This window comes from Pelmatolapia mariae, unplaced genomic scaffold, assembly GCF_036321145.2.
Source record: "Pelmatolapia mariae isolate MD_Pm_ZW unplaced genomic scaffold, Pm_UMD_F_2 NODE_ptg000877l+_length_119450_cov_1, whole genome shotgun sequence".
In the NCBI taxonomy this organism is placed as follows: domain Eukaryota; kingdom Metazoa; phylum Chordata; class Actinopteri; order Cichliformes; family Cichlidae; genus Pelmatolapia; species Pelmatolapia mariae.
In genome coordinates, this window is record NW_027052551.1 from 57940 (window position 1) to 119450 (window position 61511).

Here is a 61511-nt window from a genome sequence, read left to right on the forward strand (position 1 = left end):
ATTAATCTGAGAACGTGTGTTAAAAAATAAATGGCCGGGCCAGCGGTGCACATCACAAATTAGCTCGCATAGTTGTGCCAATTCATAATGACAGTATCTTAGCTAACAACCCCAACTATCAGATTCAACTTGTAATTGGCTAAAAATAACTTAGCCTACCGGTGAGAGGGACGTTGCTAGCTGGCAGTTTTTTCAAGCGATGTTGAAATTTCCACATTCCGACACTTCAAATGCTTAAGGAGCTGTCCGCTCAGCGCAGCATCAGCACCGCGGAAATCTGTAGACTCGAGACAGAATTCACAATGCGCTTTTGGGACTTTCAGGTGTATGAACCTACGTTTTCTTTTCTGATCAAACCAGAAAGCTTTAATGAGCAGCTGGATTTGTCATTAACTGGCTGGACACAGAGGACATCGAAATGCAGCTGATTAAACTGAAAAGCTCGACTCTGTGGGGTCAAAGTTTGCAGAACTACGAACGCAGCTGGAATCCACAGCTGTGCGTGTTCATGGAGCTGCATTTTCACCTGCTGGACATCACTACCTGACAAGTTTAACTGTCTTCAGAACATTGCAGAGGCCTTATTGACAGTATTTGGCTCTACATATCTGTGTGAGCAGATTTTCTCTCACATGAGTGTCCTCAGGTAGCCGTCTGAATGCTGGACACTCGGAGACCTGTGTCTCTGAGTGGGAGACCAGAGATCACATGAACATGTGTATCTCTGTATTAACAAACATGCCATATTGGCCCAGTTTATTTTTCTTATCATTATTGTGAGGAGACCATAAATAGCATTTGCATTTTCTGTTGTACAGTCCATTTGCTGTTATGAAGTTCTTGTTATGGATAAAAAGTGTCTTTTTTTTCTTTCAAAATAGCTGAAAACTATTCGCTGATAGCTGCTAACATCTGCGAACAAATATAATTCTATAAAGTTGTTCTATATAGTGTGTAACTGTTAGTATAGAGCGTTATTAAATTTATTGCTAATGCAATCATATGGCACATTGACTTCTGAAGGAATTTTAGATGGCACTCATCATCAGAAAGGTTGCTGACCCCTGGTCTATACTGACGTGAAGATGCTGTTCTGCACAGTTGCCACTGGAGGTCTCTGCTGAACCCATTTTCCCTCAAACTGGCTCACATCAAGGACTCACTTGTAGCGCTACTGTTAAGTTTAGATACAGAGCAAGCATAAAGAGCTCACACACAGAGCGGACAGTAAAAATGTTGGCTGAGTTAGTGGTTGTGAAATACTGGAAGACTCCATAAACTGATTAATAGTGGTGGAAGAAGTCGGCTTAATGTTTTGTTTTTTGCTAAAAGCAATAATAATATAATAATGTATTAACTCTAATACTGCTCTCTTTAAGAATATTCAAATCCCTTTTGTATCATTGCATTTGAATTATTGAAGCACCTTCTATCAGACAAGAATGGGACAGTGCTGCTGTCCAGTTCCCAGATGTTTGCAGACTACTGTTTAAAAAAAAAGAAATTCCAAACATTTTGGAATTTGCTCCATATAATAAGGCTAACCTACAGAAGCGTTCGAGTCTTTTAGTTGCAAAATTGAACTGTGTGTATTTACTAAATCCTGAGAGCAGTTTTTAATGGCCAATGAGGCTTTTGTGCTGATACAAACTGTATCTGGCCTTACGTGCCCTGATTTGAGCACTCACAGTTTTATCAAAACTTCTGTAGCATTACAATTTAAGAAGTTCACAAAGCACTGACTGTCTCTATGATACTGCAAAGGCTTCACTTAAGAGGCCACAACAGTCAGTGTGTCTTATGTACCACGATTGGCTGGCTATTAACTAAACTAAGGAGGACAAGAAGACAGCTGCAGTTGTGCTGCTGGGAGTCAGGTAACCACTGCCTAGACACTGGGAGTATTGTATTAGTGATCAAACTATAAAAACAACCCTAAACACAAAATTAAAGAAACATGCAAACAGATTATGTCACAGCAAAAAGTGAGTGAACTCCCAGTTCACCGATCAAGCCTGAGGCAGCCACCACAGCACTAGAAACTAAGAAACGAAAAACTGCTACTATGTGAGTCTCAATTATTTTAAATAGCTCAACAAACAATACTGCAAATGAAAGTTGAAACTATCATAGAATCAACAGCAGACAGTGCTGCGTCTGAAAACAAACAGAATTCTCTAACACATAAATATTCATTTTCTGCCTATAATAAAAATTATGACACCTACAAATTACTAAATGAAAATACACCAGTAAAACACAATAAAATACATCACAGCAGCTCATCAGGTAAAAGTGTAAATCAGCCCTAACCATAGAAGAAATTAAGCACAGTGCAGGACAATAGCAGGAAGCATTCCCCGCACCTGGCTACAATCACCGATTTAATCTTTGGTATCCTTCTTGTGATTGGCTGTTCGTCTGCGGCATTTGTATCAGTTATTTTTGTGTAATTTTGCATATATTTTTATGGCTGGATTGATTTAAAAACCAAAAATGCAGTGCCTCAGTAACAAAAGCCATGAACACAATACAAGGGCTAATAGTGCCTGTCACACGTGGTACAAAAACAGGAAACATTTGTCTTCCTGTGTGTCTTGGTTGGCTCAAGATGGTATCTATGAAATCTGTTTTAAGCCAGCTGCTGTGTGCCAGCATTTGAAATGAAATTTAACCAAACCAGCAACAAAAGTATTTTTTATAATGAAAAAGTTTTATTTTCACCAAAGACTGTTTTATTGATGACATATTTTCTCTGACTTTATTTTTGAAAATTACTAGAATCTGTTTACTTTAATTTATGTAGTGAAAGTCAGTGCATGATCCAGGCTGTGGGAGGTAGAGGTCCTCCCCCTGGTGGATTTTACATAATAAAAGTGGTGAAAGTTTCAGAGTAGCATACCATTATTCACATTACAGTTATGTTATGTTACTTGGCTGTTAAAGTCAGCATCTATTACCATTTGACAAAAAGAGTGGCAACTTAATTAGTTATTAATAACTATTAAGGACACATTTGACCTCAGCCAGGCTCAGCTCAGGCCTGTACTGTGAAGCAAGTTCGTAAAAACCCCATTACTGATATTCATGCTAAGCTGTCACATGACAGCTGGTTTATTAAATTAATAAGTCAGCTAAGGGTTTTCCAGTCAAGCTAAGAATTCATATGAATAGTAGTTCAATAAAAATCATCTGAAAGACCTGAACATAATTGAACTTTGTTTAATGTATTAAGTAATAAATTATTTGCAGATTGCACTCTGAGGCTACACAATGAAACTACTAAACAAAGTGAAGAAAGGAAGTGGTCGAGACATATGCAGTGACAGAGATGAAGGCACATTGCACGAAAAGGAGTCTGAAAGGCAGAATGACAGAAGAGCACTGAGAATTAAGATGCATGGAAGATGATTGGCTCAAAGAAGTAAGGCAAGACAGTGACTGGGCCAGTTTTATGAAAACAGAATTTTGACGGTGTGGAAAAACCAAAGTAGAACAGTCTGACAGCCCAAACACTCAGGAATAGAGATAGAAATGGTTATGCATAAGCTCAGATGTTCCTTGCAGGACTAGGCTGATTTAGATCAGTCTGAGTGGACAGTTTCACTAGTTACCACCAAACTAGATAAAGTAATATGGTGTGAACATGGACCGCTACGGGCCTCCACCAGAGCTTCTTCAGCGAATCGCTACCTTATCGTGGTGGAGGGGTTTGTGTGTCCGAGGGATCCCAGGGGCTATGTTTTCCGGGAGCTTCTGCCCCCTTGTAGTGTCTCCCATGGCAAATTGGTCCTAGGTGAGGGATGAGACAAAGAGCAATTCAGAATGGTAAATGGTAAATGGCCTGTATTTGTATAGCGCTTTACTTAGTCCCTGAGGACCCCAAAGCGCTTTACACTACATTCAGTCATCCACCCATTCACACACTGGTGATGGCAAGCTACATTGTAGCCATAGCTGCCCTGGGGCGCACTGACAGAGGCGAGGCTGCCGGACACTGGCGCCACCGGGCCCTCTGACCACCACCAGTAGGCAACGGGTGAAGTGTCTTGCCCAAGGACACAACGACAGAGACTGTCCAAGCCAGGGCTCGAACCGGCAACCTTCCGATTACAAGACGAACTGCCAACTCTTGAGCCACGATCGCCCCGGAAAGACCCTTATGAGGAAAACATCGAGGGAACAGATCACCCTGCCTGGGATAGGGTTACCGGGGGTCCACGTCTTGGGCTCTGGAACCATACTCCACGGAGAGGGGCTGGACTCTCTCAGTCTGGAGTTGCCCCCGGTTAGAGGTGCCGGGCTGGGGTGGGTATTCTAGTATCTCCTTGGCTTCCTGCCTCTACATTGGGGTTCTTCACAGTGGAGGAGAGGGTTGTTCCCTGCGCCTTCGGGTCAGGGAATGGATCCTGACTGTCATATGCGCTTATGCGCTGAGTGGCAGCTCAGAGTGCCCAGCCTTCTTGGAGTCCCTGGGTGGGGTGCTGGAGGGTGCTCTGCCTGGAGACTCTGCTGTCCTACTGGGAGACTTCAATGCTCATGTGGGCAATTACAGTGAGACCTGGAGGGGGCGTGATTGGGAGGAACGGCCTCCCTGATCTGAACCTGAGTGTTGTTTTGTTATTGGACTTCTGCGCAAACCACAGTTTGGCCATAACAAACACCATGTTTGACCATAAATGGTAAATGGCCTGTACAGGTCCTTCTCAAAAAATTAGCATATTGTGATAAAGTTCATTATTTCCTGTAATGTACTGATAAACATTAGACTTTCATATATTTTAGATTCATTACACACAACTGCAGTAGTTCAAGCCTTTCATTGTTTTAATATTGATGATTTTGGCATACATAACTCATGAAAACCCAAAATTCCTATCTCAAAAAATTAGCATATCATGAAAAGGTTCTCTAAACGAGCTATTAACCTAACCATCTGAATCAACGAATTAACTCTAAACACCTGCAAAAGATTCCTGAGGCTTTAAAAACTCCCAGCCTGGTTCATTACTCAAAACCGCAATCATGGGTAATACTGCCGACCTGACTGCTGTCCAGAAGGCCATCATTGACACCCTCAAGCAAGAGGGTAAGACACAGAAAGAAATTTCTGAACGAATAGGCTGTTCCCAGAGTGCTGTATCAAGGCACCTCAGTGGGAAGTCTGTGGGAAGGAAAAAGTGTGGCAGAAAACGCTGCACAACGAGAAGAGGTGACCGGACCCTGAGGAAGATTGTGGAGAAGAACCGATTCCAGACCTTGGGGGACCTGCGGAAGAAGTGGACTGAGTCTGGAGTAGAAACATCCAGAGCCACCGTGTACAGGCATGTGCAGGAAATGGGCTACAGGTGCCGCATTCCCCAGGTCAAGCCACTTTTGAACCAGAAACAGCGGCAGAAGCGCCTGACCTGGGCTACAGAGAAGCAGCACTGGACTGTTGCTCAGTGGTCCAAAGTACTTTTTTCAGATGAAAGCAACTTTTGCATGTCATTCGGAAATCAAGGTGCCAGAGTCTGGAGGAAGACTGGGGAGAGGGAAATGCCAAAATGCCTGAAGTCCAGTGTCAAGTACCCACAGTCAGTGATGGTCTGGGGTGCCATGTCAGCTGCCGGTGTTGGTCCACTGTGTTTTATCAAGGGCAGGGTCAATGCAGCTAGCTATCAGGAGATTTTGGAGCACTTCATGCTTCCATCTGATGAAAAGCTTTATGGAGATGAAGATTTCATTTTTCAGCACGACCTGGCACCTGCTCACAGTGCCAAAACCACTGGTAAATGGTTTACTGACCATGGTATTACTGTGCTCAATTGGCCTGCCAACTCTCCTGACCTGAACCCCATAGAGAATCTGTGGGATATTGTGAAGAGAAAGTTGAGAGACGCAAGACCCAACACTCTGGATGAGCTTAAGGCCGCTATCGAAGCATCCTGGGCCTCCATAACACCTCAGCAGTGCCACAGGCTGATTGCCTCCATGCCACGCCGCATTGAAGCAGTTATTTCTGCAAAAGGATTCCCAACCAAGTATTGAGTGCATAACTGAACATAATTATTTGAAGGTTGACTTTTTTTGTATTAAAAACGCTTTTCTTTTATTGGTTGGATGAAATATGCTATTTTTTTGAGATAGGAATTTTGGGTTTTCATGAGTTATGTATGCCAAAATCATCAATATTAAAACGGAAAGACTTGAACTACTTCAGTTGTGTGTAATGAATCTAAAATATATGAAAGTCTAATGTTTATCAGTACATTACAGGAAATAATGAACTTTATCACAATATGCTAATTTTTTGAGAAGAACCTGTATTTGTATAGCGCTTTACTTAGTCCCTAAGGACCCCAAAGCGCTTTACACATTCAGTCATCCACCTATTCACACACACACATTCACACACTGGTGATGGCAACATTGTAGCCACAGCCACCTTGGGGCGCACTAACAGAGACGAGGCTGCCAGACACTGGCACCACCGGGCCCTCTGACCACCACCAGTAGGCAATGGGTGAAGTGTCTTGCCCAAGGACACAATGGCCGAGACTGTCGGAGCCGGGGCTCGAACCTGCAACCTTCCAATTACAAGACGAACTGCCAACTCTTTGAGCCACGATCGCCGAACATAAGAGTGTCCATGAGTGCACGTGCCACCAGGATGCTCTAGGCCGCAGGTCGATGATCGATTTTGTAATCGTATCACCAGACCTGAGGCCATATGTTCTGTACACTCGGGTAAAGAGAGGGACTGAGTTGTCAACTGATCACCACCTGGTGGAGAGTTGGATCAGGTGGTGGGGGAGGACGCTGGACAGGCCTGCTTGCCTAAACGTACAGTGAGGGTGAGTCCGAATGGACCGTGTTCAGCACCTCCATTGCCAAAGCTGCTGCACTGAGCTGCGGCTGCAAGGTGGTTGGTGCATGTTGTGGTGGTAACCCCTGAACCAAATGGTGGATACCAGAGGTGAAGGGAGCCACCAGGCTGAAGAAGGAGTTCTATCGGACTTGGTTAGCCTGTGGGACTTTGGAGGCAGCTGATAGGTACCAACAGGCCAGGCGGAATGCGGCTCGGGTGGTGGCTGAAGCAAAAACTTGGATGTGGGAGGAGTTCAGAGAGGCTATGGACGAAGACTTTTGGACTGCCTCGAAGAGATTCTGGCAAACCGTCAGGTGACTCAGGAGGGGAAAGCAGTGTTCTACCTGCACTGTGTATAGTGCGGGTGGAGCGCCGCTGACTTCGACTGAAAAAATTGTCGGGCGGTGGAAGGAATACTTCGATGACTTCCTAAATCCCACTGAGGAAGCAGAGTCTGGGGACGAAGGAAATGACCTGCCAGTCTCTGGGGGTGAGGTCACTGAGGCAGTTAAACAGATTCTTTGTGGCAGAGCCCCTGGGTTGGATGAGGTCTGTCCTGAGTTCCTGAAGCCTCTGGATGTTGTAGGGCTGTCCTGCTTGACACGCTTCTACAATGTTGCTTGGAGATCAGGGGCAGTACCTCTGGACTGGCAGACCGGGGTGGTGGTCCCCATTTTCAAGAAGGGGGACCGGAGGGTGTGTTCCAACTACAGGGGGATCACACTCCTCAGCCTCCCTGGGAAAGTCTATGCCAGGGTGCTGGAAAGTACTCCTCAGCCTCCCTGGGAAAGTCTATGCCAGGGTGCTGGAAAGTAGAGTCCGTCCGTTAGTCGAATCTTGAATACTGGAGGAACATGTGGTTTTCCTCCTGGTCGTGGCACACTGGATCAGCTCTTTATCCTCTCGAGGATACTTGAAGGAGCATGGGACTTTGCCCAACCAGTCTACGACTGGGACTGTGTCCCTCAGGGTGTCTTGTGGGAGATGCTGTGGGAGAATGGGGTGTCTGGCCAATTGCTACGGGCCAACAGTTGCAAGAGCTTGGTCCACATAGCGGGCAATAACTTGGACTCATTCCCGGTGGGTGATGGGCTCCGCCAGGGCTGCCCTTTGTCATCGATTCTGTTCATAATTTTTATGGACAGAATTTCTAGGCGCAGCCAAGTGGCGAAAGGCTTTCACTTGGGTGGTCTGAGAATCTCATCTCTGCTTTTTGCAGATGATGTGGTTCTGTTGGCTTCATCAGGTGATGGCTTCCAGCTCACAGCCAAGTGTGAAGCGGTGGGAATGAGGATCAGCACCTCCAAATCGGAGGCCATGGTTCTCAGCCGGAAAAGGTTAAGAACCTTTTCCGGCTCGGAGACGAGTTCCTGCCCCAAGTGGAGGAGTTTAAGTATCTTGGGGTCTTGTTCACAAGTGATGGGAGAAGGGAGCCGGAGATCGACAGATGGATTGGTGCTGCAGTGATGCAGACTCTGTACTGGTCCGTCGTGGTGAAGAGGGAGCTGAGTGTAAGAGCAAAGCTCTCAATTTACCAGTCGATCTATGTCCTTACCCTCACCTATGGCCACGAGCTGTGGGTAGTGACCGAAAAGAACGAGATCACGCATACAAGCGGTGGAAATGAGCTTCTCTGCTTAGGCTGCTGCCCCTGCGACCTGGCCCCGGATAAGCTGAAGAAGATGGATGGATGGATGGTGTGAACATGGTAAGAAATGGGCTGGTCTTTAGAGGAAGCAACCGAAAATGATATGAGAATAAAGAAAGAATGGCAGGAAATGAACAGATGTGAAGTTGAAAACTTTGTGGAAGAATGAATTATAATGTGAATTCATTTTGAAAAACATGGATACCATGTGCTCTGAACTAAAGAGTAGAGAGACCATCCAGCTTATCATCAGTGCTCAGTTCAAAATCCTGCATCTCTGATTGTATCAGAGTTTGTGAGTGACTATGAAACTGGCAGATCTGACATTCATTTTGCACATGTTGTATCTCTCGGCACCATCAGTGCTCTAAGCTATATATGAGCAGATTTTAGGACAACATGTGCTCCCATTCTCATATCGTTTTTTCAGAAGTCATAAAGTCTCATAGACATTAAACCACAAGCAAAAGTCTGAAGTATGATTTTAGAATTTCACAAAACACTGACAGTCAGAATTTCCTAGAGAAACCCACCCGAGGGATTAATAAAGTTCTGTCTAATCTAATCTAATCTAATCTAATCTAATCTAATCTAATCTAATATCTTTTTCTCAGTTACTAGATTTTTACATGGATTTTTAGGCTTCTTTGATTTAAAAACCAAAGCCACAGTGGGTCCACCAGACCTACAAACATTTGCTGTAACAGAAACCATGGACAGGCCACCACTGCTAACAGAAAATATGATAATTTGCATGAAACACAGGAAACATTTGTCTTCTTGTGCTGTTGTGGTTGCCCCAGAAAGGGTATCCGGTGTGAGATGATGCCAAATCAAACAGCACCTACAAACCTGACTGTCTGTATTAAATTTAGTACAGTAGCATTAATCTGCCTCCTCCAGATCTGCCTTTTTGTCGGTAACACCATCTCCAAGCCATACACCACAGCAGGTCTCACTGCCATCTTATAAACTTTCACTTGTTCTGCCACAAATCACCCCTGGCAGTCATCTCCACCCACTCCACCCTGCTTGCATTCTTTTTCTTCTTCACCTCTCTTGTTCATGTTTGCTTGACATCTTTTGTTTCAACACTGAATAAAAAGTTGGTTGAGCCACTGCCATCTCTTTACAGTAGGCTCCACAGGTTGTGGTGACTAAATTGTGTTAAACACACGTTTTAACATCTCATGACATAAATAACATAAATTCACTTTGTATCTGTAACACTCTACGTTTCAAACTGTGGAGATTTTTCATTGTTAGTCATAATGCAGTTGAAAAAAGAAACTGATAAAAATGGAATTAATATTATGAAGCCTGGATTATGATAACTAACAGAATCTAAGCCCAAATTACTGTATTTAAATGAGTGTTAGTGCCTAACAGTACCTGATACTCAGTATTTGTTGTGCTGATAGAATTCATCATTCCAACTCATTCATCAAAAAACGTGTCGTGACACGCAACCTCATCATAGTGTAAAGTGTTTGGGAAAAGTCTGAAATTCGCTGACACGACTTTGGAAACAGTTTTGAACAGAGTGCTGTTCAAACTCCTTCTCATGATGTCATGTTGCATTTGCATCCTGCCACCTGTGGGAGCAACACGTGGTTCTTATGTGAGGGTGGGAGAAGAGAGCTCATTTCATCACTTTGACTGGAGGACTTGCTCATTTCACAGCTGCTATAGGACTGAGATATTAAGCTGAATTTCAAAGAGACTGTGATACTTGGTGTGAAAAGCAGGAAATATTTCTTTTTCCGTGTCTGTAATTTTACAGGTCAGAAGCCTCAGCAGGCACCGAACTGCTCAAGATGTTGAAAAAACTCCTGCAATATGTTCGTAGTGGAAAAATCGGCACCACTGGCACAGGCATTGGGATTTTCCTCGCATTTATGTATCTGCAGGAAAAGATGTGCGCTTGCACAGGCCACACTTTTGATTGCAATGAATTTGTGGTCTTGCCTGTTTTTTTAGTATTTTTCCTGGTGCTCCTGATAGACCAGACATTTCGGAGCACAGCGGAGCATCCATCCACGCTTTTATGCATTGTACTCAAGCGCGTTATCAGAGCGTTTCTAATCAGTCTGCTGTGGATTGTAGCTGTGTTGCTTTTCACAGACTGGTATGGTTGCTGTACCACTGATGAAAGAAAGAGGAAGCTGTTCTGTGAACCTGAGGGTCTCACGGCTGATGAAACAGCTCAAATAACTGAGCTGCAAATGAAGTCAAAGGTGAGGATGTGCATATGTACACAGTGCACATGTAATGTTATTGTTCCGTTTTTTTAATTAATGAAAGTATAATAACTACACAGACACATTAATGCTGTTATGTTTTATATGTTTGTTGCTTCTTTTTCAGCTTGCTGCTTACTCTCTGCTCCTCAGCATGACTCTTGCAGCTTTCTTCATGACTTGGAGTGGGTGGAGAAAATGGTTTGAAGAAAAATACAGTTGGTGCAACAAGAAAACTTTTTACTACAAACTGATTTTGGAAGAAGAGAAAAAAGTTCTGGAGGAGCTTTTGAGGAAAGAAGCAAATGAGACTTTGACTAAAGAAATTATGAGCAACATAAAAAGGAAAGACTGGGACGGCTGTTTAAACGTTGCTCAACAAATGATCAATAAAGCAAAACATCAAAAACCAGAAGCAACCAACCAGCAGATCAACTGGATCAGTGAGGGGAGCTCCAACAGAGGGGGGCAGCATCATCAAGCAGCAGCACATCAGCAGGTAAAGTGCTCTGTTATTTACATACCAGATGTTACAGCTGCCAGACTCAGTCAGGGGCGTCAGACTCTATCATTGAAGGAACCAGAACTCAAAATATACTTTAGGTGTTGGACCAAACAGGATGAACATTATTGAACAGAACAAAGGTAACCCTGTTTTAAACAGAAATGCAAACTGAAATATTGACATATTAAATTATGTTGAGGGCTAGATTGGACCTAGAGTTTGACAAGTCTGGTCTAAAATGATGGAACTAGTTTTTGTTTGGACTCATCTGACCATGAATAAGTTGAACTTGTAATTTTGTTGCAAGTTAACTAGAAATCGAAAAATACATTAGTTTACACTTGTGTTTCCTCCTAGTTTGCAAATACAATCCATATTAGGAATCTACTAAACACTAATGCTGTGCAGACACAGAATGAAGAGCCAATAATTAGTGCACAGACATTCTGTCATTTCTTTTTGCAGTGAGAAATACATTTTTTATTCATTCATAAAATTATTTTGCAGGCACAAAAGTATGAACTCCAAGCATTGTCACGAGGTAAATACACCCACAATCCTTATTTCACCTTACAGCTCTTGACATCACTTAACTTCCCTTTTACTGTGAAAATACTAAAAATCAAACACTTCATTATGTTTCTTCACTGATGTGAAGACGGTGATCTGAACATTTGCCACCCGAGGTCTCTGCTGTACTTGTTTTCACTAAAACTGTTGCATATCAATTGCTTATTTTTTTTTTGCTGGTTTTACATTTACAAAACTATCATAATGACACAGCAGACAGTAAATTTCTAAACTGAGTCAAAAGCTGTGATTCAGCTTAGACATTAGCTTACAAACTACTCTGTTATTAGAAATGTATAGTTTATTCAATAAAAGTAATAAGTGGTGAACCAGTGTATGTATCATCCTATTTCAATTAATGAAGGATGAACTCATTTTAATGTTACACTTTTTAATAATTAGAGTTCAATTAAACCACTTTATAGTGTGTTTGATAGTTGAACAGGCCACAATGTCTTAATGTATTAAATATTTACATGTTTTGTTTGTAAAACCTTAAACTTTATGAAAATTTACTATCTGATTCCCACCCTCCCACTACATATATATGTAGTGTATATACACATCTATCCTGGGCTTTTCTGTTCTTTTTCTATTTTTATTGACCGCTCTTAAAAGCACTTTTAAGTTTAAGTCACACTTTAATCATATACCCATATTTTGTGAACTTTATTCTATGTGCTTCATCTACCACACATCCGTGGGCAATTTATACTCACCGGTTAAGAAAGGCTTGGATTGTGGAAAGAAGTCAGAGAACCGAGGTATTCTGGAGTTGTTCAAACATACAAACGCCACACAGAAAGGCCCGAGCCACGTTTGAATCTTGCTCCTGTGAGGTGACAGTGCTAACTACTGCAACGCCCTGCCACCCTGTCTCAGATCTCCTGTCCGTGTCACCTTCTGCTCCCTGTCCCCTTGAACTTTGTGGCATGTAGAGTTTCACAGTTTAATGATTCCATAAAATTAGTAAAATGTATTTTCCTTTATTTGACCCACATTCAGTATCTCAGTAGCTACAGGTAAAAATTGACTGGCACAGCCTCAATGTAAAAAAAATGTAGCATTTGTAAAAAATAAAAAAATTTTTTAAAAAAAAGTATAACATTTTTAAATAATTTATTGTTTATGTATTAAAAGAATGAAATTTAGGGTGTCTGCTGCTGTTAAATGTCAAAATGGGTCAATTCAACCTGAATAGTATATATGGGTTAAACTTCTCTGTATGAAGCTTTAGACACATAACAAACTGATGAATAATGTGTTTGATGGATACGTGACGATGTGAATATCTGAGTGAAAACGAGCCCTAAATTACTTTAAAATTTTGGGATTAGATGTAGTCTAAAGGGAATTTTTAAATGCAGACTGTGTTCTGAACATTTCAAGTAGGAACTTGTTCACAGAAAGACATTCAGTCATTTAAATTATGTTAAACAACAATTTTAATGCTGCAGTTTTTAAAAAAATTGGTCTGTACCTCAATATATCTTTCACTGAAAATCACCTAAATGGTCACTCATAGGCCAATTGCATAGCAAGAATATGAATAAGAATCATTAATTCAAACTAAATCAGGCTCAGATCCAATTCTGATTCTGGTCATTCTGGTCTTTTCCCATCCAAATCAGATTTTAGATCTGCTCACAGTGCCTGTAAAATAAAACTTTTAATCTCCTATTGCTGTTTTTTTCAATGAAACATCACCATCTGTTCAATTCCTCAGTGAACAAAGTCAGAACTCTGTGTTTGTTGCACACACTGCCTGGAATAGGGCCCAGAAGTAAGAACAGGCTATAAGTACAATTTTGTTCCAGTAAAAACTAACGATTCCTCGGGTTGTGTGTGTATTGTGTTTTATTTTAAATGTTTTAATTTTTCAAGTCCAGTTTAATTTGATTCAGTTAACACTGGAGTTTAGTTTTCAGTCTAGTTCTGACTGTAATAACTTTGTTCTTTACAGACACAATTCTGTTTTCTGACAAAAATGTTTTTCTGTCCGATAGAGATCAGAGACAGCGAACCATTATTTGATGAATCCTCCTGAAAGAGGATTATGAGAGGCAGCTACAGAATCAATGCAAGTGACCACAAACAAATCATGCCCATCCAGCAGTCTGTTTTCTGAAGTTCTGGGTTCAGGTGTTGGAGACAGCCGTCTAAGAAGAGACACCCAGACCTCCTTTTCCTTTGCAACTTCCTGCACCAGAGGCCCAGTCTCTCTTTATACAATCTTTGTCAGACTATGTAAAGCGTCCATTCTGTGTTGTTGCTGTTTGTAATAATAAATCTAAAGAAATGTTTTTATTATGCCTTATTTTCTCTGTAGCCTATTGACAATTCAGCTTTCACATTAATAAATATGCAAACTGAGTGCTGTAAATAAAAAATATTCAATAAAATAAATTCTTCTGCAAAAAAAGTCATACCATTTGACATTTTGTTTGGAAAACTCAAGCAGTCAACCGACCAATCCAAGCACCAGAACACAAACTGACAGGGTTTAGCATGCATACAAAAACTGTACCAGAGTAATGAGTACTTTAGCTTTCACTTGGTTTTTTTTGTTTGTTTTTGTTTTTGTAGTTTTCTTATTATTTTATTTGATTTTTTAAAAAATATATAGCGATATAGAGATATAGATAAATACACACACACACAAACATTTTTTGGACAAAATGGGGGACATTTCTGTCTTCACTGATAATGAAAGACTGCACATTAAGAACTGCAGTACTTGTATCCAGTGAGGCTACATATAAGATAAAAATATTAATACTACTACTAACTATTACATCATGGAAACCTTCATGTTGAACTTAAAGTCGAAAACTTAAATCTCAGTCTCAAAGATTTCAGTGGCAATATTAGTGGTTGGTCTTGGTAACAGCAAATACACAGGTCAGAATTATATGAGCAGCAGAACAAATTTCCTTTTTTCTAAGAAAGATGGAAGGTCATTTTGAGGTGCTTTTGATGTGTTAAACATTTAAACTGTTCCATTTGCATTAACAGTCACCTTGCAGCCCATTGGCTGTTGTCTGACAACAATGCATCACATTCAGTTTCAGCACTAACTTCAAACAGCTTGTTTACCTTGTAACTGTCACCATGGACACCAGTTTGCCCACACGCCAGCTGCTTCCTGTTCGTGTTGGTATCTGTTGTTCCTCTTTGTTACTTTTTATGTTTTACAATAAGCTCACCACAAATTTAGTGTTGCATTTGAATATGTGAAAGCTCATTACAAAACCAACGAGATGTTCTGTGGTTTAAAAAAGAAAAAGACTGAATTTGCAGAAGTGACGAAGTTAATCCCTTTGATTTCATTCAAAATGTTTCCTGTCTCATAAATGCTTCTCAAAATGTATGGGCTCAAAATGTGGTCATAAATATTTTGTACTTGTAAATCAGGATTTGTATGTGTAAAAAAGATTTGTGTGTGCGTAAAAAAGATTTGTATGTGTAAAAAAGATTTGTGTGTGCGTAAAAAAGATTTGTATGTGTGTAAAAAGATTTGTGTGTGCGTAAAAAAGATTTGTATGTGTAAAAAAGATTTGTGTGTGCGTAAAAAAGATTTGTGTGTGCGTAAAAAAGATTTGTGTGTGCGTAAAAAAGATTTGTGTGTGCGTAAAAAAGATTTGTGTGTGGACTTAGCCAAAAACCCCCTGCAAGTTACACGTACGAATTTTGACCCTATTTTTCTTCCTTTCATCTGATTGGTCAATGTCATGTCAATCACAAATGTAACAATCCAATCAGAGAACAGATGGGTTTGGCTGTCGGAGGGGCGCTTTTTTTGAACTGCAGGTCTTTGAAGGGAATAAATGCCCTTTTACATGCCAACCCAGCGTTTTTCTTCATCACCACGAAGGAAAACAGTCTGTGGTCGTCTGAGTTTGGTGATTTTTGTGTCACAGGTTTACGTGCTTAATACAGGGACTTCCACAGCCTTTTCAACAGCGCTGCGGACCGCGGGGGGCGGGCAGTGTTTTGGAAATGACAGTCTTCATTACAAAGCTTTCTTCGTTATGAATTAGCATACATGTTTTTATTGAACATTTGAAGAACTAGCAAAAAAAAAAACCAAACTCTTGTAGAGGACATAAAGTCAGAGATAGAAACGACAAGGAGCAGGTGCATCTAGTACAGGTAGAGCTGCTGCAAAAACCCACAGAGCCCAGCAGCCAGCGCAACAAATTCTGGATCCTTTGCTTTTAGTTAGCAGTTAGCATTAGCAGCACATCCTGCGTCTGATGTGAAAGGACTTTTATGCTGCGCACTGTGACTCACAGCAATGGTCCCGGGTCAGCCCTGACTTTGTGTTAAACTAATCCTAAAGTAATGATGGTATTTCTAACCACTGACATACCACAACTTTATCCTTTCAACAGCTGTTGAAAATTAGCGGACCTAGCTGCTATCGGATATTTATATAGAGATCCTCCAGCTTCAAACTGTATTACCCTTCAAGGACCTGCAGTTCAAAAAAGTGCCCCTCCGACAGCCAAACCCATCTGTTCTCTGATTGGATTATTACATTTGTGATTGACATGACATTGACCAATCAGACGAAAGGAAGAAAAATAGGGTCAAAATTCGTACGTGTAACTTGCAGGGGGTTTTTGGCTAAGTCCACACACAAATCTTTTTTACGCACACACAAATCTTTTTTACACATACAAATCTTTTTTACGCACACACAAATCTTTTTTACGCACACACAAATCTTTTTTACGCATACAAATTCTTTTTACACATACAAATCCTGATTTACAAGTACAAAATATTTATGACCACATTTTGAGCCCATAAAAATGTTTCCTGAGCCCTTTGATTTGTTAAAAATGTTTGTTCTAAAAATCTAGTAAAGGAAGTCATGTTCTTCATTATTTCTCCTGCCTAATCACAGTGATTTAACACGTTTTAATGGCACACATAATTGATCCTTAAAAGAGGCCAATCTAAGACAAATGGTGCAGTAGAAATGTGTGTTTGTTTGCAAGTGCCTTGTTGTGGAAATGGTTACAAAGCCATTTGGAGGGCTGTGAGACTCCAGCAAACCACAATAAAATCTATTATCCATAAATGGAAGAAAAGAATGGAAAATTACTTCCAAAACAAACTTGACAACTCATAGAGGGAGTAATTAAACACGGAACAACACAGGGTTGTCCTGTACCAGTTATAGTTGCTGTGATATTTGATCGTAGCACACCCCAAAAAGAGTATAGCTCTGTATAGCTCTCTGTGGCGACTGAAGCAAGTCAGCTTGGCAGGTCCAAATATCACTGTAAACAACCAGCAAAACGCACAGGTAAGGGATCACTCCAGCCCAGCTATGGGCACAAGTATAAACAATATTTCAAAATAAAACTGGATAAAGCAAGGTGAGATGAACAAAACAAGACAAGACAGCAGTTTCTTCAGGGATGAGCACAAAGCAGTGGTTTGACCAACAAAGCTTGGCCAAAGCACAAAGTGAGGCAGTGGTGTTTAAATGTGTGCTGCATATATATATACTTTTAAGTAATGAAGAAATGTGTTTATGTAGTAATAAAATCCAAATGACAGCCTTTACCTTTATTTTAAACAATCAGGCTGTTTTTCTGTCCAGACACTGCTTCACGCTGGCCTGCAGCACTCTTTGGTCTGTAGCGCCTCCCTGAGGATAAAAGCTCAATATGCAGGTCATTTACTTTCTCAATTCATGGAAACCTTTCTAGAGCTGAGGCTCTACAACAGATAAACAGATGTAGTCATGTAGGCTACTCTCCACCGCTCCCGCTCACTCTTTCGCTGTTTCAGTAGTGCTGCTAGTCAAGTTTGGATGAGTGGGAACACACCTGCACTTTATTTAAAGGGTGGCCTATGCCAATATAAGGCCACACAGGCTTTTTTCCCCAATCATTGCTCATTTGCCTTCTGTGAGTGCCGTATTGAGCACTAATGTACTTTCTTCAAGATAACCAGGCGGTTTTGATTAAACTGCATGACAGTCACAGGTAGGCCGTATGTTTGTCCTCCTATGCAGTCTCTAGATTTAAGCAGTATAGTAGCTTATTCGTGGTCCTGTCTGTGGAGTGGCCATTTTTTTTATTCCAACTGTTGTGGAGAGGGCAGCAGCAGTACTACAGTTCCAACAGTTCTAAGATCTAAGTTCTAAAAGTTCTACTAGGGCTGGGTCTCTGATTTTTTTTAATTGATTCAATTTGATTCGAATTCAAAAATTTGCCTCAGGCAGTCAGAAATATTATAATTCTGATCACTTATTAGTACATATCCATATTTTTATAGCAATAAAAAGAAAGCTGATACTTGTGAGACTTCATCAGAGGTCTGAGCATCACAGCACATGCCTTTGAGCCTTTATTATGAATTGATTAAAGATCCCTGATCAATGGCCATGAGTGCCATTCAGAGAAATTTGGGGAATGGCTGCAATCACAGCACTGTAACATGTAACTCAATGAAACCAAACAACCTCTGGCTAAGAGGATGGCACATCACAGAAGAGCTACCTCGTCAGGCCAGGACTCTGCAGTCTATTTACACCTACAGGCCAGTGGACACTCTTTCAATGATGAGGATGTACACATCCTGGACAGGGAGGAACGCTGGTTTGAGGGCGGAGTCAAGGAGGCCATTTATGTGAAAAGGGAAAGACCATCTCTGAACTGATTGCAGCCATTCCCTAACTTTCTGTGAATGGTACTCATGGCCATTTATCAATGGTCTTGATCAATGATTAATTTCATTAATGGTCTTTGATCAGTGGTTGTTGATCAATGGTCATGACAATTTGCATATTAATCATCAAGGAGCTGACCTCACAGCCCATTGTTCATTCAGTGGTGCTAGTTTCAGTTATTGTGAAAATGTTTATAAGATTGGGGAAACCTGCAGTCAGCTGAGAATGAAGAAGTTACTTGTACATGGCGCAGCTTGTTTTGGGGTTTAAAAGCCACAGAGACGCTGTGTTTAGAAAAAAATGCGTCTCAACTATCCCGATACTCCTGCCCCATAAGGGATCACTAAGGGTTTTGTTTAGTCAGCGGTTGTCCTTCTCTCCTGGAGCTTTCTTTTGGCGTCTTTCCAGCTTTGACAAAAGTCCAGCTGGGATAACCACATTTACTCAGGGCCTTCTTGATGTTCTTCTGCCTCCCTGGCCGCTGTGTCAGTGGGGATGTTGTTCGCTCTCTGTTGTAGCGTCCTGATGACACCCAGTTTGTGCTCCTGTAACACTTCTGGAGTCGTTACAGTATACTAGGACCAGTTAGGTTCGACTACTAGAGTAGTAATGAGTGTAGTGTGTGATAAAAACCACAGACCAGAAAATATGTTTAAATTGCCGGCTTATTATTTTGTAAAGACAGAGAATAGACAGATCACATAAAACATTAAACATCACACATTTAAGGAAAACAAGATATTTTCTTTCCCCTTTTTGTTCAGTAATTCCTGTTCATTTATCCTATTTATTTCAAAACCTTTTATTTGGCTTTAAAAGGATGTTATTTTCAACCTAGGTTATTGTTTTATTTATTCCAAGTTCTAAGTTCAAGCTTATCCTTTAATCTATTTGAGTTAAACCTGTGTTATTTTAAATCAAGTTTAGTTCTTTTAGGCCCAAGATTTAATTTAATCTTGGTCTAGGTTCACCTTTAAATTTCAACCAGTTCTTATTTTGTTTTAACCCAACAAAATTATTTACATTTCCAATAACACCATTACAGCATTAAAATGTAAGGTTGACCAAAATAAATAACAAAAAACATGTAAAAACTGAAAACAATTCAGCAAAAGGCTGAACAAATCCCTTAAACAAACAAATAAACAAAAGAAAGTTGTTTCTGTGTCCTTTAACTATAAATCCTGGAATTGCTCTGAATGATTATCCAGTGCTTTGAAAGTCCACTGTTCTTTTGCAGAGGTGTATGGATTAATCCTACCAGTTTTTTAGTGAAAGAGTTCAGCGTCCAGCAGGGGGCGGTTTTCCTTTTCCCTGCTCGGTACAGTTCAATGGGTCCCTGGGTGGCTCGCCATCTTGTTTCTCGCTCAGCGGATCAAACTCCGATTCTAGCTCGGCATTTCCCGATCCAAACCTTAATGGCCTACCATAACAACAAAGCAATATACATAAACATTTGAAAATATCACACGGGTAGCCCTTAAATAACAGTAAAAGTCCGTTTTTCCCAGCTTATTTAGCCGTAAATGAGGTGACGCCAATATGGCGCGCTGAAACACCATCAAAGGCTTTGAACTGCACCCTGTGTGTCGGTTAAACACCAATCCACCGTTTTTTAACATAAAACAACATAAATCTGCTACCTTGGCTTTCCATTTGAATGAAATAAACAATATAATACAACAAAACATTTCTTGCATGAAATAAAATACAATTTCTAAACTCACCAAGTCCCGTTCAGTTACGTTCACAACGTCACCAAGGCAAGGACAGGTCGGAAAAACAAAAATATATTCTCCAGAGTACAAAAATGGTTTTATGTAGACTTCTGGCTTGTTTTTACTATTTTTTCACTCGTTTAGCAGCAGCTCCGCAAGGACTGTATGCATTTCTCCCTCTCCAGCATCAAAAAGGTCTCTCTTGAAAATGAGATTTTTAATCTCAATGAGATTTTTTACCTGGATAAATAAAGGACAAATAAAAAGAAGGAACAACCCGATTGGGTGTGGCTGATCACAGGAATAACGCTGCAGCGTACCCTTTCACAATAAGAGTCTGAACACATATTTTAGCCATTTTTCCTGAATTAACATAAAACACCATGAATTAGCTAGTTTCTAAACCTTTTAACATGTTTTTAAACACAAATGAAATCTTATACCATGAATTATATCATTGCTGATGTTTTTAATGAATTTTCTTAACCATTATGATCTATTTATTGACCATTTATCACCTGTAATACATTTCTTATGACTGTTTTTACTAACAGGCTTTTATTTATTGACAGCTATGTTAACCAGGGTTACACTCCAGTGGATGATGAGAGTCAAACCTTAGATACTGATCCGTATGTGTAGGTTTACGGTACACATGAACTTTTAAATGTTCCCCATTACTGATGGAAATCTCAGTCTAAGAAAGTTTTGTACTGTTGTCAATGGTTCACTTTGGAGTTACTTGTCTGTTGTCACTTGGTGGTGTTGGGTGTCTGAATCTGAGGGCTGCTCATGTAATCACACAAAATCACACAAACACAAATCATAATCATCACAAACCGTTGTGAAATACAACGTTTATCCCTAATGTATTATTGCACTCCACCCTCTACATTGATAGCGAGGAAATAGAAAGGGTAGAAAGCTTTAAATTCCTCGGGGTCCACATTTTGACCGACCTTACCTGTTCCACAAACATTTCCCACCAGGTAGGAAAAGCACATCAAAGCATGTACTTTCTCAGGAAGCTGCGTCAAACCCAAATACCCCAAAGACTGCTAATTAACTTTTACTGCTCTACCATCGAGAGCCTTCTAACCTACTGCTGTACACTCTGTTTCAACTGCTGTATTGTGGAGGACAAGAGGTGGTGAGGGCGGCAGAGCGGGCAGTTGGCACTACACTAACTCCCCTCAGACACATTTATTCTGGCAGACTTCTGCAGAAAGCCAGTATCATCATCAAGGACCCCTCGCACCCTAGACACTCACTTTTTTTCCCAACTCCCTCTTGTACATTACACAGGTCCATCAGGACAAAGACAAACAGACTCAATAGAAGCTTCTATCCACAAGCTGTCAAATATGCCCTACCTCCACCCTGACTGTAGGTTAACTGTGCTGTTACCACTCATGGAGACTTGAACTGTACTTAGTTAGAAACAGTGTTCATTACAATATAATAAAACCAACATTCCTACCTCTATTTATAAAACTGTAATTTTTTACAGAAGCAACCAGCATTCCTACCCCTTACGTGAAAAATCACTAATCATGTCGCACCTTACACTGCACTAATCACTACTCCTTACACTGTACCTGCAGATATATTTATATATTTTGTTTCTGTGTATAACTTGTGCAAATCATTTTGTGTAGATATATTCCCTGTGTAGCTACCTCTTAAACTTATATTATCTTTATTCATCTTATTCTCTTATCGGAAGAATGTGAATGTAAAAACCTACAAGCTGCCAATGGAGAGATGCCAAACTGTGTTCTAGGAACAGTGACCTCAGGGGCCTCCATAATGAAAAGAGAGCCATATATGAGGATATTCGTTTAAAATTTTGATAGACAGTAGCAGTATAATGTCCTCGTTAGTGGATATCAGGCCCTTGTAGAGCAAAATTTAGTATTTTGGTTTAAATAACCCAAAATATGATGTCCACATATGTGGATGTCAGGTCCTAGGAGGTTAAACAAAGACAAGAATGCTGGAGACAGATGTTGTCTGTTAAAATCTCCTTGTCCCCTTGCTTTTATCTACCTCAGCTGAGTTTCTGTCTGTTTTCTCTTTTAAAAGAACTCCATATGATCACAAATACTGAAGCTGTTGGCAACAACTTTATTTATTGTGTTCAGCATATCTGAGAGTAGAACAACAACCATAAAGCAAAAATTTAAGAAAAAAAAACATTTTACTGATGCTGCATCAAAAGCAGAAGCTTTGCAGAAGCTGACTCTGTACTGACTGACAAAAAGACATAACATGGAACACAGGGAAGGCACGTTAAGAAACCTAAAGTCTAGAAATCAGGAGATACTGTGGAACTTAGGGAACTAGAAATACAGAAACAAAAGCCAAGAGACTAGCAAAGATAAATCATAATGAAATCAAGGATCAATAATATTGCAAAACACTGTCACCGATTCAGGACCATGACAATTTTTTAAACAAAATTTGACTGCCGCACCATTTCGTTGATCCAAGCAATGACATAAGAGTTGAAGCACAAATGATACCAAGGAGTGTAATGAAGTCAACGCACTGAAAAAGAAGCATCATAAATTAATATTATAACAGTTGTGTTTTCTTAGATAAACAGAACAATTTTAACTCTAGAGGTAATAGAAAACACTCATGCTTGAATAATATTTTAGTCCAGGAATGATTATTTGTCCTCTGTTGTGATGTTGGTTTTATCCTTGCAGGTTAACTGTGTTTGTTGTACAGAGCGATCAGTCTGTCAGCAAACAAATCGGTCTCCATCGATTAAGACTGAGACGAACCACAGAAGACCAACAAGAGTAGTCTTCAAAATACTTCGCAAGAAAACTCCACATAGCTCGGTACCACATCAGAAAACTGAAGGAAACAGGGTTGATGGAAGAACTTCCCAACACCTGCTTGTCACTCTTAGATGCTGATTTAGCCTTCTGCCGTGACTTTCTGGCGCATACCAGGGGATTTAATCTTTCGTTAAATCAACACTTCAGTTATGTCGTAACCACCGAATTATCTGAAAAAATATACAGTTTTTGAATGGATCTGTCACAGTCCTGTGTCTGTGACCCAGTGTCTTCTGTTCTGTATTGTTAATCTTTGATTTCTTGATGTGTCTTTGTTTATTCTTATGTTTTGGTTCTGTGTATCCCCTCTAGTGTAGTCAGATCTCTGTGTTTAGCCCGCGTCTCTGAGTCTGTGTCTTTGCATGTGTGTGTTTCCTGTTTTACTTTTTTATGTACCAAGCTAACACCCTGGAAAACCTGGCCGAGGTGCAGATATGTGTCTTTTTAAACTGTATTAAAGAGTGTAACTGTAAAAAAACCTCTGATTTCCCCAAATTAATTCTGTAACCAGAGAATGAGCTAAGCTCACATTTAACAGACGTAATAGCTGATATTGATAGTTCTGGTTTTGATAGGAACAACAAAATATCGTCCATATATCTTATGATTTGTTCCACCCACTGTTATACCATGCACATCTTGGTGCTGGCGAATGGCCTTAGTTAGAGGTTCAAGTGCTAATGCAAAGAGGAGAGGGGACAAAGGACAGCCTTGCCTCGTACCTCTTTGCAGTGGGAAGGCTGATGATTGTACACATTAGTTATAACACAAGCTTCTGGAAGTTTGTAGATAGTTTTAATCGATCCAATAAAACCCTCGCCTAAGCCAAATCTTTCTAATACGGTAAATAAGTATGCCCACTCGATTCTGACAAACCTTTCTGGCATCTAAAGATGTAACATAGGCTTTACAGTTTGTCTGATTCGAGTATTGTATAATATTTAATAATCGTCTAATATTTGTAAATGAGAAACGATTTTGGATGAAGCCTGTGTTGGGGGAAGATATCCATTCTTGAAGGAGTCTAAGAACATATCGGTCAATGGTCCACCAAGAAGGTGACTTAGTTTTTTATAAAATTCTGGGCAGAAACCATCAGGTCCTGATGCTTTTCCTCCTTTAAGAGAATTGATAGCAAGCCGCACTTCCTCCTCTGTCACTGGGATATTTAGTAATTCCGTTTGATTCTCTGATAATAATACTGTTTATTATCAAACAGTGATAGTATAATGTTTATCTCTTTTCTGCCTTCTGACAGTTTTGCTAAGAGACAGCCAGGTTTGTTCCCAGATTCATTTAGTCTATACTTAGCAACGAAAATTACTGACTCTGCTTTTTTAGTCAGTAATTGGTTTAAAGTCAAGTCAAAGTCGAATCAAAGTTTATTTATATAGCACATTTAAAAGACTAGTGTACATCAAAGTGCTTCACAATAAAACCGTATTGCAGGCAGAACAAAGAACAAATAGTACAATTATACTTACAATTGCATTTACATGGTGTAGTGCAGGCCGAATGAAAGTCAAACTGATTTTTTTCAAAAGCTAAGTTAAACAAGTGTGCTTTTAAACGAGACCTTGGTTGCATTAGGAGCAGTTGGCTGGAGGATCTTAGTGCTCTCTTTGGGTTGTGTGGATAGAAGAGATCAGTTATGTAGCTCGGGGCCAGGTTGCTTAGAATTTTAAAAGTGAGCAGAAGGATTTTGAATTCAATGCGATATTTGATGGGAAGCCAGTGTAGGTTAGCGAGGACAAGGGTGATGTGCTCATGCCTTCTAGTGCCACTTAAGAGGCGTGCTGCCACATTTTGGACTAATTGCAGGCGCTGAAGGAGGGAGAGTTGGAGGCACAGGTAAAGAGAGTTGCAATAGTCCAAATAGAAGTGATGAAGGCATGGATAAGTTTTTTGAGTTCTTTATGTGGTAAATAGGGCTTAGCTTTGGAAATTTGGCGTAATTGATAAAAGCTGGTTTTGAGTCTTTAACCTCCCGCAGACATTCGAACAAAGGCGAGAGTGGGGACGGGGCATCCAAATTTAGAGGAAATACATTTGGATATCATCTGCATAGTAGTGATAGGAGATGTTATGTTTTTTAAAGATGAGTCCCAAGGGTAGCATGTACAGGGAGAACAGCTTGGGACTTAATACGGACCCCTGAGGCACACCACAATTAACAGGGGCAGAAGAGGAAGAGTATTTCCCCATGGTGACAGAGAAGGATCTGTCTGATAGATACGATTTAAACCATGAAAGAACATTACCTTTAAGGCCAACTACATGTTCTAGCCTTGTTAGGAGAATATTATGGTCTACCGTATCGAAAGCAGAAGTTAGATCTCATAAGACTAGAACCACAGGGCGCCCAGAATCGGCAGTTAGGAGGAGATCATTAAAAACTCTCAATAAGGCTGTCTCGGTACTATGATGGGGTTTGAATCCAGATTGAAATTTGTCACTGACACCACGTGTCTCTAAGAAGGACTGAAGTTGCTGGTGAACTATTTTTTCCAAAATTTTAGACATGAAAGGAAGTTTAGAGATCAGCCTGTAGTTTGAAGGGGTGTTGGGGTCAGCGTTGCTTTTCGTGATTACAGGTTGTACGGCTGCGTGTTTGAAGGCAGTCGGAACACAGCCTGATGACAATGAAGAGTTCATTAGAAGTACGATAGAGGGACAGATAGTAATCAGATCTTCCTTAATAATGTGGGAAGGAAGAATGTCATGCAGCGTATTAGTGCTTCTCATATGATCAATTATGTCTTTCTGAGTCGAAAAAGATACAGGCTCAAACTTTTGAAAAACCATAGAGCATTCAGAAACTGGTGTTTGGTTAACTGCCGGTAGATATGGTGCCCTTAGTGCTGAAATTTTATCTATGAAGTAATGTAAGAATTCTTCACAGAGAGCCGGGGAGGCATCCCTCTGAGTGGTAGAGCAGGGATTAATAAGTGAATTAAAGATTTTAAACAGAATGTGGGGCTTGTGACTGTTGTTAGTAATAAGTTCTGTCAGGAAGGAAGCTTTAGCAGTTTTGACAGTCTTCTGATATTTTGATTGGCAGTTATGCAGGATTTCCAGGGACACCTGAAGTTTGTCTTTTTTCCATTTCCTCTGGGCTTGGCGACATTCATGCCTGAGAGCGTGAGTGGATTCATTCAGCCATGGTTGGTAAGTGGGCTGGAAGCGTTTAGCCCTTAATGGAGCCACAGTGTTTAACATCGAGGAGCATGTTGAAATAAAGGAGTTAGAAAATTCATCAACCGATATAGCTGAATTACAGTAGGTATTATAAAAATTAGAGTTAGTAAAGGCCACAGAGAAGCTGGTGATAGTCTCAGGATTAATCATGCGCACTTGGCACAGGGGGCCCGTACAATTCAATTCCACATTACAAAGTTCAATATCAAACATGACTGGGAAGTGGTCCGAGATCCGAGTGTCGCTTATATCCGTAATGTGCACGTCCAGACCATGTGACAATATGACAATATTGGTCCATTTACCCACTGTCTAAGATTAAAAGAGTCAATAAGGGCAGGAAGGTCCTTAACCAGTGGGTCCTCCCCACAACAAACATAAATATTAAAATCACCAATAATAAGAATAGGATCGTACTGTAAAACGAGACTTCCTAAAAAATGAGCAAATTCACAATTAAAGTCTTTAGTGAATTTCGGCGGTCGGTACACCACAGCACAGATAATCGAGGGAGCACAGATCAACACCATTACCTGTAATTCAAAGCCAGAGTAAATGGCAGGAGGCAATTGCCGTACTCTAAATTTGTTTTTAAAGACCGAGGCTAGCCCTCCACCTCTACCTGAGGTCCTGGGAGAGCTCAGAAAGGCACAGTCAGGGGGATGAAGTCTCCGTCAGGAACAAGAAATCTCGCCTTGACGAGATTAAAAAGTCATTTAGGATTGAGGACTTGTTCATTAATGACCTGGTGTTGAGCAGTGCCATCCAGATCGTAGTCACATTATCACTTCTAGGAGCGCGTCTCAACAGGCGTAGATTGCTGTGCTTCACGCCCCCTCTGGAGGTCCGCATCCAACACCGAGCAGGTAGACACTCAGCCGGTAAGTCCGAGTGGGCATGCTGGCTGACATGGCGGGTCCATCGATGGCGAATCAGCCTGAAGGTAGCCGAGCGGCTGCTTCTAAGTTCTTCAATATAGTTTTGGACCCAGTGATTTTAAACTGTACTTCCAGTTTTTGTATTGTGTGTTCTAAATCGAGTTCTTCTTTCATTAATGCCTTTTTCTCCGCTGTGGTATATGAAATAATACTAACCCTACGATAGGCTTTAGCAGTCTCCCACAGTAAACATGGGCTAACATCTTCTGTTTTGTTAGTGGCCATAAAGACATTCCACTGTTGGTGATATACTCAATAAATACAGGGTTACTCATTAAATATGGATTCATCCTCCATCAACGTGAATAAGGGTCAAAATAAGGTGAATAATAGCTAGCTCCTTATTAATTGTGCATCGTTAAGATCTGTTACACCCTAGCATCAGCAAGGTATCCTTAATTTGGTAATGTATAAGAATACTAGTCTTATTCGCTGAATTGCTGTCGGTGTACTTCATTTTAACTCAAGCTGTCCAAAAAGACAAGAGCATCTTATAGTGTAAAGAGTTTACATACTTTGCTGAAAAAATGTAAAGATGCATTTTATTTATCTAAAGCCTAATTGCCCAGATAACTAAAAAACATATGTAATGTAAATAGAGGCCACTGGAGGTCACTGCTGTATCACTTTTTCTCTGTAACCTCTTGTTAGGTTGATATTCCAGTTATTTTCCTACAGTAGTTCTGTTCAGGCATTTCTTTCTTTCTTTTTAATTTTCTTTTCTTTTTCTTTTTTGCTTCTACATCTACATGATGATAACCTTTGCTTAAGTTCACAGTGATTTCCCGGAGGACATTTCGCCATATCTGAGGTACCAGTGGTGGATGTTCATGTTCAAGTTTAAAGTTTCACTATATAAGCAATGCTTGTGAGTCAAAACTCAAGAGATCCTAATATGGTCATCTCAGGTGAGCACAGACACCCCACCCATCTGCTGTTCAAGGCTTGTTGTGAGTGGTAGGCAATCAGAAGAAAGTTAATTTAAAGGAAACTTGGTCTTAAGGAAGGAGGAGTTAAAACAGCTTGTTTTACACAGAGGATGAACTGAGGGGCTGCACCAAGGTCCGATTTAATATTAATAAAGATCATTCTTCTTAAACTGTGTATCATGCTAGAATAAAAATGTTGAGGTGGAAATGAACATTATAGAATCGTTTAAAGCTATAATATGTAATGTTGTTGATTAAAAATAGTCTTCACAGACTTATATTATTTACATAATTTCCTCTCAAATTAGTAAAGTATTATGATTCTAAAAATTTATAGCCAGGTATGGGCTGCCCATATAATATCACCCTGTACAAGATGAAACAGAGTCAGTGAAGTGTACAGTCAAAACCAACTTTACTGTCAATTCTGTTCAAATAATTCATAGGCTCAAAATGTGTGCAATCAAAGAGATGAGTTGTGAAAAAACAGAAAGCTGTTAAAGGATAACAATATGAGGTTCAGATAATAAAATGGAGTATGCAGGGATTATTAAATAATACACACATTATTGCAGTCTAATACAATCTGCCTCAACAGTAAAAACAGTAGCCTGCTTTCAATCATATCGTAGAATAGGCAACCAACAACTGGAGAGCAGAAAGGTCAGGGCTTGCTGTCATCCTACCACATTCTGCTGCACTTACATCCTTACATATCCTCATACACCATATACAGTCTGCGCTCACAGTATTCTCTCGCTGGACCACCTACATCAGGTGAAGGCTGTGTCGCCCCAACAACCTGGGGTTGTGCAGCAGGCATCATGCATGTTAGTTGCTGGATGGTTTCTTTACTGTAGCGGTATCTAGTGGTCATAGTCATATCATGATATCCATGTGCTGTAGAGATTAAAGATCACAAGGGATGGAAGTCACTGCAAAATAATCACAACTCCTTCTAAAGTAAGATATTTTACTTATTGTACCTTTAATTGAAAGTGCCAACCTGGTTTCAGATAACACTGGTTCATTTTAACCCCTGAATATAAGAGCTGACTGTGACCTTGACAATACCTACATTACCAAATAATCAGTATTCTAAAAATCCAAAATTTTCTTTTCTCCTCTTACTTCCAGTCTAATCACAGCCCTCAGCTGCTCTTTCTGTTTTCTGCATCCTTTCTTTCTGTCTGTCTCTTGTTTCTTCTCTCCATCTTCTCCCCATGTCCCATTATGACACAGATGACAGTATGAGCGCTCCCTGTGTCATTAAGGGAAAGAATTAAAGTATTTTACTTGTGAGCTGAATTGCTTTCCAGCGCTGTGCTGAATTACCATAGAAACTAATGAAACAACTTCACAGGGAGCCGCTGAAGTCAGGAGCGCTGTAGTGCGCTCAGACTCCCCTGTCTGAGTCATTCAGTCATTTTGCCTTTATTGTTCATAAGGGAAATTTGGTTTGCAGACAGGCTTTGGAGGTAAACGCACAGCAGCTAATCGTACAGCATGCAGAACATCAGCGAGGTAAACGATGGTGGATAAGAGCAGAGGGGAGAGCAGAGCAATAAGAAGCCACTGATGAAACAGAGAGCCGTTAGAGAGACCTGCGAGGAGGCATCACTGCATGTACAAATGAAGGCGAGTGATTGCAGCGGGGACAAACAAGCCCGGAAGTCTTTTACCAAACAACACGCATGTTTTCAGTCTTTACAGAGGAAAGTCTCTGAGGTGAATCTGATCTGAGCTTTTAGGCTATACAAATAAACTTGACCTCTGACCTGCATTCACGCAGGCTGAGACGTATGATGTGGAGACAGGACTTATGAGGACCAATGTGAAAAGAGCTAAAGGGAAACCAAAAATCCAGCATCTCCTGAGATTCTTGCAGGAAGGGATGGAATGAACTCGTATTTGAGTTGTTTGTTTAATATTTCTCTTCTTGGCATCTTATCAAATGAACGCTGCCTTAGTTTAACGTCAGCAAAACAGGAAAAACCTGAAAAACCACCCGTTACTCTGACTTCAGAGTAAAAACACTTTATTAAAGGTGGCCTCTGCAGACCTGTTACCTTTCTTGTTGTGTACAAAACAAATCTTCGCTGTAGTACAATACAAAGCAACATGTTAGAGTACTCAGATTACTTTTTTGTTATAAACAGTAGCAAAATCATTAGTGTTCAAAAAATGTGTTGCTTTGTTACTTTTTTAATAAAAGGAAATCCCGTCTATATGCAGACAGTGTTCGTCAGGAGCTTCAGGGAACCAAGAACAATGCAAGGTTTTTTACACCAGTGAAGCGAACACTACTTCACTATTGAGCTATACTGGACCACCTTGGAAACATGGAAGCAGTGACTGGGGAGCTCAGTATCTGCACAGACTGCTACCCCTGTGGCCAAGACCCAGACAGACCAACTAGAAAACCAATGAACAGACGGATGAACGTGGCCTTAGAAAACAATTGTCAGATCAATAAACTAATACAGATGTAACACATGACTATTGGTTGACATGAAAACTCAAAACTGTAGCTCCACAGTGCCAAATGAGGCTGGCTCCAAAAGCATGTCAGTCCCCATCGACTGTGTTAAAATATCCAAGTTTACAGCATCACAAAGCATATTTACCGCGTGGTACACAAAAGTAATAATTAAATAATTAATCCATCTGGATAATTGAGTTAGGGGCACAACTGTTTTTCGGTGTTTGACGCAGGTAGCTAGTGTTGATCGGTTTATGTTAGGCCTCATCCACTAGTTCATGTTGTTAAACTTTTTCTACTGTTGGAGCATTTTTGAGTATTTTTGATGAACTGAATAATAGTTTATGGTTTTTCAGGGTGATACAAACCACAAAAGAAGTTTGTGCATCTGGTTTGATGAGCAAAATTCTAGTATTTTAATGCATTAATTAGCACTAATTAATATGTGTGTATGTACCTAGCACCCATAGAGTTTAAAGCACCTGGAAGCAGCTGTTGTGATTTGGCCCTATAAAAATAAAACTGACACGAATATATGAATTCAGCTAGCTCATAAGGCTAACTAACATTAGCTGATAAATTAGCACAACATGCATATAAGGTTGCTAACGGCTCCAAGAAGCATAGCAGCAGTCAGAACACTAATGTCAAAAATTCATAAAGTAGTCCAAAACCACTGGGTGGCATCATGGTTACTTTTTAAGGCTACTTTCTATAATACAGCAAAGATTCAGTCTAAAAAGGTGGAGCCATGGAAAGTGACACATATTATTTTAAAATAGGCAGCTGTTAAAAGAGGAAAATAAGAATATAGAAAGACGGACGGGACAAAGTTCCTTTTATAGACACTTGAGGCTACAAAGGCAAGTCAGTGCCACAGACTCCCATGGTAAAATCTCCAGCTTTACAACTGATGATGTGATACTCATAATTTGGATGTTATTCAGGCTTAAAGTCAGCTGTGTGTCAGCTGACATGGGCAGAATCCTGCTAGGTTTTCCCTCTACTAACCTGAGTCGCTGAACTGGACCTCTCTGTGTGGTACAGAGCACTATTCATCAGACATGGAGGTTTGTGAAGTGATCAAGTTTGGGAGTGACTGAGATGGACAGCTCAGGTTGGAAAGTTTGGAGTGCAAGAGGCAAGACTGGGAATGATTTAGCCACATCAGAAGAAACATAATGGATATACTGGGAAAAGTGTGTCGAAACCTTAGCTGCTAAAGAGGAAGACAAAAAAGGTTACCGGATGTATGAGAGAGGGCATGATGTGTACAGGGTGAGATGGAGGCAGATTATTCATTGTGGAGACCTCTAAAGGGAGCTGAAGAAGAAGGCCTGGGCACCCGTACAGCTTCCTAATCGAGTTGCTAGTTGATAACAGCACTGCGTCCTCGTGTCCAAATATGGTTACTTCTGGTTCCCAAAGATGGTTCCAGACTAAACACCAACACCAAGGCTTAAAAATGCAGAACCAAAACCAGTGAATGATATCGTAGTTGTTGCATAGCTAGCATATTAATGCTAGCGGCAAAGTGCCACAACCAGCTAAAATATGATTAGATATTTAGTTTAAATGCAACATTTGTTTGAGAAACTACAGCAACACATTTCATCAAGTCTGATTATCACTATTATAATTTCATGTTTTATAGGCCTTCTTGTTGTGACTGTGTTTCACTTTCCATTTTGTATTTGCTTCACACGATGACCACAAAAAATCGTTTGGTTGTGAAGTCGTCAGCTTTTTGTTTTTGTCTTTTTTTAATTGACAGTAAACAGCAGACCGCAGCAGCTAACAGCAAACACGGCCATCAGCTTTTCAAATTAGCTTTTTAGCTGCACATAAATGGCGCCTCAGCTCTGAAAAATAACCTACAGCCACATCGCCACATAACCGTCTCCTGATGTGAGAGTCGTGAACACCAGAGTCTGTTTCTGTTCATTTTATTTCTGTGGTGAGTGCTAATAAAGTTAGCGGGGTTAGCCTTCCCGGCTGTGTCCCAATAGGTTTTAATCCTGGTGCTGCTCATCTGACAGCTGGAGAGAAAAAAGATGTGGAAAATCAGTTTGTACAGCCCCACTGTGAAACACTGCTGATAGCCTCAAACACACACACCAAATAAATACACAGACAGAGTTAAAGCCTGTGGCGTGCAGTCTAAGGGGGACCCATAACCTTGGACGAGGGGAATAGAAAGCGTATGTGTACGCAAAAAATGTGTGTGTGTGTGTGTGTGTGTGTGTGTGTGTGTGTGTGTGTGTGTGTGTGTGTGTGTGTGTGTGTGTGTGGTAATGAGTGAGTGGGTGGATGCAGAAAAGGAAGTGGCGGCGAAGGTAGAAGTAAAGAGAGAACAACAGAAAGCAACAGCAACAGATGAGAGAGACGGAAGAAGAGAACAGAGAAGAAGAAAGAAGAGGAGAGGAGGAGGAAGACCAGAAAGGCGGGAAGGAAGGATCGAAGGATACAGGGAATCTCAGAGAGGTGAGGAGGAGGAGGAGGGGGGTGAAAACTTGGCAACCTGAGTGTGGATGCAGTGTGAGATATTTGTGATGGACATACTTATAACAGGAATACAATATGAAAGACAAACTTTTATCATACAAAGTTTATGCAATCATTACTGCTGGATGCTAAAAACAAAGGTAAATCTGTTTCAGTCCACGTAAAGCACTAATATAATATTTTATACATAGATCTACTGAGAATAATATGTGAGTTCAGACTAAATATTACTTTTACATGTATATAAAAAAAAGATATAAATAGGATTCTTATATAAAATTTTTATTCCTATAAATATATTTTACATGCATTGTGGAAAAATCAAGATAATAAAATTAAATGTTATTGTTTATTGTAGATTTATAGAATGTTTAAACAAAACCTGGCAAAATATACTGCAAAAAAAGGTAAATGCATGAATTATTGTTATTATTTACATTGGTTAATTCAATCTGAACAAATTTGTGCCTTAATTTCTGGAACAGCTGTTTGTGAAAACCGTGAGCAGTGAAACTTTCACAAATATGCTTTAGATGTGGAGCGTCTTCTCCTCCCACTTTAAAGTAATTTCAAAATTTTTAATTGCAGGTTGTTTTACAGCAATACTGAGCCCGGCCACGACCGAGTGAATACATATTTCTGCTGATGTTAACTGTTTCAGATAACATGATAAAAATCATAACTGTGATCTCATTGCAAATATTGTTTTCATTGGTAAAATGTGAAGTTGATGGCATAAAGAAGTCACAAAATGTAAATAGATCACTCAAAACTCTTTACAAAAGCTACTGCAGTAAAGTACAGTCAACTACCTATACTAACTATAACTGCACCATTACTGTTTATTCCCAGCAGGCTGTTTTTTATAAATACTGAACAAAATAATATTACTGTATTAAGTGATGTTATCAATGTACCAGGAACCTTTCAAAACCCTTTATGGACCAATCTGGGTTCTAATTAGCTGTAAATAATCTTTCAGTGTTTTCACACTGAGTAAAGTGTTTTGATATTGGGGGGTGTTGCAGTTTGTGGGTGGTTAGTAAATGTGGGAGCATAATGACATGAATGACATGCACCGTGGGTTCAGTATTTGCCCGTGTGATGTGATTCTTGGCCACTCGGCTTTTTATGTCACCTGTAATAAATACAGATAAGTAGCGAAGGGAAAATCTGACCCTGTCCTAATGGGAGTATTCTCTTCCAGCATGTAAGGTGGGTGATTCTTACGCTTTATTCTTACGCTGGCTCTCAGTTACTAAATATCAACTCAAACCAACCTGACATATTAAACCCTGGAAGTCTTTTGGATGAGTTGCGTTCATTTGCTCTGGAAGCGCTCCAGAAACAGAATCATTAGTAAAACTCATTAACAGTTTTGTTTTCTATTGTCACTCATCTTTGTGTTTATTGCAGATTACTTGTTATTATTAAACTTCAGACTTCAGCCCAGTATTTTTTCCAGTAACACATGACTCAGAGTTTGTTGTATAGCACTCTTTCAAAAAACAAAATACTATCTTGTACCATTGGAGGTAAAGAAACTTCTGCTGTGAGACATTTCACACGGAGTATTTGTCGTTGTGAAAAGAGCACAGCTGGAAACTGCTGGTGGAAATTTGTACGTTAATGTAACCTGACTTTTTTCTTTTTTTTTAAAATGATGCAAAACTAGAAAAATTTCAAATGGATGGTCATCAGTTTATCACTTTTACAGACTTGCTGACCAATCAGCTTTATTTATCTCACATCTCCACCTACAGCAACCACAAAGATAGATTTAAAGCCAGAACATTATCGCTGTGAGGCAACAGGACCTCATGGAGCTAATCTCTGCATCGCTGTGCTGCTAAAATACAAAACACGTCATTCAAACCTTTTTATATAATTCAAAGGAAGAAGCAGCAAAGTTTATATATTTTTTTAGTATTTGATTATAGACTGCCTTGAAAATTTGCACATTAGCACCCAGAAGAAATGCTGCAAATATTTACCTTTTGCTTCTTGGTAACATGAAGTTTTCAGACATCTAAGAGCAACTTAAAGCCCAGTTATTAATCCTCAGGGGTTCTCCTGTGTAGACTGTTCTCTTATTGTACCTCTGCTCCTGAGTAAGTATGATATGAATATAATATAACATGGCATAGAAATATGGATGGATGGTATAAGACAGTATGAAAATACATAGTGCTTAACTTCTCTTACCAAAACATGATTGAAATTGAGACGACAGTCTTGCATATTTTCATTAGCGCAGTGGTGACTGGCTGTGAGGATTTGGTAATGAAGTCCAGACTCCCCGAGCATTCACCCCTTTAACTTCACTTAAATTCCACTTAGTGAAAGTGAAATTCAAGTCCCTTTTTCTCAAAATTAGGATGAGCATCAGCCCCTATTAGTTAAATGGAAGAATGCATCCATCATTTCTGACGAAAATAAAAGCAGGCCATTTGTTTTTTTAGCCAAAAAGAGAAAAGTTGCTGGAAGCTAAAATGAACTCTTTGATCTGCAACCTACTGAAAAATCTCCAGATGAGTTTTACATGTTTCCAGGTGACTCAAATGTGGAGTTTATGGCTCCATAAATGATTTGAGTAAGATTACAATCGTTTCTGTTACTGTTTTTAATATCCTAATATAGAATATGTAAAGTAATACGGGCAAACTTCTCAGTCTTTGTTAGCAAGCGTGTAAAAGTTCAAGTAAATTTAGCTTCCACTTGTCTTTAGGCTCCAGTGACTATTTAGCCTGTCTGAATGCAGGTTTTAAACGCGTCTGTAAGATTAATGCTAGGTTTGTTTTGCTCTGTTAATTTCACAATATTTTCTAGAAAGCCTGACCTAACCCTTCTACTTGGATGTAGGAAGAATATCTTGAATATTACTAGAGATACAGTCAGGTCCATAAATATTGGGACATCGACACAATTCTAACATTTTTGGCTCTATACACCACCACAATGGATTCCAAATGAAACGAACAAGACATGCTTTAACTGCAGACTGTCAGCTTTTATTTGAGGGTATTTACATCCAAATCAGGTGAACGGTGTAGGAATTACAACAGTTTGCAAATGTGCCTCCCACTTCTTGAGGGACCAAAAGTAATGGGACAGAATAAGAACCATAAATCAAACATTCATTTTTTAATACTTGGTTGCAAATCCTTTACAGTCAATCACAGCCTGAAGTCTGGAACACATAGACATCACCAGACGCCGGGTTTCATCCCTGGTGATGCTCTGCCAGGCCTCTACTGCAACAGTCTTCAGTTCCTGCTTGTTCTTGGGGCATTTTCCCTTCAGTTTTGTCTTCAGCAAGTGAAATACATGCTCAATCGGATTCAGGTCAGGTGATTGACTTGGCCATTGCAAAACAGTCCACTTCTTTCCCTTCAAAAACTCTTTGGTTGCTTTTGCAGTATGCTTTGGGTTGTTGTCCACCTGCACTGTGAAGCGCCGTCCAATGAGTTTTGAAGCATTTGTCTGAATATGAGCAGATAATATTGCACGAAACACTTCAGAATTCATTGTGCTGCTTTTGTCAGCAGTCACATCATCAATAAATACAAGAGAACCAGTTCCACTGGCAGCCATACATGCCCACGCCATGACACTTCCACCACAATGCTTCACTGATGAGGTGGTATGCTTAGGATCATGAGCAGTTCCTTTCCTTCTCCATACTCTTCTCTTCCCAACACTCTGGTACAAGTTGATCTTGGTCTTGTCTGTCCATAGGATGTTGTTCCAGAACTGTGACGGCTTTTTTAGATGTTGTTTGGCAAACTCTAATCTGGCCTGCCTGTTTTTGGGGCTCACCAAAGGTTTACATCTTGTGGTGAACCCTCTGTATTCACACTGGTGGAGTCTTCTCTTGATTGTTGACTCTGACGCACATACACCTGCCTCCTAGAGAGTGTTCTTGATCTGGCCAACTGTTGTGAAGGGTGTTTTCTTCACCAGGGAAAGGATTCTTTGGACATCCACCACAGTTGTGTCCCGTGGTCTTCCGGGTCTTTTGGTGTTGCTGAGCTCACCAGTGCGTTCCTTCTTTTTGGGAATGTTCTAAACAGTTGTTTTGGCCACGCCTGATGTTTTTGCAATCTCTCTGATGGGTTTGTTTTGTTTTTTCAGCCTAATGATGGCTTGCTTCACTGGTAGTGACAGCTCTTTGGATCTCATCCTGGCAGTTGACAGCAACAGGTTCAAAAAGCAAACAGCACACTTGAAATGAACTCTGGACCTTTTATTTGTTCATTGTAATTGGGGTAATGAGGAAATAACACACACCTGGCCATGGAACAGCTGAGAAGCCAATTGTCCCATTACTTTTGGTCCCTTAAGAAGTGGGAGGCACATATACAAACTGTCATAATTCCTATACTGTTCACCTGATTTGGATGTAAATACCCTCAAATAAAAGCAGACAGTCTGCAGTTAAAGCACATCTTGTTCGTTTCATTTGGAATCCATTGTGGTGGTGTATAGAGCCAAAAATGTTAGAATTGTGTCGATGTCCCAATATTTATGGACCTGACTGTATATATTTCGGAAAGAAAATCAACATTTTTGTGCTGACTACAGTAAGTGTGGTGCAGCATAGATACATAATTGCTTTTGTAACAAAGCAAACAGTTGCTGCTGATTCCCCTCTGCACTGATCCAGTCCCACATGCTCTCCACTTCAGCAGGTGGATTAAAATGCCTAGTATTACATTCTTTATTTCTCCAATTTAAAGTCATATTGAGATTAAAACGAATGACAGCAGCTCATAAGTACAGTGTGCTGCTCTTCGGAAGGCTTCCAGAAAGAGCCCAGTCAAAAGTGAGCTTTTAGGGAGATGGGAGATAAAACAGGTGGCTCAAGTGGAGTTTCACGATAAAACAAAATAAAAATGTTCTAAAGGAGCAGAATGTCCTTTAAACAAAGTCACACATTTGGGGTTCAAAGGTCCAAAGGACAGAATTTTCCATTGTTGAGCGACGAGTGAAAAACAGTGTGGAGGTGTGAGGTTGAGTCAGTGTTTTCTCATAAAAAGGGTTGACTTTTAAGTTTCCTCTGTGGTAAATAGCCATCAGTGTCAGGGGGTGCAGGCTAATATTCCTGTTTGTTATTTTGCTGTTTTATATGAATGCGTGTTATATTAGTGCATGTTCCTGTACTGCTGCTGTTAGCGATGTGCTGTGTGATTTGACATGAATGATTCATGAGCAGCTGTTGCTGGTGTGTTAATAATCAACGCCCGGAGCATTTCACTCTTCCTCTCTTTCATTATCTCTCCATCTCTTTTTTCTTCTTTTTCTTTCTGACTAATTTTCCCTCTCACTCTTTCTCTCTCTCTTTCTCTCTCTTCCCTCAGGTCTCTCTGCCTCTCCCTCTCTACCTGCACACCTTGAACCAAGGTAATAACAGCCAGAAAAACAGGACAAGTCTATTCCTGCTGCTTCTTCTCTCTCTTTTACCGAATGTTCTGTTTTTTCTCCCTCGTTTACTATCACTTTCCCTCTCTGTTCGCTTGTTTCTTCTTGCCCCCGGTGTGTCAGTAAGTAATCTGTTTCATTTGAGGAAGGTGGGAAAGAGAGAGAACAAATGGAGAGCGCCCATTTATTCCAGTGCTAGTTAGTGATTTGCTGAGCTGCTGGTTAGTTTATTAGTTGTGCGAGTAAAGTGAGCAGGAGCTTCAGTATCAGAGACGGATTTACATCTTACAGACCTGAATTACACAGAACATCATGGCTAAGAAACATCTGGTAAGCTTGATCAATTTAAGACATTCTTCTCTTCTTATCTCTGAAAACCTTCGATAACTCTTCGATAACTGTCCCATGTTTTATCTCATGGGACCTAAAAAGATGAGTACTTTTAACTATAAATATAATCCAGAGCAACAAATTGTTTTAAATTTGTTACATGAGTGTAATTAGAAGCTCGAGAGGACGCAGTGTTTCCAGGAAAATGTTGTGCACAACAAGCAACCTCCTGAAGATTTAGCGTTTGCTATGGCCAGGGGTGTGTCCAGGAGGGGAGGGGGGGTGTTCATGTGTGTGTGTGTGTGTGCATGTGTGTGTGGATTGTAGGACTAACAAACAATTAACCTTACAATCCTCGACATGATTGGATGACAGAATAGATAGGACCAGCAGAGGAATGTAATGTAATACATTAGCATCTTTATGTTATGGCGCGTTGCACTGTACTTCAAATATAAACAAAGTGCTTTGCACTCAATACCATTTATTTTAAAACTGCAGATTTTGAAATGTAAATCAACTCATATGTTATGCTGCATTCAAAATGTACCCAGAAATATGGAAGTAGTAAAATCACCTCCAGCTGCAACATTAAAGTTTTCTAGTTAGGTGACAGAAGAATTCCGATGTGTGCACGATTCAGCATAATAAGTTCATTTTGTCAGGAACCTGAAAATATGCAGTGCTGTGAAGTCGCCTCTCTGTTCCTGATTTCTTGCATATTTGTCACACTTACATGTTTCAGATGTTTCCTGACCTCTGTGACCTCGGTTCTTTAAACATTTATAAAAAGCACTTTGCGAGGAACAAACACGTGAATGCTGTCATCAAAGCTAGCTTCTTTCATCTCCAGCTACTCACAAAAATGAAATCTTTCTGCTGTTTCAGAGACTTTGAGAGCGTTACCTGTGCATTCATTTCACCTCGACTGTAAGAGTCTTTATTCAGGTGTCAGTCAGTCACTGCTTAGCCGACTGCAGCTGGTCCAAAACGCTGCGGGACAGTTATTAATTGTCAGATGCAAGCGAGACTAAATGTCCCCCATATTAGAGTTCCTCCACCAACTGCCAGAGTTTGCATGGGTTTGCACCGTCTTACCTCTGTGATCTTTTAAGTTTACACATTATGTCAAGATCCCTGAGGTCTGCCGAACAAATGCCCCCAACTGTCCCGAGGTCCAGATTAAAGCACAGAGGAACAAATAATTCCTCCCTAACATTAAACCCAATTTTTATATCCGTTATTTATTACTGATTATCCTTTATAGCTCTCTTTATTCTTGCCTTTAGATCAGAATGATTCACTTTTATTTGTGTTGTTTTTACTCAGTTTGTCCTCAGTTTCCTTTTCAGATTAATAAAGCAAACATGAACATCTTAACACATCTGGGCTTGATATCAAGTTACAATCAATGGTCACATATTTGAAGATTATCAGGAATTACTTAAACCATAACCAAAGAGATAAGGTGCCTCTGCAGCCAGAGAGCGTTAATATGCTTTTTTTTTTATTGTCAGTTTGCACTCTGGGGTTCTTATGACATTTACTGTTTTCTAGGTAAAAGCCCAAATGAGCCGTGCACAAAAAGAAAACAAAAATTCATTACAGCAAGACGAGAATGTTTGACATCCATGAAAATCTGGTGAAACTCGATTGTCCATTTCCATCTAACTCCTATCTTGATTCTCTGTTAAACAGCACTTCTGAGAACTTAAACCAGTTCTGTGAATGCACAGATAATGTACGTGTTGATTTGTAATTCTGGTTTATTCCAGCCTGCTGTGTTTCCCATTAATGTGTCTATTGCGTCTCTGTGAATCATCCAAACTTTGCTAAGCTCGTGGTAGAGTTTTGACTCATGGATCGAGTTGCATAACAACAGCATCGAGCACAACCTCTCTACAGCTTTCTAAAGAAACACATTTTGTGAAGTTCAATTCAGTCTAAAAAATCAAAATAGTAATCTATGTAAGTCTGGCCTTTACGTTTGAGTCTATTGACTGAGGCGTGTGTTTGTATGAGTGTGTTGAGTAAGTGTGGGCGTGCTGACTTCCTGCTATGAGGAAACTCTTCCGATGGAGACACGCTGAAACGTTTCAGGTCCGAACTGATGTGGAAACACACTGAACAGTGACAACACACACACACAAACACAGACACACTTATTTACACACACTTGTTTTCACTTCATCAGGGTTCAGGCAGGTTGAGTTTGCTACCAGCGCTCATCGGGTCTCGTCTGTCGGGTACTGATGACAGATCTGTGCTGCGTCTGACGAGAGCGCTGCCTCATCATCGCATTAATAATTTGTTCAGCATGTCAGATGACAACAACGAACTGTTGCGATCACGAGGGCTGTCAGCAGCGACACGTGGAGTGTGATCTTCTTATTTTGTTTGGAAACTCCTGAATGACAAAACAGAACAGAAATTTAAGTTAAAGTGAACCTGAGAAGCAACAGAGGAACAGAATGGTGAGTGCAAACACACTTTCTGTTTTTGGAAAACTGGCCACAACAAAAAGGCTGAGACTAAAAAATGCAGGAAGTGTGAACTAAAAGAGACAAAAATCTCCAAAATGCCGCTTTATTCAGTTTTTTGCACTGTAGCTTCTCTAATTTTATACAGTTAAGTCGTTCAGTTGCAGAGCCACATGTTTCAGCATGGGACTGTAACTGTCATTCATCTTATGCTGCCTGCATTCTGCTATAATAACAATGACAATACAGGTTCTCAGATATTATTGCATGATTTTTCATACAGTGCTTGCACTGTAGGCTGTTATAAAAAGCAGTGGGAAATATCTGTTGTACTACAGGCCCATGAGTCATATTCAGTCATATTCAGTATTTTTTCTCTTATGATGCATTCTGAGATACTGTGACCATAATTACATGATAAAAGCTGCTAATGTCTTCGTATTTCTTCCTGACGTGCCTAGACTTATGCTGTCACTCAACCAGGTTGGGCTAGAGGCAAAATTGACCTGAATCTTTGCCAGACTAGAGCCAAGAATAACTACTGCTGATCCAAAATGCACAGGAGCAGAACACTAACAGGAATACAACAGAAGCAGCACCAGAAGCATGATCATCTATTCAGAAATTCAATTAGTTATCAGGATGCATCAGTCTAATAGTAATAATGCACTAAGAGTGGATGTGAACTCACAGAAAGTCATTTATAAGGAAATTTATGTGAAAATGGGTTCACAGTTTGCATAAAAGTGTAAAAAAACAGCTGAAATTCCAGCAAGGTTTATCTCACTGAGGCTGGTAAAGAGAGCCTCTGTCTTCTTCTTCATGGTTTATATTCTGTGTCTCATATCAAAACAGGCCGTTTTTTTCACGCCACAGTTGAAAACAGAGGTTAAAACACTTTGGTGTTGCTTTAAACGTAATTCCCAGTTAGCAATCTTTCTCAATCTTTCTTACGTGTGTTGGCAAGTCACTTAAGCCTGTTTTACATTTTTTGTAGATCTCACTGGCTGATTTTACACTTGAACGTCACCTTTATGACGTCTTAATTTTTTGTGAAGCAGTTTTACACATTTACAGAAAAAACAAGAAAAAACTTCCAAAATCATTTATCTACAGTTTAGACTGCAAATTAACTTCAGAAACAGTGTGTACTTCTTTTCCCAGAGTTCAGCAGACTTGGTGGGTGCAGTGACGCTTGAGCATAGTGGCTGCTGATTGGTCATCAGCAGCTCTGATTCACAGGATCACTCTGCCAGCCTATCCTGCTTCCTGGCTACTGAAAAACTAAATGATGTGTTAAAGCTCCTTCTCTCTCTGTACTGCAGCATGCTGTGGTGAGGAGCAGATAAGGAGGACCCAACCACTGAAATACACCTATACTCACCATGAGCATGTCAGCAGTGCACTCCGCCTCCCCTCCTGCTGAGGAACCAGTGACACCCCCACCCTTGACCACACCTCCTCGCAAAGCTTCAGTCCGGCTCCAGGAGAGGTGAGTATTAACTAAGCATAATCTTGCTTTCTAAAATCCTCAGTCCTCTAAAAATGTAATTTTTTTAATTTACACTTTTGTGACTAAAATGTGATTTTTAAAACTCTGAATATATGTTTTCTTTAGTTAGTTTAAAATTGCTATCAATCATCTTTTTTCTCTTGAATGTTTTCTTATTTTGCAGGCGGGGCTCTAATTTGTCTCTCCTTTTGGATGTGAACACTTTGGGGGTGGAGACTGTCTGTTCTGTCTCTACCCCAAAGGAGGTGTGGCTTCAGCTGCTTCACACCTCCTCACGACCACTCACACACAAGCTGCTGCAGGAAGCTGCCATTGACACAAATACGCTGAATGTAGAGTACCAGGTACACTCAAAACATTGCAAACATTCAACACATTAAAATTAAGCAAGAACAAAAGGAAAATATGAGGTGAAACAAACTAAATAACTGCAGGACTTTGAACTGTTCCTGCTGTGCATGTAACAGATGCCAGCAGTAACTGCTGATTCTGGATTGAACGTGTTTTTAGGTCTACCTTCAGTAGATTTGTGATTTGCTTCATGTCTTACAAGCAGCACTGTGTCAAAGTCTAAACTGGCCCAACTTTCATGTTGATGATTGTCACTGCTGATGGCAGCCTGTTCTGCAGAAACAAAGCACAGTCCAAATGGCAGAATATTAGTCTTCACTGTAAAAGATAAACACCGCAGATGGCTCATCAGCTCAGGATGATGGGGTTGCATTCTGAAACTAATGTTCAAGTTCAGGTTTTGACACAGTGGAGCATATTCACTTTGTGTTGCACTTTGTACTGTCATGGAGTATGGAAAACCTCTCAAATTGCTCATATTGTGAAGTCTTTATTGGAGTCTTTTGCTCAAAACAGTTGAAAACAAATGTCTATGAAATTTTTTACCTTCCTCCTGTCCTTCCTGTTTGTTTGACTGTATGTACCTGCAGTACAAAAGCAAAGCTAAGATATCTAGAAAACATCAGATCCACCAATTAACTTAAAATCCTGAACATTTACTCCAGAATTAGTGCTTTCTAGCAGGTATGGAATAGCCTTTCTGAGACTGTTAAACTCTCCAACTTTCAGGACAGTTTTAACATTCATTAATATTCCCGTCTCCCCAACAGAAGATCCCTCCGAACTTTGTGAACGCTGCTGACCTTGATGTTCCGGGACACATGATGAAAGACCGATACAAAACCATCCTCCCCAGTCAGTTCCTGTCTGTCTCACCTCAGTAGAAAAGCTCTTGATGTGTTTATTCCCATTTATCACCGTGCGTTATATGTATGTTTGTCTTTAGACCCTGAGAGCCGAGTGATCCTGAGGAACCCGGACGATGAACCTGGGCCTGATCGCTACATCAACGCCAACTACATCAGGGTAAGAGTCTAACATTATTTCTTACCAAGTCAACTAACCCCACAGATTTCTGTCATCTCACACTCTATGTCAGGTGGCCCTTTCCCAGCGACCACATCAGGTCTCTGTAATCTCCTTTTTTGTCTCAGCACAAATGAGCATGTTGTGCTTTTGTGGTTTTAGTTGCTAATTTTAATGGTTTAATGAAAAGTGTGATATATTTTCTGGAACTAATATATTTTGTATTTAAATAAAAATTGATAGTATACATTCATCAGCAAACATCTAAGCCAATCACAGGAAAGAAGCTCAAGGGATCTGGACATGTGGTCAAGATGATCTGGTGAAGTTCACTCTGAGCATCAGAATAGGGAAGAAAGGTCATTTAAGTGAATTTGAATATGGCAGCTATTTCAGGAACTGCTGAGAAATACTGGGATTTTCACACACAGAGTAAAAAAAGTCATAAAAAGAGAAAACATCCAGTGAGTGGAAGTTCTCAGGGTGAAAATCCCCCATTGATGCCAGAGGTCAAAGGTGAATGACCGGACTGGTTTGAGCTGATAGGAAGGCAACAGTAACTCAAATAACCACGTTTCAGCCAAGGTACGCAGAAGAGCATCAGGAAATGCACAACATGTGGAAACCTGAAGCAGGTGGGCTACAGCAGCAGAAGACCACGTTAAGTATTCTGGAAAGCAGAAGGTTGCCTGGTCTAACGAGACCGCCGACATGTTTTCTGCTGCAACAGTCGGATGGTGTGGTCAGAATTTGGCATAAAGAACATAAACATAAACATATTGTTGCTGACTATGTCCATCCTTTCCATCTTCCGATGGCTGCTTCCTATGAAATTTCCATGACTTATTTCCAGTGTTGTTCCTAAAAACAGAAAAAAAGACAGAAAGTGACGGTTAAGAAGCTTTTTAATTCAGGCTCATGGTGGTTTAAAAAAGACGTGTCAGAGGTCCTTATCACATTGATCCTTGCCGTACCGCAGCAGAGAGAAACTGAATCATTTCTCCTAACTCTAACATTATGATTAGGATGATTAGGAGCTTTTAAAGGCTTGCACTGTCAGAGTCTGGGCTGCCATCTTCAGGGCTGCTGCGTCTTCTATGAGTGTATATTTATTATCTATACTTGAAAAAATATACTGCAGATAAAGTTGTTTGAAAATAGCTATTGTCATTGAGATCACAGGTTCAGTAACAATGTCTTTTCTTTCATTTGAGCCGTTTCATTTTATTACTTAGTCCTGGATTAAATGAGTCAAGTGACAGTAAAGAAAATATGTTTCCTTCAGGGTTTTATTAAAAAGGAAACAAGCTGATAGAGTGTGTGACAGCGCTGTCACTCTGCGTGGGTGTCTTCTTGTTTGTGTGTGTCCGTGTGTGTGTGTGTGTGTGTGTGTGTGTGTGTGTGTGTGTGTGTGTGTGTGTGTGTGTGTGTGTGTGTGTGTGTGTGTGTTGGACAGCTAAACAAACAGAAACTCAGATATGAGCCGTCGGTTTGTCAGCGTGGGAGTTTGCAACCAGGAAAACCACAGGAAGTGAGGGAGGAAGTGACATGTCCCCGACTCCCCCTCCCCCTGTCTTCCCTTACGGCCCACGCATCCCTCACACTGTGCAGCCTCAGCTCAATTTGTGTGTGTTTGTGGAGTGTGTGCCTGTGTTGTTAATCACAAGCTTTTTGACAGTTTTCGTAAAGCACCTGCTGCCTCTGCTGATGTGCAACAACAAGTAAAAAGCAGCATTCATTCATTTGCCCGTTCAGTTAAACTCCGGTAATATTTGGTGGCGTGCTGGTTGGACACTTGACAGTTGTTATTGAATCTGAATCATTCACTTCCTGCCCTGTGAGGCCAGGGTGGTTTTAGAAGTCTAGGGCATATGATGAATGTATGTGACAAAAACAACAAGTGACATTTCTTAATCTGCATTTGCATCCATTTATACCAACCTGAGAAATGAAACAACACAAAGAAAACGGTCAGAGTGCATCCAGCTCTGCTGGAAAATACCTCATAGTTGATTTGTGCAAGCCTAAAGGTTTATTGCAAACAAATGAATAAAGAATATACCAAGCACCTCAAACCTGCTCCTGCAGCAGGTTGGAGAGAGAGCTGGTCTGGAAAGGCCCGGTCCACAAGTCAGCAAATGCGCTTGTCAGTCACCTAATCAGAGCTGAGATTGAAACAGAGAACACTAAAATAGAAATTAGGATGTAAAACATGCTTTAAACTGTGGCATCAAGGCTGGGTGAACTGTGCCTTGTCTCAAAGACACAACTGCTGCAGCTACGATGCTGAAAAGGTGTCCCCTAGATGTCGCTACCACAAGTACAGAACTCTGTGGACTTTCTTTTTATTTTATTTGACAACTAAAGTCTCAGTTTCCTCCAAAATATCATTAAATGTTTCTTTCCTATACTTCAATTTTTGACACTAGAACCTCCAGTGGTTCTAGTGTCCTGGTATTGACCTCAGAGTAAAGCATTAAACTGTGAGAAAGTTTACTGACTGATTGTTGTGAGATTTGATGCTCTTTATGTGGCAGGGCTACAAAGGGGCTCCCAGGGCCTACATTGCTACCCAGGGGCCCATGGTGCACACCGTGGGAGACTTCTGGGACATGGTGTGGCAGGAGAGGAGCAGTATCATCGTCATGGTTACGAGGCTGAAGGAGAACAACGAGGTGAGGAGACACAAGTGTTGTTTCCCTGTGTTCATTTCATCCTTTTGTGTAATAGCTGTGCTGCATCGCAAATTTATGGAATAACAATCTGAAGTAGTGACATTATGCAGCGACACACCCTCCTCTGCACTGCTGTCACTCTTGAGACACTCCCTGGTTGTGCTCACTTCATTGCATCTCCTCCATTGTGTCAAAACTTCAACCTGAACTTTATTTTGGGGGAACAGGATGACCTCACAGGGTACCAAATCTGGCAGGTAGGCTGAGTGATGAGCAGCCAAAATTGTTGTGGACTGTCAGTACACTGGGAGCCGTTGCATTCAAGATGGAGCACAGCAGTGCCTTTTCACCAATGTTGAGATTGATTAAAGTGACAACGTTAAATTAGAAGTCGCAGCTGAATTCGCTGTTGCACAACAACACAGATATCGCACAAAATAACAACCACAGTTCTAGTCATGCATGTTTACTCACGCAGCTTCCTCTGTATTAAGAAATTCTGCGTGGGTGATTGGCAGGCCAGCTTTCATCAGTAAACATGATGTTGGAGTTTTGCTGTTGTGACAGATGATTGCAGAATTCAGCGTTGACATTGTTGAGTGTGTAGTACAGAGTCCATTAAAGAAAACTGCTGCTAGCACCTGTTGCATGCTCATGGCCCTGCTGTGACCCCTTTCTGAACTTTTGTGTTTAAATATTTATATTGTATATTTTCTACTCCATTTAATGTGACTTTATTTTTGTATTCTACTGTGCATTGAGCTGTGCATTCATGCTACATCCATCTGATTATGGATCTGAACACTTGGCTGTTTGTCTGTTTGAAGAAATGTGAGGTGTACTGGCCACAGCCGAGAGACAGGACGAAGAGGGTAAAGGAGGAGGACGAAGACCAGGAGGAGAAGGACGGGCAGAGGGAGAAGGAAAATGAAGAGGAAGGAGAGTCGAGACAAATCGGCAGATTCCTTATCAGAGTGAAAGACAGCCGAGAGAAAGACGGATTCACGATCACAGATATGGAGATTCAGGTACAGTAGAGTTCGCAGATTTCACCTCCATGAGCCAGATGAAGCCATGTGTTAAATGTTTGTCATTTCTGAAGATCGCTGTCTAAATGGATGACTGACGTTATTGCAGTCCTGCTCTACAAAGCTGCACTGCTTAACTGCTTTGTGGTTAAACAAAGATTGAACCGATTAGACGTCTGCAGAGGTGTTTGGGGGTTTTTCTGGTGAAACCACTCTGATTACAGACTTATGAAATATTTCTTAAGCTTTTATCAGCTTCTTAAAGCTTCTAGAAGATGTTATTATATTTGTACATTTATAGCAGTGAGTGGAAGCAGCTGAGTGAACTAAAGCAGAACCACGATCAGTGAAAATAAAATTACTTTTGTCATTGCTGTGCGCTGGTTAGGCTTTCAACAAGTGGTACAAATACTAATTCAGAGCGGTGATTATTAAAAATCTTCAATATTAAAAGTACTTTTTCTAAAATGTCTCCACAAACAAAAGTGAAAAGCATCACATTCCTCTGGGTGAAATTTGAACTCTGAGTTTGAACTAATCTAACATTTCCTTGTCAGTCTAACAAAAAAATCTTTGTAACGAATAAAAAAAACAAGATTTATTTATTCACATTTTGCTGATAAGTTTAGTTTACTTAAGCAGGTTTAAAAACTTTTAAAATTTTAGGAAGAAATAAAATAGTGCTTTATTATAAATGCACATTTCCAAAATAAAACCAACAGCAACACCTGTGTCTGTGCACCTGGTTTTGTTTGGTAACTGTGTGTTTGTGTGCTTTCAGCTCCATTCAGAGCGTCGACACGTCAGACACTACTGGTTCACATCTTGGCCTGACCATCATATCCCACAATGCATAGCTCCATATCTAAGGCTGGTGGAAGAGGTGGAGACGTACAGCAAGTCCCTCGTGCCACCCTCTAGCTCTCAGGAAGTCTCTGCGCCCGCCTCCAGCCCTGGACCAATCATCGTCCACTGCAGGTCAGTTTTAGTTTTCCTTCAAAAAAATTGTAATTTCCCAAAATGGATAAAATTGGTTCTGGTTAGTTCACGTTAGCCTGACGAAACACAGACAGGTGTCATATCTTACTCAACTAAAGCGTTGCTTCTCTCGCTTCATTTTGCTCACAGCATTCAGAGAAATAAACAAGTTAGCCAAATAAATAAAATCTGCTGTCATGCTCCAGTGGTTACTACTCAATTCATTTGATTTTTATTTAGTATATAGCACCAAATCACAACAACAGTCCCCTCAAGGTGCTTTACATAGTAAAGTAAAGACTATTTAATAATAGAGTGCAAACTCCAACAATCATATGATCCCCTCCAAGCAAGCACAGTGGGAAGGAAAAACTCCCTTTAACAGGAAGAAACTTCCAGCGGAAACAGGCTCAGGGAGGGGCAGCCATCTGCTGTGACTGGTTAGCAATGAGTGGAGGAAGACAAGACAAAGACAGGCTGGGGAAGAGAGACAGAGATTTATAATCATTTATGATTAAATGCAGAGAGGTGTATAAACACATAGTGAGTGAAGAAGAATCACTCAAAGCATCATGGGAAACCCCAGCAGGTCTATCGCAGTGTAACTAAGGGAGGATTCAGGGTCATCTGATCCAGCCCTAACTATACGCTTCTTAAAAAAGGAAAGTTTTAAGTTTAATCTTTAAAGTAGAGATCGTGTCTGTCTCCTGAATCCAAACTGGGAGCTGGTTCCACAGAAAAGGCCACTGGCCAATTAAATCTCATTATGAAAAAGTCACAAGAGAACAGAACAGCTGTTTATGCTGTTTATGCATTAAAATGAAGAAGTTGATCATTGCACCATGTTTTTATAAACAACGTTGGTAAAAGAGAACTAAGTGCTAACCAGCTACAGTTTCATTTTTCTCCTGCCTGAAATAAACGCAACAAGTCACACCCTGGAAGGGCAAAAGAATTTTCTAAATAAAAGCTTGTGTGCAAAAAATTTTGCTTCAAATGAAGTCACAAAACATAACTGATTTACAAACTAATTTTACAAAAATAACTTTACGTTTACTTATGCTTGATGACAAGGCAGCTGTGTGACCATTCAGGAACATGTTTTTAAACTGAAGTATAGACGTCTTTGCACAAGAAGGTGCTTTGCAATAATCCAAAAAGAAAATAATACAGTAAAAATATAAAATACATTGTGTACATAAAGGAGAGTGAGGACCATAAACATAGTTAAAACATGCATAGCACAGTAACATCAATAAGCCACTTTTGAAATACATCCGCTGAGAGCAGTGTGATGGTTATGGGTGAACAGACTGCGATGTGTCAAACCAGAGCCGCGGCCGATGTGTCGAAAGCTGCTTCCTGCCTGAGAGCAGGGACGGCTGCCTTGACTGAGCAGCCGACCACAGCAGAGAGGACAGATAAAAGTTTAAAGCGATGGGGCTGCGGTGACCTGACACACGTCTTTGAGTACCAATATGCTGCTGCATGCCTGAAGCACACAGAAACCAGAGATTCTGAGCAAAGAGTAAATAAATCTGCTGTGACTGAGTTCAAAGAAAAGTCAGCACAAAGGTCATGGATCGTACCAACTTTTCTAGAAACTTTCCCTATCATTTCCTCCACATTAGCCGCTTTTTAGCTGAATATCGTAGGACTGTCACAAGACAGTCTTTGTAATTGTTCCTGTTCTCAAGTAAGAACTGCATCCAAAGGTGGAGCTCTAAAAACTTTGATTATTATTTGATTGATCAAGATTTTGTTCTTTGTGTTGATGAGACAGATGGATGAGTCGGATGAATACAATACTCATCCTAAATCTACACTGCTGTTCTCCTAACATCTCCCCTGTCCTCCCCTCTACAGTGCAGGTATCGGGCGGACAGGCTGTTTTATAGCCAGCACTATCGGCTGTCAGCAGCTCAGAGAAACTGGGCAAGCTGATGTCCTGGAGACAGTTTGTCAGCTTCGACTCGACAGGTGGGTGTTTTCCTCTCTCTTTCCTTTGCAGTCCGTCTTTAACATGCAGTTGCATGTTTAAAACCTGTGGTCTGCTCGTTTGCAGGGGCGGTATGATCCAGACCTCAGAGCAGTACCAGTTCTTGTACTCCACACTGGCCCAGTACAGCTCCCAGCTGCAGCAGAAACAGGTACACAGCAGCACCCTGCTGAGACTGCTGCCTGTGGCCTTCAGCTCTGAGCCCAGTGGTTTATACAAATGTCTAAAAACAACAAACAGATCATTCAAAAAGTCTAGTTTTCTGATTTTCCTTCTTTAAATGTGTTTGTAGATTTATTGCACATTGAGTGGCAGCAACTATAAATACTCTTTTTGGGGGTCCTGGTGTTGTTGTCGGGCATGTGCCCTATGCGACAAATCATAGACTGTATATAAAAGATGGAGTCAATCGTGGCGGTGTGACCCACTAGTTGTAGTGTGATGTCGTTAAAGGCCTCTGTGTTTTGGGCAGCGCAACGGTGGGTTTTTAGAGACAAACGTGAATGGGAGGGTAAAGAGCTAAATGAGAAGCTAAAGTTAGATTGGAAAGTTAATTTAGAAATTGTTCAGGGTGCAAAGGCACAGTTTTTTTAAACTAGACCTGGGGAGTGTGGCTGAATCTAAGCATGATACTGAGGGACACTATAGGCTCACAGGCTTGTCCATCACAAGCCTGTGAGCATACCCTACTGTGGCCTGTTTTTTAAGTGTAATTGCTACCACAAATTACATGATAAGTTGTACTGAGCTGTATTCAGTAAGTGCAAAGGGAGCCAAAGGGTGTTTTCCCATAGTCTTGTAAACAACCAGAAATGCAGCTTTAAGGCACTTCCACACTGACTCTGTTCATTCAGTCTGTGGGGATTGGCACACTGTTAGAGCCAGCCTCGAGTGGCCATTATTGGCGCTGCAGCCACAGGTTGCTGCCTAGTGTTAATATATGCAGTCATTGCTGCACAGCGCTTTGCACCAAAATAGTTAGAACTTGGTGGGGACTGTTTTCATCAACAGTTGGTGCTGTGGTGCATGTCTGTGGTGGCAGGATGATGTGGTTGGAACTGAATCCAAATAAACAACAGTTTGTGTGTTAGCAATGAAACATGTAACATCAGCCGCACCTTAATCACCTGAACCACAGCAGCCATCAGAGGACAGCTGCGTCTGTAATTTTTGGTTAGAGGTTGTAAACAGTGTACCAATTCTGAATATTTACCAGAACCAGCCTGCCACACTGCCTCAGAGCCAGCAGAGCCCAGAGGACCAGGTCAGCATACAGCTGCAGAACCTCGAGCTACACAGCAAACAGAACAGGAAGATCTCATAGAACCTGGATAACCAGCAGTGTCTTCAGAGAAGTCCAGGAGAAGCAAGGAGAAAGACGCCAGCAGCAGCAGCAGAACTTAAAGAACTGATGCACCAGCAGGGGGACGGCTGGGGGAACGAGGAGGATCCTACAGGGGCCCCAAAGAACTGGTGTTTGGCTCCAATTTGACTGAACAAGCAGAGAATAGGAATAATTAGAAGATCAAAAGCATCATGTTCATGACAGACTGAGACTGAATCAGACTAATTAAATAAAATAAGGCAGGAATATTCAATGGCTTGGCTGTGGTATTTTTCGAGCAGCTATTTACCACACACATTTATTTGTTTAACTCTAAATATGGCCTGCTAAGTATGAAGACATTTTTTAATAGTCAGAACATTTGAGGGTATCAAAACAAATCACATAGATCTCTTCATGAAATGCGACCAGGACAGTTTGTCACATCATGTTTGACAATCAGAAATCATTTGATCACCATGTTTCTCTCTTATTGTTTGACCCATTCTGTTAATTTATGAAACAAAAACACCTCTTGAGCCTTGTTGAAATCTGCTGTTTTTTTTATCTCCTTTAGAGACTAATGTGTATAAAACAACCAGATCAATAAATTATGAATATAAATACTTTTTCACTCAGCAATTTTTAAAGGACACATTCCGCCGACCAGCTCTGCATTAAATTTTTTCAGAAAGTTTAAATATTTTAATTCTATGTTTTAAGCTTCCAACAAAGTCCTGTGAATAAGTAAGTACACCCTATGGAAATATCTGGACAGCAGGTAAACATGTAAGGACCCTTGTGTCCAGAGATGAGGGTGGTATACTGAAGAAAAATGCTTCTTCAGCCCTTCGAGCAAAAATATTAAAAGATGTAACATTCTTCTGTTCAAAAAGTTCAAAAAGCGCACCTCCTGACATCAGAAATGATTTTTCGTTGGTGTTGCTGTCCATTCAAAGTTCCTTCAGCTGCCAGCTGTTCAAAGTGAATCATCAGAAAGCAGATCAAACATTCAGGGCGCTGGTGCTTGTTTCTGGTCCTCTGTGTCATGGACATGAAACTGGGGCAGCTTTGCCTGGAAACAATGATCTGTGCCGTGACCGATGTTCAAAGTCTGTTATAGAAAAAATGGTCTTTTAACAAAATGTGATTCTGGTTTCAGATTCTGCCACGTGTACTATTTGTCCAATTATTTTAGTTAAAAGCCTTAAGTCCTGCACTTGACATAATCAAGGCAAAACATGACCCACCCCATCTACTTTCAGTGCCTGTAAATGGGAAAACACTTTATTAAATTATGACTAATTCAGTCCAGGTTCAGGTTGAACTCTAAGATGAATGGCTTCATATTACTGGAATTATAACTAAGAGCCTACGATTTCACATGCAAGAAAGGAAACATACAATCATTTCAACATTAAATGTAAAAAAGATGAATGTTTAAAGTGTTACTAATAATGCATTTATTGCACAATCAATTATCAATAGCGTGAATATTGCAAAGAAAATTGCTAATAATGCAGACATGCACAGTGAGTAAGTGCTTCATATTAGCTTTAATTATTCCAGAAACAAAAACATTTATTTCATAGTGGTGACTGTCCTCACACATAATGTGAAATAACTTGTACATTGTGTGCAAGTTATTGCACAAAACACATTAAATCATATTTATATGATTTAACACAGAGCAATGAGAGAGAGAGATGGACGAGAGAAGCTGACAGAGAGGTAGGTCAGAAGAAGAGAGAGACACGGATCATCGATGTCTGCTGAGGCCCATCATTGTTATACATCTTAGATTAAAAATTTGTTGAAACCTGTTGTCCTTAATTAGATGGCCCCGTAGCAGCTGCCAGAGGGCAAGAGGTGAAACAGGTTAAATCGAGGATGCGAGGGGTCCTTCTAAACATTTTTGGCCTTCGCGAGGCAGCAAAGGTGTACAAGCCCTGCTGGGAGGGCAGAGAGCAGCCGACAGTCTTCTTTATAGAGGGGATGTAAAAGGTCACCAGCAGCTTTTGACTCAGGGTTTTCTTCCTGAGAACTCTCAGGATGTGCTTAGCAGCCACTGTGGAGTCAGTAGGCCAGGACAGGACATATAGAAAGTTAATGTAAAGGCACAAGGGCACATAAAACTATAAGAAAAACATATACAACAAAATACATATATCTGGTTTGCAGAAAGTCATTTCTAGAGATGTGCCTTAAAATTTGATCTGAAATGACTCGTTATTCGTCATTGATAAGATATTACAATATTTACTTCCCTTTACTGCCAAATGTGTTTCACGAATGACGCACCTCACGGTGTCCTCTAGTGGTGGCCCTAGTGCCATTCCCTAGTCAGTCCTTTATGAATTCATTTAAAGAAAGTGCTCCAAGTTAAATAATTACATAGCAAAGCAAACTTTTTTAAAATGAAAATGTGTGTTTTTCTAACATGATAAACTTCTATTATTATGAAGTTTAAACCAGAAAAAGGAGAAAAATCTGTGTATTTTTTTAGCGTGAACAGCCGAATGAGGGCAGTGTTTCATTCATACGTCTGACTCCTCTTTGCTTTGCTTTCTTCTTCATGTATCAGCCCCACCCAAACAGGAAGCAGCCCCGATAACCCCCTAACACGTTAACTAACGATTTAAACGTACCTAATGAAAATTAAAACTGTAGACTAAAACAGCTTTAATTTTATTTACTGTAGAGACCCTCTTGTATACATGTATACGTGCCCACGCTAAACGTTTGTTTAATTTAAGGTTTGAACATAAGTTTTTTCGTGTACTGTTTTATTTTGAAGGGTGCCACACCGGATGTGATGAGCTGCGTTACTTTCGTATTTGACATAGCTGTGAGTAAAAGGCGTAGCTAGTAAACACCACAGCAGACGTCCGAGGCTGAAAACACCAATTGATTAAACCCGTGCGCCGTTACATGTTAAGTCTACCGGTGTGTTTGGTTCTCTTGGTGCCGTCCGCGGTTGTCATAGTGACTGTCAGCCTCCAAAACAGCAGAACCGTCGGGGCGTTAGCCAGCCAGCTAACAAGCTAGCATAGCAATCAAGACGTAGCAGCATCAGCCGCAGCTAGCATTAGCATTAGCAGCAGAAGACAAAGATGATAGCGCTTATCAACAAGCTGCTGGACTGGTTCAAGGCGCTCTTCTGGAAGGAGGAGATGGAGCTGACCCTAGTTGGGCTGCAGTACTCGGGGAAGACGACCTTCGTTAATGTGATAGCGGTAAGGCTAATTTTTAACTGCTAGCAGATGTGCCAGCTGTCAGTTAGCATCTGGCTGCATCCATTGTTGTCCTGCAGCGGTGAGGTCAGCGTGTCTCCAACAGGAGTCGATAAGGTGGCTGTTAAATCAGTTTCTGCACAGAGCTGCAGCCCGACTTCATGCCCCCCCCCCGGTGATAGAAGCTGCTAACGCTTCGCATGAACCCCATGATCGAGCGATAATTTATGACAACTGCTTTTACATTTGCACCGGTGGGCTTTGGACAGAAGTGAAGGCCACCCTTTGGGACTGGACTGTCATGCTTAGTGCTGTTATCAGGGCCGCTGTTGAGACTTTCATGTCTAGTGATGATGGGCGCCCCCCCAGCCCAACCCGACCCTGCCCAGCTCATGTCAGAGTGACCTTCCCTGTCACACACTAGTCACCCCCCTGTCATACCTCATAAGCCTCCTGTGCTGCCCAGTAACATAGTTAATGATTGAGTGACCCACTAACATATATTGTCCTTAACTCGGTGAGGTTTCCTTGGTTGTGTTTTATTGATTTTGACACCATTATTGATTATTCTTATGGCTCAGATTCTTTTATTGATTCACCATCAGTTTTCTGTGTGACAGATATTAGATCTGCACAGGTTTTCACTTCTATTATCTTTGAGTCTGAAGATGCTTTATAAAATATGCTTTTTTTCTCATAAATGCTCTTCTTTCCCTTAAAAAAACTAGGAGAACAATGTTCTGTTAAGTTTATATTTACAATTTATAGATGTTCTATGTAGTTTCACTGTAGTTTTTTGTTTAGGTTTAGTGTTAGCTATGTTTGTTTGTTTGGGGGGGGGGGGTTCAACTTTTTGGAAGCCAACTTTTTGGCCTTCATGATTTCAGACTTTTCTGTGACCTGTCGATATTTTGCAGATTCAGATTTTCTTTCTACGAAACTATAACTGAAAACATATCAAAACAAAAATCAAGCTTCAATGGTGTTTTCATAACAACAAAAATGATTAAACTTTATAATGGCCATGCTGCTGTAGCTGGCTCTGAGCTGTGGATATCCTTATTTTTCATATATATAGGTTCAAAGTAAGTGTTAAAATACAAAAGTAACACTTAGGATACTTCCTGTATGTTTTATTTTAGTGAGAACTCAATATTGTTTTTGGCTTTTCCAAAAGTCTTATTTTTATTGTGGTTATCTGAACGGTTGATTCACACAAAGTGAGTAGCTAAACTTTCCAAATGAACTTTACCAGCCAGTGGATGATGTCAGAGTTACTCTCTGCACCTTTTATGATATAGTCTTTGTATAACTGTACGTTTCTTTGTGTTTTTCAGTCTGGTCAGTTCAGTGAAGACATGATTCCCACAGTCGGATTCAACATGAGGAAGATCACTAAAGGCAACGTCACCATCAAGGTCGGTAGCTCCGTTTGCTGCCTTTGTCATGTGTGCTTTGTGGATTCTTTTTTTTTTTTTTCAAATTATTTTGAAACAATAATCCATAAAACATGTATTTAGCATTATAAGGGATTAAATGAGATATTTAAGGTAATCTGTGGTTTACAATGCCAAAAATAATTTACATTAAAAAAGATTTTTATTTTTTTTTGCCGCCTGTCCCGTTTGGTTCTTTTGCCATCAGATTATTGTCTGAAGGCAAAGAGAGAAGCCCAATGGAATTACTTTACCAAGTGGACCATCCCTGCCTTGCCGTATTGGTCCATTTGATTGACCTTTGTTGTTATTATTTATTTTATTTTATTTTCAGTTGTTACAGACGGGACTGACATGACCGGGGGGAGGGAGGGGAACAAAGACAGCGGGGAAGAGGAATAGTGATGAAGGGCAAAGAAAAGGGGGGGGGGGGGCAAAAAAACCCCAACATATTTTTATATATATCACCTGGATCACCTGTTGAGAGAAAAAAAGAAAACAAGCAAACAAAAACAGCAATATAATAAACACAACACCATCGCGATACTCTATGTGTATATAGCAGTAAATATTAAATATTGAATATTATTATGCTGCATGTAAGCGCACAGTGTTCTTTGAGGTAGGAGCCAAAAAGGGTGTAGTTTGTGTGTGTGTGCACCCGTGTGTACACCTGTGAGCGTGAGCGCGCTTGTTTTTAAAAGGTTCCTTCATGTAATGATCTGCTAGAGGGTGTGGGGGGGCCGTAGCCCCATCCTCCAGGGCATGAAGCAGGTATGGAGGAGATCCAGGCCCCAGACATCCAGAGGCCCCCAGAGCACGAGAGACCAAGGAAGACCAACAGAGGGGCAGACGTGCCACTCTCCCGGAAAGAGCTGAGGAGAGCCCCAGATGAGGGGTCACTCAGCAGCCGCGGAGCAGAAGCCAGGGGGGGTTGCAGTGACGTGCCCGTGAGCTCCGCCGGCAGCCAGCTGTGCCTGAGTGACCGAGCCTTTAAAAAACCATTAAAACAATTTAAAAAAGATTTTACAAAACAGCTGGGGATTTTTGTTGTTTCTTTTGGGGGGGTTTCTTTTCTCCTCAATTTATAAATCATAGCAATCATTCTGGTACTTAGCATTATACACCTTTAAAAACAGCAATTTTAACAAAAATAATAATATTGGCATTATTTTTACTTTTTTATCAATATTATTGCTTTTGCCTTTTAATTTGTAGTTTATGTTAAATTTGTAGTTCTCACTTGGTTTCTTCTTCCTTGTGTTTGTAGCTGTGGGATATCGGCGGTCAGCCTCGGTTCAGGAGCATGTGGGAGCGTTACTGTCGAGGAGTCAGCGCTATCGTGTAAGTCCTGGTTTCATTAACTGAGATATTCCTGACTATAGAACCTCCTAAATGTAAAAAGAAAAAGTGCAAGCCCTGAGCTGTAAAACTGCTGTGGGTATGAGTGGTCAGATTAATGAACACATGTTAGAAAAACCCTTGAAACTGATCTTTAGAAATGCAGGCTTCTCATATTAACCCAGTTGTGTTGTTGAGATGTGACAGGAGCGCTGCAGTGAATGTGGGTCAGATTTATGTAACAAGAAGCACCAACGTTGGTTTGCAAATGCAGCTGAGATGCAGTAACAGTGATGCTGAAAGGCTCCCAAACATTTTCATCAACCTTGATATCTTAAAATGTGAAGTGAAGCAAATTTTATTTGTGAAGTTGATGACTTTTTACACAGGTTTTCCATATACTGTATATTAACCATGGACATTCTTAGCAATTAGTAGAGTGTTTTAGTGGCCGTGTTTAGATGAGACAATGGAGTTCTTAGTTACCAGCTAATGCAAGCAATACATAAACTGTCACATTTAACACAAAGATACCCGAGATGCCCGCTGTCCTGTATTATTAGCAGATCAATGAAATAATAGAATTACTGCTGAACAGATTTTTAGACGCTTAACTTCACATCAAGTCATGATATATGTCAAATAATTTCATTAAGGGCTGCTATAGGCACAGACTACAAAACATGGTCAAGAGGCTCATTTCAGTCATTGGAATCAGTTGAAGCCCCTAATTATTCTTTCTGGACCTTGATTTTCCTCTAGTGGACCTTAGAGGAACAAGAATTTTTCTCCCAATATTGTGTTGACTATTTTTCAGCCCTCGACCTTCCCACTTAATTTTGTCTTGCTTTTTGTTTTTTCCTGTTGCAGTTACATGGTGGATGCAGCAGACCCAGAGAAGATTGAAGCCTCCAAGAATGAACTCCACAACCTGCTGGACAAACCGCAGCTGCAGGGGATTCCTGTAAGAACAACAAACCCAACTGACCCAAGCAGAGCCGAGCTGTCCCACTGAGCCCGACTTACACAAACACAAAGCTGATAGCGACACATGACATTGATGCACAACATGAAATGGGAACCAGCTGAACCTAGCAGAAGCTAAACAGACAGAAGAGCAGTTATCAAGCCACTAGAGGAAATGAGGGGAGAGCACATTTAAGAAATAACCAGAGTTAACTGTTTGAATTAGATAAAGCTCAGGCCTTTTCCATATTTATGCAGATAGTCTGCTGTTTACAGCTGCCATTTAACAAGTAAAACTAAATATTGCAATATGTTCAGCTGATTTTTCTTCCACCTGCGTCTCCAGGTTTTGGTTCTGGGGAATAAGAGAGACCTACCAGGAGCTTTGGATGAGAAGGAGCTCATAGAGAGGATGTAAGTCAACGCCAACACGCTGAGTCTCACTTCTGACTCAGACCTGATGCTCCCCTGTGGAGTCGTTTGGTGCATGGGCTGTAGTATCATCACACTCAGTGTCCAAAATTAACTTTTTCACTGAATGCCTAAAAAACATCCAGTGAGCAAACATTTTTTTCTAAAGGCAAAACAACCTTTTGACGTCACATATTTTTTTCTATTTCTGTACACTTTCATACATCAATTTTTGATGAATTCTAGCTCGAAAAACGAAGTTAAATTCAAAATTCTTCTGAATGGAATACATTTTTCTTTGACCTTGTGTGTGTTTGTGTTTTTGATCAGGAATCTGTCGGCAATCCAGGACAGAGAGATCTGCTGCTACTCCATCTCCTGCAAAGAGAAAGACAACATTGGTACAACACAAACACACACACACGCTCATAAATTAAAAAAAATGTATGTTCTTTGTGCATTAAACTATAAAGTTATGTTCAGAACAGTATTGTTATTTTGTGGAAACAAAACAAACATATCGTTACATTTCCATGCCAAATTGAAGTTTCTGGCAAATAAGTTAAAACCAGCATAAACCTAAAAGTCAACCAGCAAAACACTCAGTGTCTGTTAAATTGCACAAACACGTGTACGTGTGTTTGGCTGATAACTTTTGTCTCTGCTGAACGCAGTGAAATCCCTGAGAAACATTAATGAGACCACAGAGACAGGAGGTTTGTTCAGATCTTTAACTTTGGTTTCCATTAAGACACGTGCTATGTATGCGTAAACCACAGAAACAAAGCTTGTGATGGTAAGTTGTTAAAAAATGTTTTCATTTTGTCACTTTAAATGAACGAGTAAATTTCATTCATCATTTAACATGAATTTATGTGGACATCAAAGGATGTTGCAGTTACTTTCATAGTGCTGTCGGGCTATTGAAAAAAAGCACTATGAAAGAGTTTGTATAGACAATTATTACCAAAAAAAAACTGTCAGTATTAATGAATATAATATATTAATTATAGATCTTCTTATTTATTTTATCCATCCATCAATCGCTTCTGTTACGTTTATCCAGTTCAGGGTCGCGGGGCCACTGGAGCCCATCTCAACTGTGTGAATGTGAGAAAAAGAAAGCTTTGACTTTTTATGAAAGCACATTGGGGACCTTATTTCTCACAGTCCCATTATCATCCCTGTAATATGTCTGGCACAAGTTTTTACATCTCAGTTATTAACTACGAAACATCAAGTGCTGAGAAGTATCATGAAACCAGTTATTTCTTACTCATTTTGTAAGTTATATAGCAGTTGATGATGAGTCTGTGTTTATCAGGCTAAGAGTCAAAACAACAAAAGAAAACACATGTAGGAAGAAAGCGACTGTGCAACAATGACATCAGTGACAAGACAGGAAAACTGGTGAACAGCACTCAGAGAGCACTGGTGACTTCAGGCTGTAGGTGTTCAAAGACTCCAATATATTATAATCAAATATAATATATATTTGCACATTACCATGTTCAGTACAAAGTTTGCCCCCTTTAACTTCAGATTAAACACCATTATAATCAAAAGAAGATTGATGGTCCCATCCACAGTCATGTATTTTTACCAGTATGGCTCATTTATGGGACATCCACACCCTTTCTAGCAACGGCCTGAATGGAGGAACTGGGGATGTAAAGTGGCTTGCAGATGAGCAGCTGTGGGCAGGCTGAAGCAGCTTAACCAGCTCACTCTGTATATGAGATTTGTCAGCTTAGAAGAGCTGAGCCATCAACAGTCTGAGCTTACATCATGGCCAGCCTGAAAAGTACACGGTTTTCAATTAGTGTTTACACATATAAAACATGTTAAAGAAACGAGCTTCAAGCCAAAAGCT

The 61511-nt window shown here is 40.4% G+C and overlaps 2 protein-coding genes across 3 annotated transcripts; both read left to right on the forward strand.

Moving 5' to 3' along the window:
- Positions 1 to 33001: 33001 nt before the first annotated feature.
- On the forward strand, positions 33002 to 52802 carry LOC134623735 (tyrosine-protein phosphatase non-receptor type 7-like). 2 transcript variants are annotated; one of them, XM_063468759.1, is made up of 11 exons: positions 33002 to 33105; positions 42683 to 42849; positions 43034 to 43214; positions 43992 to 44076; positions 44168 to 44247; positions 46785 to 46922; positions 47750 to 47950; positions 48732 to 48928; positions 50795 to 50908; positions 50994 to 51078; positions 52144 to 52802. In XM_063468759.1, exons 2-11 carry the CDS (start codon positions 42743 to 42745, stop codon positions 52249 to 52251), a joined length of 1296 nt encoding a protein of 431 aa, XP_063324829.1. In that variant the 5' UTR covers positions 33002 to 33105; positions 42683 to 42742; the 3' UTR covers positions 52252 to 52802. The 2 variants fall into 2 exon arrangements, with proteins under 2 accessions (XP_063324829.1, XP_063324828.1); XM_063468758.1 differs by lacking the exon at positions 33002 to 33105 and adding an exon at positions 41040 to 41351.
- A 2283-nt stretch (positions 52803 to 55085) lies between these two features.
- LOC134623734 (ADP-ribosylation factor-like protein 8A) lies at positions 55086 to 60446 on the forward strand. Its single transcript, XM_063468756.1, has 6 exons — positions 55086 to 55487; positions 56822 to 56902; positions 58191 to 58264; positions 59132 to 59225; positions 59574 to 59641; positions 59969 to 60446. Exons 1-6 carry the CDS (start codon positions 55365 to 55367, stop codon positions 60213 to 60215), a joined length of 687 nt encoding a protein of 228 aa, XP_063324826.1. The 5' UTR covers positions 55086 to 55364; the 3' UTR covers positions 60216 to 60446.
- Positions 60447 to 61511: the final 1065 nt, after the last annotated feature.

Excerpts from the sequence above, each read along its gene's own strand:
- LOC134623735 (XM_063468759.1), top strand. The coding sequence starts at position 42,743 with ATGAGCATGTCAGCAGTGCACTCCGCCTCCCCTCCTGCTGAGGAACCA. Across the intron at positions 50,909-50,993 it reads TGTCAGCTTCGACTCGACAG|GGGCGGTATGATCCAGACCT; the intron begins GTGGGTGTTTTC and ends GCTCGTTTGCAG. Across the intron at positions 51,079-52,143 it reads CCCAGCTGCAGCAGAAACAG|AACCAGCCTGCCACACTGCC; the intron begins GTACACAGCAGC and ends AATATTTACCAG.
- LOC134623734 (XM_063468756.1), top strand. The coding sequence starts at position 55,365 with ATGATAGCGCTTATCAACAAGCTGCTGGACTGGTTCAAGGCGCTCTTC. Across the intron at positions 56,903-58,190 it reads AAGGCAACGTCACCATCAAG|CTGTGGGATATCGGCGGTCA; the intron begins GTCGGTAGCTCC and ends TTGTGTTTGTAG. Across the intron at positions 59,226-59,573 it reads CGCAGCTGCAGGGGATTCCT|GTTTTGGTTCTGGGGAATAA; the intron begins GTAAGAACAACA and ends CTGCGTCTCCAG.